This window comes from Emys orbicularis, chromosome 19 (assembly GCF_028017835.1).
Source record: "Emys orbicularis isolate rEmyOrb1 chromosome 19, rEmyOrb1.hap1, whole genome shotgun sequence".
Taxonomy (NCBI): domain Eukaryota; kingdom Metazoa; phylum Chordata; order Testudines; family Emydidae; genus Emys; species Emys orbicularis.
This window is the reverse complement of record NC_088701.1, coordinates 1,006,177-1,075,475: the sequence shown is the minus strand read 5'-3', so window position 1 is coordinate 1,075,475 and position 69,299 is coordinate 1,006,177. Positions and strand designations below refer to the sequence as shown.

Genomic DNA, 69,299 nt, shown 5'->3' with positions numbered 1-69,299 from the left:
ATGGTTGCACTTTAGAATAAAACTGGCTTCTTGTTGCTGTGTATGGAAAGACTCTACTCGTGCGTCCCTTTTGAGTTTCAATGTGACATGTTGGTTTCTCCCAGGAGATATAAAGCCAGGCCTCCCCTATTCAGAGCTGGTTCAATCCATTCGAGGCGCTATCTCAGTGGTTTACAAGCGGCAAAAAGAGTCTTGAAATCAATGGGTGTTAGATGCTTAAACACCTTAGAGGAGCCAGGCCTAAGTGACTTAGGGGCCTAGCTGCCTCCAAGAGCTTTACCCATGAGCAATCCCATCTCTACTCAACACAGCACTTAAGCATGTGCTTAAAGTCAAGGTCTTTGCCATATCGGGGCCTTAATAGGAGGCCTAGAGGCAGTGAATTCGGATGTTCCGTGGCTGGATGCAGTAGTTATTACTAGAGAAACCCATCTCAGGGGCATTATTTTCCTGTCTCTGGCCAGTGACTATGGACGTGGTTTATTCTGCTGATGAACTTCTCAAAACAACGAAAACCCTGAGAACGGACTGGTCCCTGCTTTTGCACGGAAAAGCCCCCCTGTGAAAAGAGAGTGGGAAGCTTAGAAGTGTTGACCTTGGAAAGGCGAAGAAGTGAGGTCGGTACATAAAATAAAGAATGGGCAGAGAAAGGAGAGCGGGAGTTTCTGGTCTCCCATGTCTCATCACGCAAGGGCCAGGGGATGTTCAGTTAAAAGATGGCCACTTCAAAACTGATGGAAGCAAATGCTTTTTCATACCATGTGATTGGTCTGTGGAACTCACTGCCACTGGAAGTCATGGAAGGCAAAAAAATTAGCAAGATTCAAAGGGGAATTGGAAATTTATATGGATAGCAAGAGTATCCGGAGTTCTCCTAATTAGTTATACAGATTTGGGGAGGGATTTGGGACCTTGTGCTTCAGGGTTTAAGCCAATCTAACTAGTAGACACCAGGAGCAGATGATCCCACATCTACTCCTGGGGTGGGTGTGGTTCTTGTATCTTCCTGTACAGCACCTGGACTGGGCACTGTCGGAGATGGAGCTTGGGTCTGATCCAGCCTTGGGATTCCTGTTTATGCTGTTTCTTATTTAAGCTGCTTGGTGGTGCTGTTGCTCCTGCTAACTATTAAGGCTCTGATTCAGCAAAGCAGTTGGGCTTGTGGCTGACTTTAATAACGGGTTTAACTCCACTGAAGTAAAAATTAAAGCCGAATGAATGCTCAAGTGCTGGGCTGAATTGACTGAAAAGCTTCTGACGTGCAGTGCACGGAGGCCAATGCGGGATACAGCGTCCAGGGGTTTCATGATTTATTATGGGATGATTGATGATGTTGTATAATAAACTGACTGTAACTCCCTGGCGAATGCGTGTCACATGTCCCCCCCCGTAAGCCGCAGGGGCTAGGGGAGCCCGGATTCTTTAGGTCAAGCTCTAGTAGCTCATGCTTTTAGTCCTGCCGGTCCCAGGTTCAATGCCCGGTGTGTTGGCCTTTCCGTTAACATATTGTAGGGCACAATTGTCATGGTACCGGAGCACACCTTGTTAGCAGCTAACTAGTAACAATCCGGCTTGCATTGTGGAGGCTCGGCATAACCGTGAGCCTAACAAATCTTCCCCTTGTTCTAATCCCCATGATGTCTTTGGCATCCATTCCGCAGCCTTTTGCTTTGGATCCATCTGTGTATGGGCATGTGGGCACGGTGGTTTTTCCCATGTTTCTCCCTTGCACCGACATCGCTGGGGCTTCCTGGGAGCGCCGCTAGTCTGTGCTTGAGGACCAAAGTTTGCAGAGCTCAGGACCAGGTTGACAAGGGCCCAGCACCTACCATCATTGGTTAAGATCTGGGATAAATTGCCCAGGGAGGTGGTGGAATCTCCGCCATTGGAGATTTTTAAGAGCAGGTTGGACAAACCCCTGTCAGGGATGGTCTAGGTAATCCTTAGCCCTGCTAGGAGTGCCGGGGACTGGACTAGATGCCTCTCGAGGTCCCTTCCAGTCCTACAAGTCTGTGATCGGGGCTCAATTTTCAAGAGAACTCGGCTCCCGTTGAGGAACCATAGCAAGGGGTTAGGCGACCAAAAGTGCTCAGCACACGGGAGTGGAACTCTCTGGAATATCTGGCCGCAGATGGACTTGGAAATGAGGCTCCGGCCTCTTCAGAGAATTTGGTCCAATCTGTCTACATTGTACATTTCCCAGCGAGTCCTCCACCCACACGCATGCGCTAGGGGGAAGGATAAGGGTGCGCATGAGACCCAGCTAGATCAAACCCAAACTGGCAAGCCCAGAACTACGCTGGGGTTAGGGGAGAGCTTCCCAGAGGGGTGCAGTCCTGGGCGTTCTCACAAGAAGTGTTGCAAAGTGGAAGGAAGTGAGAGGACTGCAAAGACTGGCTCATTTGAGAAACTCCGCAGCGAATGCCTAGCACAGAGGTCTTGGTGCCATGGCCCCAAGCACTTTTATAGGAGACAATGTAGAAAAGAATGTGACACTTCACATTTACGGGTCAGAGTCTCAGCTGTGTGAACTGGGCTTGCGCTGCTGATGTTGATGGAGCGACATTTATTTACCCTGGCCAGGATCCAGCTGTCCCCGCTGCTGAGGCTGTTAGCGACGGTGCCACTTGCCCACTGGCAGTTGTCTTGAGCCGAGAGTGGGCTGGGAGGTCATTCCCCCCCCCATGCAAAATTGATTTTTTTTTGTTTAAAAATCAGGTTAAAACAGAAAAATGGAATATTTTTGGTTTTCCATTTTTCACTGAAACCCTGGACATTTTGACAGAAAACATTTTCCTGTGAAGATTTGCGTTTTTGTCAAAAAGCCGTTTGCCCCCACGCATCAACCCTTCCCCACCCCAACTTTTTGATGGAAATTTTCCCACCGTCCCTTCCCACAGCCTATGATGTTTCCTGAACAGCTGCTGGATGGGAGTGGCTTTTTGTCACCCCCCCCCCCCCCCGGGGTGGTTTTGAACCCAAGGTTGGGTCCTTGGTGTTTTTCTGTCCCATGGCTGTGAGCTGTGAGAGATCAGTTCACAACGCCCCCCTCACTCTGCACTTGGCAGCAGCGATTTTAGCTACATAGACTTGACCCCCAGGTCTGTGCATTTGGGGCCGAGCACAGCCTGGTGCGGGGGCCGGTCAATGGCTGGGGCCAGAGCTGGTGAGTGGGCGTGAGCAGTGCCTTGGCCTCGCATTGAGTCTCTGTGCAAGGCAGGGATTCGAGGCTGGGAGGCTGTTAACACTTAGGATCCACGGGTGGCAATTGGTCTTGTGCTGCTGACTTTGCTGGAGGGACATCTCCTTACCCCAGCTGAGAATTTGGCCCCCACAGCCAAGGGAGCTGGTTCCGAAAGAGATTACGTCAGCTCAGGCCTTTCAAAAAGAATCTGCGTGTAAAAGGATGAACACAAACAGCCCGGTTAGCAGTGGACCCAAACTCCCAGTGCAGCTGTTGGTTGCTGACCTGGGTTTAATTCCCTGTTGTGCCGTGGCCTGGGCCAAGGGAGGGGAGGGAATATCTCGCATTGGCCCAGCTTTGGTGCTGACACCGAGCTCTGCGCCTTGGCCGGGTCTGCCTGTGCCTGTTTCCCGTCTCGACAGCGGGGTTTGCATTTCTCAGGGCGTTGGGAGATTAAACACAGTGCAGGCCGCAGTGCTCCGAGACGGTGGGGCTGGGGAAGGGCGTTGGTGCCAGGGCATTCCAACTTTCTAGCCTAGGTGGTGGGGAACCACTTTGGCCCATGTGCTGGCTTGGGTGCAGGACATGCTGTTGTCAGATGCTACCGGTGTGGTGCTCTGGTTGCTCCTGTGTTGATATCACTCGGCTGCGTGCGTGTGCTCCCTCCGTGTGCTGCCCCAGCTCTGCGCAGATAGCTGACCCAGCAAACCCGAAGAGAACCCCCAATAACCACAGAGTCTAGTAAGATGCAAAGTCACGTTGACTAGGTTTATTGCGATCTCGGACACAATTGCAGTTCCCCGTAGATTACTTAGTCTACCGGGCATACTACGAGAAAGCGCCTCTTGGCAAGGACCCGGCTCAGTGGCGGGACTTTCCACTGCCCCCGTGGCCGGACAAAGACACCACCCCAGGGATACATTTTTATACACAGGTACAAACAAGTTACACATCACTCCTGACGTATTGAGATGCAACCCCTCTACACAGCAAGGTACAACCTCCCTACGTAGTAAAGTGCCGCCTCTCACCTTGTACATGTTGGTTCGATCAAAACAACTCTATCCATCATTTTACCCTTTTGCCCCTGTCATTGGGATGGGTCGGCCTGTTCCATGTTATCTGTGGAATGTTCCAGTATAGTATGTGTTCTGATATCTGGTGTTCAGTACCTTTTAGGTATGTCTCTTTTTGCAGCATCAGCCCTTTCCCTGCCAGCTTCTGTGAGCAGGGCCTGCCTCTGGCTCACAGCTTAACTTTGCTTTATGTTAGCAAAGCCCAGACCATTACTTTAGTTCAGGCCTTAGGCCTCATACCGGGCCTCTGATACTAAGGTTTATATCTCAGGGCCTCCTCTTACTACACAGGCCAGGGCAGGAGCTGGCACTCGTTAAAACACAATGATTTCTTTATTTGGCTCTCCCCTGAGCAAACTGCAGGAATGTTTCCCGGGCAAACGGTCAGAAGGATCTACACGGCCCCGGAAGCAGGACACTGCGAGTGCCAAGGCGAGTGGGGGGGCCGGAGGCTGGGGCCGGGAGAGGGGACGTAGCGGATGGGCTCAAGCAGCACCCGAGATGGGTCCAGCCGTGGGGGAGCAGGTGGGACTCTCTGGCCCACTGTCCAATGAGGGAGGGTCAGGAGCCCGTGTCCACCCCCAGGATGGGATGGGGGGGGGTCAGCAGTGCCCAGGGCACCCGATACTGCAGTTGGGGGGAGTGTAGGGCTCTGGGCACCAGCCGTAGAGGAACTGACATAGGAGCGGCTGTAGAAAGAACTGGAAAGCTCCTTCCCAGCCTGAGGCTGTCTGTCCCCGGCCAGTCTCAGTAGCTCCCCCTCCTATTTACGGGGAGCTTCCACTCCCCCTTCCCTCCTCCCCCCCGTGCTTAACCGTCAGCACACAAGGAGGCCGACAGATGCCACTTGTGCCTCTGACGCAGCCAAGCACTATTAGCACTTCTCCCCAGAGTGCTTTGCACAGGAGGGCAATGGCATTAGCCTCATTTTACAGGTGGGGAAACCGAGGCACAGCAAGGGCACCCTGCAGGCCAGTGGCAGAGCCCAGGAACCCCGACTCCCAGGCCCACGCTCCGTCCCTTTGACTACGTGCTTTGTGGGTCATTGCCCGGGTCCAGCCCGCCCCTCGGGTGGAGCTGGACTCTCTCCAGGGCTGTAGGGGCACTAGCCGAAGTGCAAGGCGACGAGACGTGCGCTCCGACGGGCTGCTCTGCGCGGTTTCCATAGCAAAGGAACTGCGGCAGGTGGGGTGTGTGTGATTTTTTTGCCAACATTAGTTCAATCACCGAGTTTGGCCATGTTCTACCAGTCGGGCTTAGTCCCCGTCCTCGGTAGAACTATCCTGGGATAAACCCCTTTACACGGGTGTAACCGCATCCACCGGACGGGCGGTGCGTGCTGCTTTAACGAGACAGATACGGTGAAATCGCCGCAGCGGCTGGGTGTAGCCGAGCCCTCAGGTGCTGACCTCGACCTCGCTGCACGGCCCAGGGCTGTGAAAAATGTTGCGTTTTGTGACCAACCTGCAGCTGGGGCGATGGAAGAACCGTTCCCTCATCCCAGCTCTGGCCCCTCGGCGAGGTGGAATAACTACAGCGCTGGAAACCCCCTCTCCGGGGAGGCAGGAAACGTCCCTGCTGTGGCACAATGCTGCAGCCAGAGCTGTGCCCCCAGAGCAACGGCGGTTGGGGTGTGAAATAAAACATGTAGTTCTGCCAACCTTCCCCTTGGTGTAGACAGCACTCCGGGGCGGATGCAGGCTTCCCGCGGCCTAGCTCCCCGTGCTCGGGGAGGTGATGTTCCTTTCGTTGGCATAGGCTGCGGCTACACGCTGGGTTTCCGGCAGCACTGCTGTGCCGCTCCAGCCCGGGAAAGGCTTATGCTCCAAAATTTCACCCGTTACCCAGCTGCCGATTCTGGAGAGGCAGGACGACCGGGTGCTCTCGGCAGTAAAACGCTGGGCCGGGGGGAAGAGGCGAATGTTCAATCTGCTAGAGAACTGGCTCGGAGACTCCCCCCAGAGAGAGCACTGGGCCAGTGCTGGCGCCACACCCATGCTCACATGTGTGTAGGAGTCTAGCAAAGACCAGGGCTAGTCCACATCCAACCGCTCAAACAGCAATACCATCGCTCACTGTCACTCTCGCACGACTGTTGTGACACCCACTGAGCACCTGTTTGCCTGTCGTTTCTGTGCCGTTTTAGTAAATGCAATTAAACACGCTGCAACCTTATGTAACAGACTCAATACCTGATCACGAGGCTATTGATATTTACATTGTAGCACAGCCTAGCTAACCCCCAGGTATACCAGCCACCGTGGAGTGGTGTGACGGTGAGTTCATTGTGGCTTTTGATACACGTTGTAGGCGTGCAGAATGAGTAATTTCTGCAGCCTGGGAGCACTCAGGCCCAGCAGGGGGTGCGGGGGTGGCATTGTGGAACTATTATCACAGCTTTTTTTGCCCTTTTTTTTAAACCCAACTTTACCGACTTGTCCTTTCTTATTCCTCTGGGAAGCATGTTTTAAAACCCTTCCCAAGCTGCGAGGCCAGCACTGCTGAGAGCTCGTTCATTACCTAGTGCATCGTGGGCCCCCGCCCGCCCCGCACATTAATTATAGTGCAGCTCGCAATGACGCAGGCCCGTTCCTCAAGCCCAGGCTGGGGGGAGCGCGAGAGAACATACAAACGCAGTTAGAAACTCGACTGGAAAATAGCCCTTTTACCCGGCGGAGCTGGCTGTGCGAAGCACCAGCCCCTTCACCAATGCAATGAGCCCCTGGAAAAGTTTGCAGCTGGTTCAGCTGCGATCAGACAAGGGCCCATACTCATTAGCGAAACCCGCCCCAAACGAACCCCTTCATTAGTACATTCCGGTTGCAGCTTGCGGTTGAACGGGGAACTTTAAGCCTGTGTAAACCCTCTACAGAGTGCCACGAGGGGGGAGGGGAAGCTCAGATGACTCACAGCCTGAGTCTCTGGGATGCTCAGGTCACCGCAGAAAGGGGCCTCACAGTGGGTGGAAGCAGCCCTTTAGAAATCCCCGTGGGGCAGGGGGGCCGGCAGGTGCAGAGATGGCAGAAGGGCTCGACCCCGGGGACAGACGGAGCGTCTGGCCGTAGCTGCAAAGGTGCCACAGGGATTCTCGGCGTGCCAGGTGGGCGTGGGAAGCAGAGCGTCACTTACACCCAGGGGCGGGTGGAAAACAGGGAGTGCAAAGGGGGCTTCAAGCTACCTGCAGGCTCCTTCCCCTCGCTGCTGCGAGCGCATGGCCGGCGCAAAGGGGGTTTGAACCAGAGCCGGGTCTGCTGCTGGGAATCTCCCTGGAACGGCTCCTGGCGAAGGCGGTGGGTTAGCTCCGGCTCAGGTCAGCACTACGCTGGTAGGATCCTTAGCCCAGCAGCCCCACTGGCAAAGAGACCAGCCTGGCTGGCTGCAGCTCTAAAGCCAGGCCTGGCTGGGGCCGGCCCTGCTGAATGCTCTAGCGGGAACGTCCTCAGCAGAGACGCTTGGGTTGAACCTGTCCCTAAATCTTCCACTTCCAAAGCAGGAGCCAGCATTGACCCCAGGCCAGGCAGGGAGAGAATTCCCCAGTAGCAGAATAGCCCATCACTGACCCCTCCGGGGAATCCCACGCACTGGCTGGGATGAGCCAGGACAGGCTGGACGGCCCCCCCCGTCTGAGCTGCTCTGCCCAGTCCAAAAAATAAACCAAAGAAACTCAAACATTCCGCTCACGCACCCGGATGGAAAGGGAGCCCCGCTGTCTCAAAACCTGCCTGGAAAGTGAAAGAGAATCACAAGCGTTTGAGAGGCTGGTTACGTTTACGGGCCAGATCGTCCGCTGCTGTAAAGCAGCGTGGCGCCATGATTTAACGCAGCAGGTCCGTGTCTGTACAGAGCTTAGTGCAGGGTGGCCTGGCCCAGGAGCGGTGGGATCATAATACATAACGTACAGCGCCTTGCACAATCGGGTCTTGGGCCATGACTGGGGATCCCACCATAACTCATTCGCTGGCGCCAGCGGCGGGTCTGGTCCCAGTACCTAGCCGATCGGCTATCACCCGTCTTCGCTGAGCGTGCAGCAACATGAAGTCCCACAGCCCCCGAGGCCGGCAGCGTGTCAGCCTGTAGCACGCTACCCTGCAAGCTGCTTTTCCCACCTGCTTCGTGTATTGCTTGCCAGGCGTGTGCCAAGGAGGAGCGCTTTTTCTCTGCAGCTCAGCCACCAGGCTGTCACCGATGCGCTAAATTTGTCAGTTGCTAGAGAACAAAGTCTGGGCTTGGTAATTAAGACTGCCTGGAGAGAGACATCCACAGCGGCTGTTCTGGAACAAGCTTGCGCAAAGCCAGCAGATGGAGGCTTTTCTTCTGGCCTTTGCGAGTTTCCTATGGCATTCTGCCCTTGGAAGTGGGGGATGTGGGCGGGGGAGGAGGGGGGCTGCTGTTTTAATTCTGCCCCACAACGATCACACAAAACACGCTGTGGTGTTACATTGTCTCTAAAGAACAGCTCGACGGGCCCAGGACGACAGCACCACACTGCGAACGCGACTCATGCGAGAGTCAGAGCTTGGGTCGGTGGAGCGATGCTGATTTGCACCATCCGAGGGCCCATAAACAGCAAGCCAGCAACGTGCAGGAATTCACTGCCCACTGTGAGCTGGGGGCAGACGTGGAGGGGGATCCCTGGCTGTCTCTGAGGCAGGAAGGGAAGTTTAACAGGTTGCGGCTGTCGTTACCCCGGAGCAGGAGCTGGAGCAGGAGTCGCACCCAAACGCTGACTGACGGGGTCACGGGGCGCTCAGACCATAAACCTAGTGGCCTGTGACTAAACGAGTTTGCTGGGTCTCGGCGCTGTTCCTAGCAGGACACGTGACCCACGCCGGCCCCCAGCTGTTCCGTCTGTTCAAAAAAGGGCTAGATACGTTCATGGAGGACAGGTCCATCAATGGCTATTAGCCAGGCTGGGCAGGGATGGTGTCCCTAGCCTCTGTTTGCCAGAAGCTGGGACTGGGTGACAGGGGCTGGATCACTTGGTGATTCCCTGTTCTGTTCGTTCCCTCTGGGGCCCCTGGCATTGGCCACTGTCAGAAGACAGGACACTGGGCTGGATGGACCTTTGGTCTGACCCAGTCTGGCCGTTCTTCTGTTCTTATATCTGAGGACAGACTGGCCCATTCCTGCTAGCAGGCCCCTGACTGTTTGGTGGCTCCTGCCTCCCCCCGGGTTGGAATCTGGAACCTAGACGTTCGGATCCCAGCGGGTCACGTACCCATTCTCCCCTGCCCGTGCCAGTCCACCCAGGCGCTGGGTTAGGCAACCCCCTCCCTCCCCCCCGCACGCTCCAGTACAATCATGGCCTGGTTGGGGCCAGCTCATGACCCATTTCCCCAAGCCGGAGAATGGATATTTAAGGCAAGACACCAGCTGTCTGGATCGGCGACAAGCCGGAAGTTGCACCAGGGCCACGGGGCGGGGCCGGGGAAGGGAAAAAGGGCAGAGCAGATCCGAGGACAGAAGCTGCATGCGGAGGTGGCTGTACGGAGACAGGCCGGGTCTGGACCGAGAACACAGCTCGGCAGGAGCTTCCAAAGTGGCCGGAGGACGAATGCAACAACGACCAACCAACCAAACCAGGCAGCCCAGCCAGCGCCCCAGCCACAGGGACGCACCGCCGGGTTCCCCTCCAGCAGCCCGGGTGGGTGGCTCTGGCCGCCGGCCGGCTCAGGTCTGGGTGAGCTGTATCCCGTAGACGGCAGCGTCGCGGCCGAGGCAGGCAGCTTTGGAGGAGCTCTCGGCGTCCTGCACGTTGTACTCGCCCTTCTTGCAGGCGGTGGATTTGAGGTAATAGACGAGCCCGGCCGTCCCACCCAGCAGCAGCACGGCCGCCCCCGCGATCAGGGCGGCGACGATGAATCTGTGATCTGGCGGGGGGGACACGCGGGTGAGGCTCCAGGAGGAGAGACAGTCCCTGCCCCAAAGAGCTTCCAGGCTAGACAGAGGCAGCGAGAGGGGAAGGGACACGCCCAGGATCACACAGCCGGGCAGAGGTGGGGAAGGGAAACCGAGTCACAGAGCGGGGCTGTAGCTTGCCCAGGGTTGCTCAGCATCCCAGGAGTGGAGCTGGGACTAGACGGCAGGTCGGCTGGATCCCAGCACAGAGCCCCAGCCCCCCCGCCACCAGGCAGCTTCTCTGTTACGAAGCGAGCGGAGACGCCCCAGGTGCGTGGTGCCGCTGAGTCAGGCTGGGCTCGAGTCCTGCCTCCTCGCCCGCCGCGCGGCAGGGACCTCGACCCCCCAGGGCTGCTGCAGAACGCCCAGGAACCCCACAGGGGATCTGTCCCTCCCCCCCACACTTTGCCCTTCCCTGGCTTCCTCGCCCTCTGCTCCGTACCTGTCACCTGGATTTGGACCTGGCCCAGGTGCTGCCCGTGGGCGTTGGAGACTCTGCAGACGTAAACGCCGCGGTTGTGCCGGTCAGCGCCGGCCACGCTCACGGTGCTGTTATCGGCCGAGCAGTGGACGTTGGGGGCGGGGGGCACGGTCCAGCGGTAGGAGGGCGCCGGGGAGCCCTCAGCGCGGCAGCTGATGTTGAAGCTGGCGCCGCGTGGGACGGTGGCGGAAGGGCTGATGGCCAGGAGCAAGACGACGGGCCTGTCTGGAGAGAAAAGGTCACACACTTAGCAGCCGTGCAGCCCCTGGTCCCTCTGCGGCCCCCCCATTTTCCGCCTACCGTCCCGTGCAGCAGGGGAGCAGCGCCCCCATTCTACAGGGGGGCACCGAGAGAGGCCCTAGGCCGTGCAAGGATGGCACTGAGGCCTCCCAAGTCCCAGGCTAGTGCACTAACCACTGCACCATCCTACCCCTCTCTCTGCTCCCTTTGCTCAGCCAGCCCTGGACCCCCCACTCCACTGCGATTTCTCCATCTGTGAGCAGGAGCGTTCTCCGCTGAGCTCTGGTAAAGCCTCCCTGTGTTCAGCAGCAGGGCAGACCCCTGGGGTCAAACCCTGGCTCTGCCACAGACACCCTGCGTGACCTTGGGCCTGTCACCCCATTGCTCTGGGCCTCAATTTCCCCAGCCCTAAAATGGGGCTAACGCTGGCTGAGCAGCTGGCCATGAGCGCCCGGAGCGATGCTGCGACAGTCGGGGCTAACGGGAGGCGATTTTACCCCGGTGAGACCGAGACGGGAACGCTGCGGCTCGTTCTGGCTTCGTAAGGGAAGTGGGAAGAGCGGAGCCAGCGCAGGCCAGAGCCGCACAGGTTCGAGGGTGGGAGAAGACACCTGGCTGGCAGCAAGAAGCGTAACGTGCTTCGCTGTCAGACAGAACCCTGCGAGGGGAGCTGGTCCCGGCGTGCGAGGCGCCATCCCGGGCAGAAATCCCGCCGAACGGGCCCCGGAACCTCGCGGAGGGAGGCAGAACAAGCACCAATGGCTGGCAGCTGAAATCGTCTCTCACCGCAAGCGCGTGCAGCACCCAGTGCCAGGGACGGGCTCGCGCTACGGCCCCAGAAACGGCTGTGTAGACGCTGCGGCTCCGGCTGGGGCTCCGAGAGCTGCGTTGGGGAGCAGGCTCTGGCCCGAGCTGCAGCTTCACAGCTCCGCGGCTATTTACACAGCGCCAGGGCCCCCCCAGCTCCTCCGTCCCAGACCCCAGCTCGCGTCTCCCCGGCCCGTTCGGGTCTCCCTCTGGCTGCACCGGGTTTGAGCGTTTCCGGGCGGAGCTCGTGGGACGGACGCCGGGCGAGCGGGAGGGGAATCGGCCGCGATCGCGCCGTCTTGGGAGCGTCCCGGGCTGGCGGCGCTCGCCCTCCTGCCTCGCCCCGGGCAGCACTTTGCAGCCAGGCACTCAGCGGCACGACACCCCGGGGACCCCCTGGCTAACGTTCACGAGCCGGGCCCGGCGCAGGGAATCGGGTGGAGAGCAGACGAGGGGGCCAGTAAACGGAGCCAACAGCGGCAAGTACATAGGACTCAATGTTCTTTCACGGTCAGTCATTTCCGGTGCAATTAGTAACACAGGGCAGGGCGCGGGGGCCGGGCTCGTTTAGGAATGTCCAGTGTCAGCTTCCCCCAGCTGCGCTTGGACCAGCACAAAATCAGATCAGCTGCACTTTACACACGCAGGGCCGGAGTTCCAGCTGCTCCGTTCCTGTGCTCTAGCAGGGACTGACTGAGACTGTGAGCTCGCTGGGGCAGGGGCTGTTACTCCGTTCTGTGTCTGTGCAGCCCCTAGCGCTGTGGGGCTCTGGGCACTGCTGTAATTCACCTAACAAATAATGTACAGCGCCTAGCGCTGGGGGGGCCTGAGCCAAGACTGGAGCACCTGGGCACTACCGTAATTCACCTAATAAATAACGTACAGAGCCTAGCCCAATGGGCTGGGGCACTACCGTAATTCACCTAACAACTAATGTACAGCTCCCAGCACACCGGGGGGGGGGGGGGGTCCTGCTCCATGGCTGGGGCCCGTAGGCTCTGCCGTAATAGTGTGGCAATAGCAACAGGAGCCATTTGTGCTGCCTGTCTTCTGGGGTCAGGCAGGGCTCTCGCCCAGCCCACAGGGTGAATCAGAGCAGCCTTGGGGCTGCTCTAACTCACACTCTGCACCCTGTGGCCCCCGGGGAGCAGCAGAGACCGTACGGCCGCAGTGCCAGATTCACAGATTCCAAGGCCAGACGGGATCACCTTGTCTGACCTCCTGCGGAGCACAGGCCCGAGACCTGCCCCAATGCCATATGCCGGGGCTGGGAGCAGGGCCTTTATGCCAGTTCGGCCCCCGTCCGGGGGGGGGATTCTCAGGGAGCCGTTCCCACCCCAGTGCCGCCAGCACAGCCTGCGGGTCACACGTAGGGCGAACCAGGCTAGTGCAACGCTGGCGCGCAATCGAGACTCACATTCCACCCGCACGGTGACCACCCTCGTCGCCGACCCGTGGCGGTTCCTGGCCGTGCACTGGTAGGTGCCGGAGTCATTCCTGCTCACGTTCCGCTCGCCGCCAAACTCGTCGGCTGCTCCCTCCTTGGTGCATGGGACGCGGATCCCGTCCGCCTCACAGGCCAGGGTGTGCTGGGTCCCCTCCAGCCACGCCTGGGTACTGGGGCAGCTGGACTCGTCCATGGTGGGCTTGTCTGGAAGGTAGAGAACAAGGGCCCACTATTCATACCACGAAGAAGCCCTGTGGCTCCCCCAACCCGTGGCTCCGTCTTCTGCTAGATGAACCCTGGCCGAGCGCTCATGCCGGGCCACCTTTGTTACCGCCAGCTCCTAGTCCAGGCAGGAGCAGGGTAACCGGGGACTGGCTGTGCAGCGCCTCGCCCTCAGAGCCAAACTCCCCAACACAACGGCTTTTGTAACAGAGGGCCCCCGGCTTCTCCAGCTCTCAGTGCCACAGACGAACCGTGACGAAGTGGGGGGGTGGGGTGGGGTTCTTCTTGTTTTCAATGGCTGGCAATGCAGAGGGGGTGGGACTCAGTTTCCCTGGGTGTTACTGGTTTTACGAGGTGGTGGAGAGGGAGGTTGTTGTTACAGAGGGCCAGCGACCGGCCTGGAGAACGGAGACCCCAGCGACTGGTGACCGGGACGCCCAGTTCAGGAGTCACAGCCGGTTCTGGCCAGTGGGAGGACAATGGGCTGTGGAGAGAGGACCCCAGTGACCGGACCAGCCGGTTCCAGCCAGAGGGGAAACAATGGATGGATGAGAGGGGAGGAGGCCCAGGCAGCCGGTCTACCTGGGACAGAAGACAATGGACAGAGGCGGGACTTGGGGGCCGGTGATATCAGGTGCCCAGCTGGAAGGGGGGTGTCTCTTGACTGGGAGAAGAGAGTCAGACCCCACCTGGATGCAGAGAGATTGGGATGTGCTGGGCTGGGGAGGCCAGGCCTGAGGCCCTGAGAGTTTCCTGTGCTGGGTTCAGATGCTCAATAAACCCTCCTGTGTTACACTGGCTGAGGGTCGCTCCGGGCTAGAGAACAGGGTTGCATTATTCCCTCTGGGAGTGGAGTCCCCGGGGGTCCAGAGCGAGGGGACTCCCCGAGGGGGCCCCCGGCAGAAACAGACGTGCTAAGGCTCAGAGAGGTGTGGCTCCAGGAGGCAGAGGGGCCTACGGCTTAACCCCGGGAGAGGTGGACCCCAGAGAAGGACTGTCACCCCAAGGGGAGTTTCCCCCCAGTCCTGGGAGTCCGTGACACGAGCACCTGCTGGATGTGGCAAGTGGACAATTGTCCGTGGCTGCCGGGAGGGCCGGGCAGAGCTGGAATTCACTGCCCGCATGGGCTGCGCTGTTGTGTCTGTGCTGGGAAAGCGCAAAGAGAAACTCCTCGCAAACCGTCCCGGAGCCCACGGGCAGGGCCCAGGTACAAGTAACACAGAGACCGGCCGGGGAGGTGCCAACGCAGAGACCAGTCCAGCCCTGGGTGGAGGTTGGGGGCAGCGGTGGGCCTGGCCCAGGGACGGGGGTCGATGCAGGGACCAGCCTGGCCTGCGAGGGCAGCTCTACCTGCCAGGCTGTAAGCTCACATTGGAGGGTGACATTAGGAACCGGCACCAGTCCAGGTTCGGTGCCTGGAGTCACGGAGAGAAACCTCTGACCCCCAAGCTGGACTGGGACGGATGAATTAATCAGGAGTGCAGACGTCACTGGGTGTGCGAGAACCTATGGCAAGCGTGACCAGCCGGTTTCCGGGCTGTCCGGTGCTACGTGCCTGCGTACAGCATCTCACACTCAGACCCCACTTCCCGAGGGTGTCTGCAGCCCCTGGGTGTTCAGCACATTGCCAGACTGTTCATTCCTGAGCTGCCTGATTAACCTCTGCTGCTGACGCGGGATTTGTCGTCGCACGTTGTATTTATACGTCCTGGCCGGGCTGCTTCCGCCGCTGCTCAGTCCCGCGAGCCAGGTGCTGAGGCCAAGGTCACTGTCTCTTTCCTAACGAGTTCAGCGCGCTTGTCCTTTTCCCTTCCTAGCATGGCTGATTCATCACTCACCCAAACAGAGGCGCTGCCAGAGCGGCTCATCCCAGGGCCCATCTAACCTGGTCTCCCGTCTCCAACGGGCCCCGCCCCAGCTGCTTGAAGGCAGGTGCAAGACACCCTGCAGGAGGCAGCAAAGGGCGAACCTTTCCCGAGGGACAGTTCCCTCCTGATCCCCATCAGATCTTGGCCGGGTCCGGGCAGCGCCCGGCCCAACGGGGCCCCTGATCTTATCGGGAGCTTCTAATCAACCAACCGATGGGCGTCCGTTTAACTCAGCCGACTGCTCCACCCACGGCAGGACAAGACCAGGGGTTCGGACAAGGGCAGGGGGGTCTAGGCAAGTGACTATCTCACACATAGCTGCAGGGATCCAGTGTTTGCTGACTTACACTCCACCTGGACGGTCACGTCCCAGCTGACCGAGCCGCGGGCGTTGGTGGCGTTGCAGTGGTAGGTCCCAGCATGCTCTCTCGCCACCCGATGCTGCACCCCCACATCGTAGGGCACCCCGTCCTTCGTGCACACCACGGCCGGTGCTGGGTTCCCCCGCGCCAGGCAGACCAAGCTTTGCTCCATCCCCTCCACCCAGGTCCGGGTCCCGGCACAGCCGGCATCGTCTATTTCAGGCCCATCTGGAAGATACAGAACCGGAACCTGTCTTTAAAGGGGAGAGCAGGGCTGGTTCCTCTGCCATGCACCTCGGCCCTGCCCTGGAGGGGAGCTGGGACTTGGGGGCCCATTCAGAACTTGGCCACTCTGACGAGGTTACCACCGGGGGGGGGGGGGGGGGGGGGGGAGGGGACAGCTGGGCCGAGGGCTTTGGGGAGCAGGGTCTTGTTAGCAAGGAATGGGGCTGAGTCCCAGCAAACAAACCTCATGCAGGGCCCAGGGAGAAGCTGTCAGAGGGGGACACTCTTCAGTCGCTATCAGTCTGGGGATGGTCAAGGAGGAGAACTCCACCTCTCCATCTGAACACCCCGCTCAGTCCCCCTCCACCTGGGGCCAGATCAGAGACGGGCCCCCTAGTGGGGAAAGGCCCCGTGTCCCATTCACCGTCCTGAGCCAGCCAGTCCCCAGCCTGGGGTGGGTCGGGGCCAGCACCCCTGGAGGGGAAAGGCCCCGTGTCCCATTCCCGGCCCCCCCGAGCCAGCGGGAATCTTGGCAATCACACACTCCCCCTTCGTCTGACCCATCTTGCGTTTGCTGGGACGGCGTCACTTCTAGCCAAGCACCGGAAGCCGCCAGCACCCGACACTGGGGAGCCCAGCTCTGTGGGGCCATCAGCTCCCCGGGGCCCCCATAGGCTGCGATCCCGGCCCTCACATTCGACGTGGATTGTCACGTTCCTGCCGTCCGTCCCGTGAGCATTGGTGGCGTGGCAGCGATACAGCCCCGCGTGGCCTCTCGTGACGTTCTGCACGCCGCCGGTAGCGTACACCGGGCTGTCCTTGCTGCAGGAGACCTCCGGCGTCGGGTTGCCATCGGCTTCACAGGCCAGCTGCTGCGGGGTCCCCTCGAGCCACGTCTGGTGACTTGGGCAGCCGGGCTCGTCCAGCATAGGCGCGTCTGGAACAGAGAGAAGAATAAGGCTGGCGTGGGAAGGCCCAGATGCCCGTGATGCCTTCGCTCCGTCTGAACGCCCTGATCTGTCCAGTCCCCTCTCGCCGCGGGGCCGGCGTCCCCTGGAGGGGAAAGGCCCCGTGTCTAATTCGCACACCACAGCTGGTGCTGGGCTCCTGCCGGCCCTGCAGACCAGGGTTCGCAGCCCCCCCTCGAGCCGCGTCCGTTTCGGGCTCATCCGAAAGTGCAGGGACAGAACTCAAGTCGTTGCCCAGGACCCTCTGCTCTCTCCCGGGGCAGCAGGAGGATCAATGACCTGGGTCACTGGCCTGTTTGCGCCCCGAGAACCCCAGCGGCAGGGCAGTGGGTGGCTGGAGGGGCGCGAGTTCTCCTGGCGGGAGCTCCGGGCCTGGGACTGCAGCCCCGACACAGCCCCTGGAGCACGGCAGTCCCGCCGGCGTGTGCTGAGAGAGTGATGCACGGGCTCTAGTGCCGTGCCACACGGGGACGGACATCAGAGCCCGCCCGCCCCTGCACCTGCCCACCCCGGCGCCCGCCCGCCCGCCCACCTCGGCACCCTCCCCAGCGCCCGCCCACCTCGGCACCCACCCCAGCGCCCGCCCACCTCGGCGCCTGCCCTGGGCCCGGCTCACACGCTAAAGCTTTGGCACGTCCTTAAGTGCTTCGCAGAGACAAAGGCCTCACACACTGCAAGGCTACTGGGTTGTGGCCAATAATCAGCCCAGCTGCGAGTCCTCGTGCCACCGCTCCCACCTTCCAGCCGGGGCTTTCTGCAGGAGGCCCGGGCTGGTGCCAAGCACAAGTCACCTCAATGATTGCAGTCGACACAGGGAAACCGAGGCACAGAAAGAGGAAAAGACGTGCCCAAGGCCACCCAGTGTCTGTAGCAGAGCTGGGAACATAGGCTAGGAATCCTGGCTCCCAGCCCCCTTCCTCTAACCCACCAGACCCCAATCCTCTCCTAGAACTGGGCATAGAACCCAGGAGTCCTGACTCCCAGCCCCCCCCCCCACCCCGCCCCAACCAATAGACTCCCCTCCTTCGCTCGCTCTCGACTCCATTCGGTATCATCAGACGCTCGTGCGTCCTCTCCCTCCTCACTGGCCGATGGGAAAATGCAAATGGGTTTGTCTGGCAGCATCTCTCTCTGGGTCCCTATTAATTTCTGTTAACGAGGGTTTGTAACGACAGCAACGGGCTCGGCTGCGTTTCCCAGCGATGTGCTGGGTTCCACTGCTGAGGCTGCCAACAGGCAGAGCAGAGATGGGCAGACAACCAGGCGGCTGGATGGCACAATGGTTAGGGACCCAACTCCCTCCTCTGCCAGGCGTCCCGTGCCTCAGTTTCCCCACCTAGCCCATGGGGATAATGGCACGGTGCCTGAGGAGAAAGGCCCTGAAGGTTTGGAGAAGTTCCAGTGCTGCCATCCCAGGGAGGCCCTGGGGTCAGTCACCGCGGGACGTGCAGGGGCAGGGTCTGGGCCCCGCTCCCGACTCACAGAGGACGACGAGCTGGGCGGACGTGTTCTTTACGAGGGAATGGTTGCCCAGCGTGAGGTTCCCTTCACACGTGAATTGCCTCCCATTGTCTCCCTTGCGGGTCGTCAGCGTGAGCTGCAGGCGGGGCGGGTGCCCGGAGGCCAGGGTTCGCTCGGCGTCTCGGAGCTGTAGCATCGTGCCGGGGGGCTGGGAGGCCTGGGAAAGGCACGTGATGCTCACGGTCCTGTTCACAAGGGCCTGGGGCTGGTCGATCTCCAGGACGGGCTGAGGGAAACCTGCAGGGGACAAGCAGAGCTGCTCTGAAATGATCAGGGTGAGTTTTAACATGTGACTGACGTCACCGCGGCAAAGAAACCCAATTTCCACATCTGGGGAGCCCTGGGTTATAGCGCCAGGCTGGTGTGGTGTGAGCAGGGGCTGGAAACCCAGACTCCTGGGTTCTCTTGCCAGCGCCCAGAGAGAGCATAGGGTCTAGCAGGTTGGAGCGGGGGAGCGGGGACCGGGCCCATCGGACTCATTTGGCTTGCCAGAGGCAGGGCTGGGCCTTCGTCTCTCGCCACCAGGTCCTCCAGGAAGGGGGGCAGCACAACCCCCAGGGCAGGGCAATCCCCAGCTGGTTGTATGCGTTGGAGCTTTTCGGGCATTATCATTGGGTCGAATAAAAATCACCCAGGCTTGGCTCTGCCCTCGGTGTGAGCGCGTGTGCCAGGCACCGTGGGGTCCCTACAAGGGACTGAACCCGCTGGTTCTGGGACAAGAGCCCTGCTGCTCCCAGGATCAATTGGCAATCAGTGCCGTTATTATTAACCAGGGAACACGCCCAGGGAAAGTCCCACGCATGGCGGGCAGGGAGAGCGACTCTCCCCTCTCCAGAACAGAGCCCCAGCTTGGCTCAGCTCAGCTGCGCTCCGTCCTTGGAACTGGACACGGGGCTGATCGGCGGAGAGGGGGCAGAGGAGGGCCAGGGCCACCCAGCACGCAGCTCTCTGCAGGATTGGCGCCAGCACTGCCCACACCCCAGGGGAATAATCCAGACACTCACGGTAAACGAGAACGCTCTGCCCTGCGGATCTGCACACGGGCCCCACGGACACGGTGCATGTCAGCTGGTGCTGTCCCGGGGACGGGGACCGAACCTCGCCCTGGGCGGTGGCCGTGTCGCCCGATGTGGTGACGGTGAAGTTCAGGCTCTCTCCCCCAAAGGACAGGTTGAACCGGGCCTCTCCCGCAGCGGGGAAGACCCCGGCCACCCCACAGCGGGCGGTCGCCCTGGTGTCCACCTCGATATATTGGGAGATTTGGAGCCGGGGCTCCTCTTGGAGATCTGCAGCGGGCGAGAAAAAACACCGCGGGGCATGAGGGAAGCATTCAGAAGCATGTGGCCGAGTACACAGAACAGCAGCTTGGGACTCAGGACACCTGGGTTCTATTACCGGCTTGGCTGTCGGCCTTGGACAAATCCTTCCTTTTTCTCTGCCTCTGTTTCCCCTCCCACCCTCTGTCTAATTGGACTGTGATATTCTTGGGGTAAGGGCTCTCCAGGTCTGGGCAGCGCCTGCCCCCGTGGGGGCCCCCATCTCGGTTGGGGTCTCCAGGCACTACTGTGATATGCTCAGTTGTAATGCAGCCAATGTCTGTTGTGAGAACGTCTCACGTCCTCCCAGGCTCCAGTTCCGGATCCGGACACAATGACATGGGGCCTGACTGTATTTTACAAATGTTCCGCCATTCTCACCTCACCCTGCCCCAGGAAGCGGGCGCAGAAATGGGAGGTGTAGAGAGGGGAAATGGCCTACCCCAGGTCACACAGTCAGCGAGTTGCAGAGCCGGGAACTGAACCCAGGAGTCCTGATACCCAGTTCCTGCCCTGCTTTAACCACTGACCTCCACTCACCTCCTAGAGAGAACCCAGGAGTCCTGACTCCCAGCCCCCCGCTCCCCCAACCCACTTGACTCCAGTGTCCTCCCAGAGCCAGGGATAGAACCCAGGAGACCTGGCTCCCAGCTCCCCAACCCAACCCACTAGACCCCAGTGTCCTCCCAGAGCCAGGGATAGAACCCAGGAGTCCTGGCTCCCAGCCCCCCCCCCCCCCCCCCCCGCTGTCTCACTTTCACACATTAAGGCCAAGCTTTTCAAACACCACTAGTGATTCTGAGTACCCAACTTGGGAGGCCACCCAGGGGCCTGACAGTCACAGAACAGCTGAGGATCTGCCCTTAGATCTGCAGTGGGATCGGGATCCGGGCCTGAGAACTTCCAATTTCAACATCGTCCCATTGAGAAAACCTGATCCCTCCTCTAAAGATGGCTGTCTCGAGAGCTCCCAGCCTGTCACGTAACACACAAGCCGGGGGCCACCCAATGACATTACTAGGCAGCAGGTTTAAAAACGAACAGAGGGAAGTTCCACTTCACACAATGCACAGACAACCTGTGGAACTCACTGCCAGGGGATGTTGTGAAGGCCAAAAGAATAACTGGGTTCAAAGCAAAACTAGGTAAGTTCTTGGGGGATGGGTCCACCAGTGGCTGTTAGCCAGGATGGGCAGGGACACAGCCCCATGCTCTGGGGGTCCCTAAACCTCCAGCAGCCAGAAGCTGGGACTGGACGACAGGGGAGGGATACTCGATAATTGCCTGATCTGTTAATTCCCTCTGAAGCCCCCTGGCACTGGCCTGGATGGACCATTGCTCTGACCCAGCGCGGCCGTTCTTGTCAGCACTGCACCGCTGAGCAGGGCAGAGGGTGGTTAATGACACCCGTGAACGCCTTGTCCTGCCCACGGGCTAGCGCTGGCGTTTCCTCTCTCCCACTGAGAAGAGGGTTTGCAGCAGATTGAAAACGCCCAGGTGAGCTCCGAGATCGCTCGCTCGCCCGGGCAGCGGGAGAAACGCAGTGAGTCAAGCAGCCACCGCAGCTCCACCAGAGCCCGGAGCTCAGAGACAAAGGCAGGGAGCTGGCTGGGGATTCGTCACAGAGTTATTAATAGACTCCCGCTAACGGGATTATAATTCCCGCAGCCCCGGCAGCTGTCGGAGCGTGAGCGGGCGGCTCGGACGAGAGGCAGGCGAGCCAAGGGTCTGGTTCTTGTTTCCCTGAGGTTTGGGCCCCATTCCCGATCAGAGCGTCGGCACCAGGCGCCCGCGGAAGGGCCGGTCCGAGAGGCTGGGGCTAGTGAATCAGCACTCACCAAAAACCCTGAGCTCCACCGCAGGGGAGGAGTTTTGGAAAAGCTGCCCGTGCGGTGTCAGGTCCAGGGCGGTGTGGCAGGTGATCTCCTGCCCGTGGTCCTGTCGCTGAGGGGTGATCTTGTGGGTCACCGTGACGTTGTCGGGTCCGGTCCCGGTGCGGTTCTGGAAGGTCTCTGTGTGCAGGGTCCGTCCCCCCTGGCGGAGGGTCAGGGTCAGGTGCGTGACGGGAGCCACGTTCAGAACCCGGCACTTCAGGTTATAGGCCCGGCCCAGCTCCATCTCGGGGAGCGGCTCCAGCACCACCCGCTCCGGCACCTCTGGAGTGACACAAAGACACAGGCAGCCTTTCAGGAATCCAACATGGTGTCTGCAGTGGGATCCGCCAGGGCGTGGCCGAATCCTGCAGCCTGTCCCACCACATCATCTGCACTGTTCAAGAGACGGCACCTGCGGCTGGCTGCATCTCCCTGCCCTGATCACACCCCCACGCCAGCTGACGGCCCCATAGGTCACTCCAGTAGCAGGGGAAAGGTGGGACTGTGTGGGTTCCCAATGGAACGGGTCCCCACGTCGCAAAACAACATCCTCATGCCGGGCACGATGCAGGCATCTCACCGACAACCTCTACAGAGAGTCTGAGGGCAGCATGCACCTCTGAGACCAACCCCCCTTTCGCCCTGGGGGGTGGGGTCCCATCCGTGCAGGGCAAGCCCCTGGGTAGGGACGGTGCTTGTGGACTCAGGGGAAGTTTGTGCTGCTATGAGGCTAAACGGAGTCCGGAGTCTCGGGAGAAGCCGATGCAGCTTCTTTCCCCAGAACTACACAAGGATCCCGTCTGTTCCAGGAGGGTCTCTAATCTGAGGGCTCATCTCCTGCCTCCCCAGGAAAGAATCTGGGCTTCCCCCCCCAGGAATCGGTCAACCCCACGCAGCCCCCGTAACCCGCCCCCCCCCCCCCCCCAGCAGCCTCTTTCCGTGAGTCACTTACGGTAAGTGGTGATGTTGGCACATGCAAGTGTTATCTTTCCGGCGCAGTTGATAAAGCACTGAACAACCGACACCCACTCCCGGATATCGACCAGCTCTTGGGCCATCCATCTGGGCCCCTTTTTACGTTCGGCTTTGGTGAGCGAGGTCTCCAGGCCGCCCTGGGCACCAGGCTCCCGGCACGTGTGGCTACAGTTTAACCAGATGGAGCCTCCGTGCTCCACCACGGCAGCTTCCGGCCAAACGCTCACATTAAAGGATTGTTCTGCAGCCCCTGAAATGGGAAACGCGCCCGTGGTGCTGAGCCTCGGGGGGGGGGGGGCTCCCGGAAGACACCGGGGTCAGGGCAGCCTCTCCCAGCGTTTCGAATCCATGCCCAGGGCGGCGGCTCAGCCCCGTCACAGTAACGACGCTGTGGATGTCCAACGCCCTCCACCCGACGATCCCAAAGCACTTTGCAAACAGTATTGTTCCCATTTCACCAGCAGAGAAACTGAGGCACGCAGCATGCAGCAGTGAAGGGACTTGCCTGAAGTTCTAGGGCAGGCAGTCCTGACTCCCAGTGACCCTCATCACTAGCCCCCACCCGCCTCCCAGAGGTGGGGCTACAACCCAGGAGTCCCCCCTCCCAGCGCTGGGGAGAGAACCCAGGAGTCCTGGCTCCCAGCCCCCGCCCCCTCTAACCACTGGTGCCCACCACCTCCCACGCAGTTTATCGGGAGGAGCCTTTTCTTAACAAGCCACACGCCAAACCAGCCCTCCCCCCCGGGGGCCGGACTGACTCCTTCTCGGTGTCCCCCCGCCCCCCGCAGGCCGGGCACGGACGGGGCGGGGAGCCCCGCACGTGGGCCGGTCCCGACCCTGCCCGACGCTGGCTTCACGCCGGGCCCCGATCCGCGGGGTACGTACCTGGGAGCGCCAGGAGCAGCAGCAGCAGGGCCCCGAGCTGCCGGAGCCGCATGGCTGAGGACGCGCCGCGCCGCGCCGGGGAGCGCGGGGCGCAGGGCTCGGGATTGGCGGCGCTGGGACTTGCTATCCAGGCGGAGGAGGGAGCGCGGCGCAGCGCAGCGCAGGAGCCCGGGCGCCCGCCCCTGAGTTCCCGAGGACTGGCCGGCGCCTGAGCCCGGGTTTCCTCCGCTTCCTGCAGCAACTCGGGCCACGACACGCCCCTGATGAGAGCTGGGCACCTCTAGAGTCAGGGCCCTGCGTGCCAAGGGGAACCGAGCCCCCGTCGCGCCGGGCGCTGCCCAGACCCCGGCCGAGATCGGGGCCCCGTCGCGCCGGGCGCTGCCCAGACCCCGGCCGAGATCGGGGCCCCGTCGCGCCGGGCGCTGCCCAGACCCCGGCCGAGATCAGGGCCCCGTGGGTTTAAGAGCCTTCCACCAAAACAGCTCCTGCTTCTTGCTGTACCTCAATGACTCCGATGCTTTTGGACTCATGGATGAATGCGTCGTGTTCCTGGCTGGCTTCCTACAGCGCCCATCTATCCCCGCCCCCGGGTTCTCCTTGGAGTCCATGGAGCAGGGGTCAGGCCCCTCCGGCTGGGTCGCCCAAAGAAGCCGGTTTCCATTTGGGCTGTTGGGAGCTGACAGCTGCTTGCGAAGGATGGCACAGGCAGGTGCACCGGGCCCGTCTCAGCATTGCCTGCCCCCGGGCTGAGCCCCTAGGACGGGGGTTCTCAAAGGTTATTGCCTGGGGGGTCATGAGCTGTCAGCCCCCACCCCAATCCCTGCTTCGCCTCCAGCATTTATAATGGTGTTAAATATAAAAAAGTGTTTTTAATGTGTAAGGGGGTCGCACTCAGAGTCTTGCGGTGTGAAGGGGTCACCAGGACAAACGTCTGAGAACCGCTGCCCTAGGCCCAGTCCTGCTGGAGTGTTGGTCCCCGACCCCAGCACAGAGCCCATCAGCCAACGGGACTCCCCGGGCCAGTCCCACGGGACCCCCAGCCCCTCCGCGGGGGACCAGATCCGACTCCAGCTCCAGAACGCCCAGGGAAGGAAAGCGGAAGAGGGCAGGGTGGGGTGTGCGGCACTCAGAGCTAAGTTAATTGGTCAGTCCTTGTACAGCCCAACCTAGCCACCCCGATGCCCCCCTCTGTGCCTCCGTCCTCCTATACCCCCCTCGGTCCCTCCATCCTCCTACCCACCCTCGTCCGGCCATCCCCCTCGGTCCCTCCACGCCCCCCTCTGTCCGTCCGTCCCCTGAGGCCCCCCTTTGTCCCTCCATCCTCCTACACCATCCTCTGTCCGGCCATCCCCCAACGCCCCCCTCGGTCCCTCCACGCCCCCCTCTGTCCGGCCATCCCCTGACACCCCCCTCTGTCCGCAGGGCCGGCTCCAGGGATTTTGCCACCCCGAGCAGCCCAAAAAAAAAAAAAAAAAAGCCGCGATCTGCTCTGAGCGGGAGTGAGGGACCGTCCGCCGAATTGCCGCCGAATAGCTGGACCTGCCGCCCCCCTCCAGACTGGCCGCCCCAAGCACCTGCTTGCCAAGCTGGTGCCTGGAGCCGGCCCTGTCTGTCCGTCCATCCCCCGACACCCCCCCCGTCCGTCCATCCCCCTACACACCGGTCTGTCCACACATCCTCCTATGCACTGGACTGTCTGTCCGTCCCCCTATTCCCCTCTCTGTCCGTCTGTCCCTCTACACGTCTGTCCATCCTTCCCCCTACACACCTGGCTGTCCGCCTATCCCCCTATGCACCCCTCTGTCCGTCCATCCACCCCCTTGCACACTTCTCTGTCTGATTCCGATGTGCAGGGGCTGGACCCTGCTCTCCCCTGCCCACGGGCTGTTGGCTCGTCTCGCTTTCTCGTGTTGGTTCGTGCAGCTTTCGCGAGGGCTCCTTGCCGGGCCAGTGCAGACGGAAGCACAATTTGGAACCTGTGACAGTTTTCGTGAACCGGAATCGGCCAGCCCGAGCGCCGGGCCCTGAGTGACCCTGGCACCCTGGGGTGTGTGCCTTGGGCCCCACATCCCGTCTGGCTGTGGCCAGGAGCCCTGTCCCTCAGGCGATCCTGGCGAAGGTTCCTGGAGTTTCTGGCTGTGACGGGGCCCCCGCCCCCCATAAGGCTTTATGGAAGTATGCTTATGAATATATCTGACATAACTGGAATATGTTCTGTGCTACATATGCCATGTCACATATCTATGTAAAGGTTATGATCTACTGCAGTGGTCCCCAACCTTTTCCATGCGGTGGGCGCCGGATGGAGGACCGTGGCCGCCGGAGAAGCAGCCGCCGAAATGCCGCCAAAAGGCAGCGTCATCAAGAGGCGTCGCCGCCGAAAATCGCTTCTTGACGTTGCCGCTTTTCAGTGGCATTTCGGCAGCTGCTTGTCCGGCGGCCAGTAGGCAGGTGCACATAGATGCTCCAGCGGGTGCCACGGCGCCCGCGGGCACCACGTTGGGGACCCCTGATCTACTGAATCTATTAATCCTATTTGTATGCATGTGTCATTTTTGTATTCAAAGTTATGAATATTGGCCGTGTACTGGCTTGATTTCTAAATAACCTTAGGGCTTGGCTACACTGGCGCGTGACAGCGCTGCAACTTTCTCACTCAGGGGTGTGAAAAAACACCCCCCTGAGCACAGCAAGTTACAGCGCTGTCACGCGCCAGTGCTCTCTCCCAGCGCTGGCGCGCGACCACACTCGACCAAAGCGCGGCGGGAGCGCTTTGAAGTTTCAAGTGTAGCCACGGCCTTAGTATTTGGTCAGTTCCTGGAGAAAGGAATTCACAAAATTAAGTGCCCAATCAAGAAGCACTTAAGGAACAATGCATCTTGGAATGCTCCAATCCAGATAAGAAGTCTTCCTGCAGACATTCAAGATACCATGTGGGCAATAGCTTTTGCCTGTAAAAACTATGAGTCATGCATGGACATGTGACTTGCCCAGGTGACTCCAAAACTCCATCTTGGAGCTGGACTTTGCATAGGAGAGAGGAGGGGGTCTCCACCCACAAGAGAAGGTCTATTTAAGCCCGTGGGAGATCCCTCCATTTTGTCTTCAGCTGGCTAAAGAGAGCCTCTCCACCCCCAAAGATACCTGAAAAAAACTGGAACAAAGGACAGTAACCATGGGGGGCGGGGGGGGGGTGAGTGATTGCTGGAGCCAGTCTAGCAGGAGACTAGTCTGTAAAAGGAACCTTACTGGAACTGGTGAGGTGTTATTCGTATTCAGCACCAGAGGGTCCTGTGGCACCTTTAAGACTAACAGAAGTATTGGGAGCATAAGCTTTCGTGGGTAAGAACCAGTTTCTTAGACATAGACTTGCGTGTTCTATTTTATTTTACTTGGCAATTCACTTTGTTCTGTCTGTTACTACTTGGAACCACTTAAATCCTACTTTCTGTATTTAATAACATCACTTTTTACTTATTAGTTAACCCAGGAGTATGTATTAATATGGGGGGGGGGAAACAGCTGTGCATATCTCTCTATCAGTGTTATAGAGGGCGGACAATTGATGAGTTTACCCTGTATAAGCTTTATACAGGGTAAAGTGGATTTATTTGGGTTTAGACCCCATTGGGAGTTGGGCATCTGAGTGTTAAAGGCAGGAACACGTCTGTAAGCTGCTTTCAGTCAAGCCTACAGCTGTTAGGGGACATGGTTCAGACCTGGGTCTGGGTTTGCAGCAGGCTAACGGGTCAGGCTCGAACCAGGCAGGGCACTGGAGCCCTAAGCTGCCAGGGCAGGAAAGCAGGGGCAGAAGTAGTCTTGGCACATCAGGTGGCAGCTCCCAGGGGGTTTCTGTGATTCAACCCGTCACAGCAGCTTCCTGATGTTTGCAGACAACATGGCTGCATCACTCGTCCCCCCAGAGCCTCAGCAAGGATGCGCCCCCTTCCCTGAGCAGCCGGCCTGAGCCCTGGGCCTCTAATCAGCAAGGGGAAGGGCTGGGCTCTGCCTTGGCTGCCTGCGCTGGGCTGTGACTTCCCAGACTTGTGAACAATGAAGGGGCAAGGGAGGAAGTTCACTGACCGGATCAGCTGGGAAGGGAGCCAAGGGGTATACGCTGTCAGCCCTGCTCAGTGCCAGGGCCCTCTGTAGACACAGAGTGAGATGAGACAGCCCCTGCCCCTGCCCCAAAGAGCTCCCAGGCTAAACAGCCCACGGGTGGGCGGGGATGCGCCTTGTCTGAGGTCCCCCAGGACTAGGATCCATCCACTAGGCCACGCTGCCTCCCGCGTCAGCCCTGGCTCTGGCACCAGCATGGAACAAGCCGAGTTCCCTCCAGTGTCCCCCGGGGGGTGCTGCCCTCTGCGCACAGCTGTCCCGGCGGAAGGGCAGGTTCTCTTGTGATGCCAGCTCTCCCCAGTGCCCCTTCCGGGCGTCCGCCAGCCTTTCTCCCCCACAGAGGGTGAGCGGGTGACATGCTGACTCGATGCCCCGGGACATTCCTCACCACGCGCCCTGGCGAGGGGGGGAGTGATGGGGAAGCAGCCGCCCGTGCTTGGCCAGCTAGTGAAGGGCGGCTGGAGCCACTGTCATGGGAAATTTACCTGAACCAACACCACTGCCCAGAGCCCCTGGATCCCTGCAGCTCCTCACCGGGCGTTAGGTTCCCAGCGCCCAGCGCCTGCCCTTTGAGGCTGTGCTAGGAGCTGAGCGAGCTGTCAGTGCCCTGCTGAGCGTGTGCGCAGCGGCGCCGAACCAGGCCAGACGTGGGGGGGTTTTCACAGCCACAGCACAAGGCCCGTCCGAGGGCGAGGGCTTCCCCATTGAACAGCTGCAAGAAGGTTTTTTAGCACGGCACAAGCAATGTATTTCTGCCTAGTCTCCCTCTCAAACACTTCTGCCGAGACTTTCACCACAAAGCCCAGCCCGGAGCAGACCCGGCCCGGGAATTTCAGCCGGAAAGGTTAAAGTCTGGCAAAGGTAGACGCATGGGAAACCGGGGAGCGCCTGGCAACATTCACTAGCAGCACCGCAACCTGCCCCCCATCCCATAGTCTCTGTGCATCTCCCATCTGAGTGGCAGCTGCCCACTGCCTGGCTGAGCTCTGCCGTCTGTGCTATGGGGAAGCGTCTTCAGCAGAATTCAAGCTGCCTCCCTCTTCTGGGGCGTCTTCTGCGCTGGCCTGCGCCATCTCGAAATCCGTCCGGCTTGGCGTTGCTTCCCCGGGCTCTGGCCTTGCCGCTCTCCGGATCCTGCCCCGCCGAGCCAGCCCCCAGGCCAGAATGCCCAGCAGCATGGCCGGGACGGTGGCGATGGCAGAAATTGCGATGATTTTAGCCGTGGGGCTCTCTGGAAAAGGAGACAGAAAAGGGTTAAATTCCCTCCCCACAAAACACCCCTGAATTTCCCCAGCGGGGTCGGTAAACGATGTTGGTAAAGAAACAAAATGAAACTACGGCCCCAGTGGTTTTCACTGCGGCCCCCAGTCGGGGCCGAGACCATCCGGGCTCAAACCCCAGGAATTCGGGAGGAATCTCACTTCCGCTGGGCTGCCAGGGAAGCTCCTGGGCCATGCGAAGGGAACGTGGCGTTTGTCCACCTCTGAGCGCTCAGCCTGCCTCGCACCAATGGATTTAGGGCTGGATTGAAAAGAGATTTCGGTGCCTACAGATGCAGATAGGCACCTAGTAGCTGCAAAGTGCCCAACCTTCCTGGGTGCCTAGCGCCCAGAGAACCAATGGGAGTTAGGAGCCTACCTGTTCTGGTAATTTTCAAAATCCCACTAGGCACCTGGCTGGATCTTTAGGTGCCCAAATCCCTTTACAGACCTGACCCTCCTTTCATGCAGGGGGTTTCGCCCGGCACAACGGGGCTCCCGATCTCGGCCGGGGCTGTTCGGTGTTTCCACAAGCAGGTGTGAGACAGTCCAGAGAGGCGGCTGGGCCTCGGGCACGGTCAGGCAATACCCAGTCTCGGAGATGGAACGTTTTTCCATTCGCGATTTGTTTTAAATGTACATTTAACCAAACTAACCCTGAATTTTTCCGCACATTTCCTGTGAAAAGCACCTGGCTTTGTGCAACCAGCTGCAGCCGGCCCGTAAACCTCTGTACGTGCTGCACCCACTGGCCGGGGGCACCGCCGCAGGGCGTTAGCGTGGGTCACGCAGCTTTCTCCCGGAGGCCACCCGCCTGGGCCTGGCTTTCGAGCGGGATTCCCTGCCTGGCTCCCTCCATCCGTTCTGGGGTTGCGGGGAGAGGAGCACTTGACCCACGTCCCGATCAATGTGTGACTGGAGCTGCCAGCACCGGCCCGGCGTGAGCCTGAACTCACCGGCCTCCTGGAGCTCCACCGCAGAGGACCTGCTTTGCAAGAGTGGCCCGTGCGGTGCCAGGTCCAGGGCTGCGTGGCAGGTGGCCTGCTGCCCGTGGTCCCATCGCCGAGGGGTGATCTCCTGGGTCACCGTGACGTCGTCGGGTCTGGTCCGGGTGTGGTTCTGGAAGGTCTCTGTGTGCAGGGTCCGTCCCCCCTGGCGGAGGGTCACGGTGAGGTGTGTGACGGGAGCCACCTTCAGAACCCGGCACGTCAGGTTATAGGCCCGGCCCAGCTCCAGCTCCGGGAGCGGCTCCAGCACCACCCGCTCCGGCACCTCTGGAATGACAGACATGGAGCCACGGGCAGCCTGAGGGCAGGAATCCAACACGGGGGACCGTCCCAGCCCTATCCCCAGGGGAACAAGAGCCCAGCTCCCAGCCCCCTCGCCATGGGAGGCCCTGGGGCCCGAGGGGGGAGCTGGTGCTGCAAGTGCCTGGCATGCCTCGTGCCCGCGTGCAGAGTGGCAGGGGGCTTTCACTGCAGAACCTCAGCCATCAGCGGCCTCACCCCCGGCCAGGCACCACCCGCCCGGGCCCCTTCCATAGGGAGCAGCAACCTCCAAAGTCTAGAAGCCTCCAGGCCTGGCCGGGAGCCCCGGGCTGGTCCTTCAACCCCGGCTGCTCCCACCTTCGCCCTCCGCAGGCCCTGCCCTCCCCCTGCCCCCCGGCCTTGGGGCTGTGGCTCCTCCCGACTTCGGTAGCTGCTCCCGCCTGGGCTGCGTTTCAAACTGCCCCCGGCTCTCCCCTCTGGGCAGCTCCTATCTCGCTTCTCCAGACAGGAGCCGCCCAGCTCCCTGTGGGGCTGCCATCCGCTGCGCCCCAGCGGCACCGCCCAGAGCCATGCAGCCGGCCCAGCGCATGGCGAGGGGCAGCCCAGGCCCGGAGGGTGCAGCCTGCGCCCGCCTTGCTGCGAAGGAGGACGCAGCCGAAATCCGTCTGCCAAACGCTGCCTGTCCCTGGGCCATTGCAGAACCTCCCGCCCACGCCCCCAGGGCTGGCTGACAACTCCCACATTGGACCTGAGCTGGGAAGGGCCTGGCAGGGGCGATTCACCTACCTCTGGGGGTGGCCTCTCCCTTAAGAGACCCCAGGACTCCCCACAGAGCAGGGGACGCGCCCCAGGAAAGCCGCCCCCGGGCCCTGCCCAGGAGCCTCGTTCTGTGAGTCACGTACGATAAACCGACATGTTCACGGCCGCTGTTTGCCGCTCTCCACGGCAGGGGAAGTAGCACTGAGGAGCCGACGCTGAAGGTCGGTTAACTGGATCCCGTAGACCCGGGTGCTGCTGAAGGCGCCGCAGGGGGAAGAGCCTGGAAGGTGCATCCCCGCGCCCCAGGCCGGCTGAGCCTGCCCCGGAGGCGACCCTGCTGGCGGCGAGAGCCAGGCTCAGTCTCGCTGACCGGCCGGCAGGGGCTCGAAGTGGGGCAGGGGGTTGGGATGTGGATTCCTGCCCTGCCAGGACCCGGACTGAGCCCCACCAACTCCTCCCACCCAACGGCTGCCAGGGGGTAACTCCACGCAGGTGCTGCCTGGCTTAATGGAGCAGAGCCAGTGTCCCCAGAGGGGAAAGGCCCATGTCCCATTCTCTCCCCCCTGAGCCAGCCAGTCCCCTGCCCTAGGGCCAGAGCACAGCTTTGTACCCTAGTTTCTGCCAGCGACTTTTCCCTTTCTCTAGCTCTACCCTGCACCAGAAAGTGTCAGTGGCACAAAAGCCCCCCCAGACCCACTGCAGCTGGGAGCCTGCTGCACTTACGGTAAGCGGAGATGTTTGCATACGCCACCGTCGTATTTCCACCGCAGATGAAGAAGCATTTAAGTGTCGATGCCCACTCCGTGATATTGGTTAGGAGAAAGGCTGCCCACCTGGATCCATTTTTACTATCGGTTTTGGTGAGCGAGGTCTCAATGCCGCCCCTGGCACCAGGATCCCGGCACGTGGTGCTGCAGTTTATCCAGACGGACCCTCCGTGCCCCACCACGGCAGCTTCCGGCGAAACGCTCACCTCAAACAAGCCCTGCGCGGCCCCTGAAACAGCAAATGGATCTATCACACTGTGGCTGTGCCTCTGGGGGATACAGCCCAGTGGAACTGAGAAAGCAGAACATCAAACCCCACCCCCTTCCCAGAGCCAGGGAGAGAACCCAGGAGTCCTGGCTCCCAGCTCCCCAACCCCCAATCTGCTCTAACCACTAGGCCCCACTCCCCTCCTGGTGATTCTATAAGAAGGCGGCTTCATTAACAATGAGTAAAACAAATTGATGTCACCACTTCAATGCCGTTTCAGTGGGGAGCTCCCAGCCCAGCCCGGTCCCACTAGCATTCCCCTGGGGACACGCAGCCTGAGCGGGGGGCGGGTGGGGGGCACTTACCCGGCACCACCAGGAGAAGCAGCAGCCACGCCAGGGAGCCCCCGGGAGAGGGATGCTGGAGCCGCTGGGGTCCCATGGCTGAAGAGAGAGGGACAGAGAGAGCAGGAGTTGGGGGAGCTGGGCTTGGGTTTTCCGTCGGTCCCGTGGGGCCTGGTCCAAGCCCACTGACGTCAATGGGAGTCTTGCCAGGGGCGTCCGCCTAGGCCCTGGGCACTGAGTCGGTGTCACTGGAGAGGCGGGGATGGTGCCCAGGCACTGCCAGGGCAGCTCAGCCCAGGGCCCATCTAGCCCGGTATCTGGTCTGCAACGGAGCCCAGCCCCAGCCCCAGCTGTGAGACCGACGGCAGGAGGACGTGATGGGAACCCTGTGGGGACAGTTCCCTCCTGATCCCTGCTAGTTAGAGATCAGCCCAGCCCCGCCCCCCCCCCCCCCCCCCGCTCTACCCACCAGCCCCCACTCCCTTCCCAGAGCCAGGGAGAGAACCCAGGAGTCCTGGCTCCCAACCCCCCGCTCTAACCACCAGCCCCCCACTCCCCTCCCAGAGCCGGGGAGAGAACCCAGGAGTCCTGGCTCCCAGCCCCCCCTGCTCTAACCACCAGCCCCCACTCCCCTCCCAGAGCTGGGATAGAACCCAGGAGTCCTGGCTCCCAACCCCCCCGCTCTAACCACCAGTCCCCCACTCCCTTCCCAGAGCCAGGGAGAGAACCCAGGAGTCCTGGCTCCCAGCCCCCCCGCTCTAACCACCAGCCCCCCACTCCCTTCCCAGAGCCGGGGAGAGAACCCAGGACCTTACCCCCAACGACGGTGGTGCTGGCTGGAATGGCGGAATGAGGGCGCAGCCCGGGAGGAGCGTGTGCGGAGCCATCTGCTGGGTGAGATAAGCAGACGTTGTGACGAAGTGGGAATGTTCATAATGTTTTCTCTGAATACTGTGTGGGTGCCTCAGTTTCCCCTATCTATTTCTTAAGTCTCTAGGTGGTGGGATAAGGGGGTGTGATTGTTGCAGAAGAAAGGGCCGGTGTGCCTAGGTGGCCAACACTCTGTCTCCTGGCAACTAATGGCCGGGGCCCCTCCCCTGCAAGGTGATAGCTAAAGGTGTTGGAGAACAAAGGAATCAGGTGACCTCCTGATCTGGGAAAGAGACAAAGCCCAGAGGAGGAGGGGCTGGAGGGGAAGTCAGTTTGGAGCTAACTGGGGATGAGGAGTGAAGTGCAGATGTGGGTGTCTGGCTCACTGCCCCCCAAAATGGACCCGTCTGAGGGGTCCTGTTCTTTGTACCTACAAGCTCTTTGTTAGACCATGTTCCTGTCATCTAATAAACCTCTGTTTTACTGGCTGGCTAAGAGTCATGTCTGACTGCGAAGTGGGGGGGACAGGACCCTCTGGCTTCCCCAGGACCCCGCCTGGGCGCACTCGCTGTGGGAAGCGCACGGAGGGGCATATGCTGAATGCTCCAAGGTCAGACCCAGGGGGTGAAGCCGTGTGAGCTTCTTGCCCTGAAGACAGTCTGCTCCGAGGGAGAGGAGGCTCCCCAAAGTCCTGACTGGCTTTGTGGGGAGCAGTTCCAGAGCATCGCCCGGGGACTCCGTGACAGACGTGTCAGGGAGCCCTCAGCCGGCTGACTGCCCTGGGCCCGGAGCTACCTCGCCGTCCCTCACGACATGACATCTCACCAGACCCATCTTGCAAAAAGAATAGCTTAGTTGTGCCTTATTCAAATCAGAACCATATCGCGATGAAGAATATGGGCTGTAACGTCACAGACGGTCCCCCCTCTGCAGAGCCAGGAGCCAGCGTGCTCTGAGAACCAGCCTTTTACAGAGCCGCTTGGAGCAAAGGCTGGTGGCCCAGAACCTGGGGGCCCAGCTGGCCGTGAAGGCCGGAGCCCCCCACAGTAGGGGCCAGGCTGGGAGCTGCTCCAAGGCCCTGGGTAACTTGTCTTAGAAAAGGGCTTTTATCTGCGCTGGAGGGGTAGATCCCGTGGGGGGAGGGGAGGGTTAGTCTCTGTCACCGGCCTGTGTGGCTCCCCCTCGCTGGCTTGGCGCTGGCTCTGGCTCGGCTAGTAACTAACGTTTGGGTTGGTTTTACCCCGGGCAGGGCTCTGGGGCACACACTGGGGGGCCGGAGTGAGCTGGTAACGGGGGGCTGGGGGGACGACCCAGAGGGCAACGGTCTGAGTGTCTGGTCGGTCAGAACTCGGGGGGGAGTTGGGGAGACTCGGTCTGGGGAGCCCCAAGCTGGCGCACGGCCGCATAGTGCCAACTCCTGGTGTGCCCCCCGCCCCCAGGCGTTGGCCCTGGCTGGGGCTCAGCGCAGCCGGTTGGTGGAAGCCCCCAGGGCACTCCCGAGGGCACTGCCCCGGGATGTCTGCTGCAGCCAGAGGTGCCCGTGCCGCGTTGGCAGACGTCCCCATGCGGGCTTTCACCGAGCCGCGTGAGCGCCCGTCACTGTCACGCTGCAGCCCCATGGGCTAGAGCCGCCCCTGGAATTACCCAGGTCCCGACGGGCACAGCCCTGCTGCCACGGCTTCCCCGCTGGGGCGCCCGCGAGAGCTGCAGCAAAGCTGGCTCGGGTACGGCTCCGTGTCATGCGGGCGCACCCCGGGGCAGGGCAGCCAGAGGCGGGCGCGAGGGACGGCGAGGTAGCTCCGCGCCCAGGGCAGTCAGCCGGCTGAGGGCTCCCTGGGACGTCCCCTTATCTCACCCAGCAGACGCTCCGCATGCCCTCCTCCCGGGCTGCACCCTCATTCTGCCATTCCAGCCAGCACCACCATCGTTGGGGGTAAGGTCCTGGGTTCTCTCCCCGGCTCTGGGAGGGGAGTGGGGGCTGGTGGTTAGAGTGGGGGGCTGGGAGCCAGGACTCCTGGGTTCTCTCCCCGGCTCTGGGAGGGGAGTGGAGGCTGGTGGTTAGAGCAGGGGGGCTGGGAGCCAGGACTCCTGGGTTCTCTCCCCGGCTCTGGGAGGGGAGTGGGAGCTGGTGGTTAGAGTGGGGGGGGCTGGGAGCCAGGACTCCTGGGTTCTCTCCCCGGCTCTGGGAAGGGCGTGGGGGCTGGTGGGTTAGAGCGGGGGGGGGGGGCTGGGAGCCAGGACTCCTGGGCTCCATTGCAGACCAGATACCGGGCTAGATGGGCCCTGGGCTGAGCTGCCCTGGCAGTGCCTGGGCACCATCCCCGCCTCTCCAGTGACAGCGACTCAGTCCCCAGAGCCCAGGGCCTAGGCGGACGCCCCTGGCAAGACTCCCATTGGGGGTTGGGGAGCTGGGAGCCAGGACTCCTGGGTTCTCTCCCTGGCTCTGGGAAGGGGGTGGGGTTTGATGTTCTGCTTTCTCAGTTTCACTGGGCTGTATCCCCCAGAGGTGCTGCCACAGTGTGATAGATCCGTTTGCTGTTTCAGGGGCCGCGCAGGGCTCGTTTGAGGTGAGCGTTTCGCCGGAAGCTGCCGTGGTGGGGCACGGAGGGTCCGTCTGGATAAACTGCAGCACCACATGCCGGGATCCTGGTGCCAGGGGCGGCATTGAGACCTCGCTCACCAAAACCCCAAATAGTGAAAATGGATCCAGGTGGGCAGCCTTTCGCCTCATCAAAATCACGGAGTGGGCGTCGACACTTAAATGCTTCTTCATGTGCGATGGAGATATGAAGGTGGCGGCGCCTTTCAGCAGCACCCGGGTCTACGGGATCCAATTAACCGACCTGCGGGTGCTTCCCCCTCTGGCTCCAGGGGCGCCGGAGCGGGTGGTGCTGGAGCCGCTCCTCGAGATGGAGCTGGGCCAGGCCTATAACGTGACGTGCTGGGTTCTGAACGTGGCTCCCGTCACACACCTCACCGTGACCCTCCGCTGGGGGGGACAGACCCTGCACACGGAGACCTTCCAGAACCACACCGGGACCGGACCCGACAACATCACAGTGATCACGGAGATCACCCCTCAGCGACGGGACCACGGGCAGGAGATCATCGAACGACACGGCCACTGCCCAGGGCGAGGTTCGGTCCCCGTCCCCGGGACAGCACCAGCTGAACTGCACCGTGTCCGTGGGGCCCGTGTCCAGATCCACAGGGCAGAGCGTTCTCATTTACCGTGAGTGTCTGGGGGGCTCCCGGCCTGCCCAGATTTCGGGGGCTCGGCGGGGGACGTCGGCACTGTGGGCCGGGCTGGCGCGGAGGCTGGGCAGATCTCTGTGGGTTCAGCTCCCGCGGGGGCTGCTTTCAGTTCACGTCGGTTCCTCCCCCTGGACTTTCCATCTGAGTTTTCAGGCTGAAACTCGCCCCAAGCCCAGAGCAGAACTCAGCCCCCCCGGCCCGATTTCCCACGGGTCCCCCCCGCACCAGATCCCCTCCCTGCTCCCACGCCCAGTCCTAGCCTGGCCTGGGACTTGTCCCCCGACACCCCTCTGTGGGGCTCTGACCTGGCTCCCCTCCCACACAGGCGCTCCACTGAGCCGGGGTGCTCCCAACAAACCAGTCTGTCATCGCGGCCGAGCGGCTGCGTAGCCCAGGCCAGGGAATTCCTCCCAGCGGCTCCAGAGAGCCAGAGCTGCACTGGGCTGGAAGGGAGCGGGCGAGGCCACCGAGCCCCCCGCCATGCGGAGACCGGGGGTCAGTCTGCCCCTGGCCCGGCCTGCCCCGCTAGGGAGAGGCAGGTTTGTACCCTGATGCAGGGCATGAGGAGCGGGCGCTGCCAGAGAACGGAGCCCTCGCCGGCCAGAGCTGGAGGGGAGAGGTGGGGGGAGCCATGGGGATTTAGGTACCAGTCCATGTGTGGAGCAAGCTATTCTGCTGGGTAGGAAAGATAGAAAATGTGGCAAAAGACCACCTTGGCTTAACCACGAGATCTTGCATGATCTAAAAAATAAAAAGGAGTCATAAAAAATGGAAACTAGGACAGATTACAAAGGATGAATATAGGCAAACAACACAGGAATGCAGGGGCAAGATTAGAAAGGCAAAGGCACAAAATGAGCTCAAACTAGCTACAGGAATAAAGGGGAACAAGACTTTTTATCAATACATTAGAAGCCAGAGGAAGACCAAGGACAGGGTAGGCCCACTGCCCAGTGAAGAGGGAGAGACAGTAACACGAAACTTGGAAATGGCAGAGATGCTTAATGACTTGTTTGTTTCGGTCTTCACTGAGAAGTCTGAAGGAATGACTAACACAGTGAATGCTAATGGGAAGGGGGTAGGTTTAGAAGATAAAATAAAAAAAGAACAAGTTAAAAATCACTTAGAAAAGTTAGATGCCTGCAAGTCACCAGGGCCTGATGAAATGCATCCTAGAATACTCAAGGAGCTAATAGAGGAGGTATCTGAGCCTCTAGCTATTATCTTTGGAAAATCATGGGAGACAGGAGAGATTCCAGAAGACTGGAAAGGGGCAAATATAGTGCCCATCTATAAAAAGGGAAATAAAAACAACCCAGGAAACTACAGACCAGTTAGTTTAACTTCTGTGCCAGGGAAGATAATGGAGCAAGTAATTAAGGAAATCATCTGCAAACACTTGAAAGGTGGTAAGGTGATAGGGAACAGCCCGCATGGATTTGTAAAGAACAAATCATGTCAAACCAATCTGATAGCTTTCTTTGCTAGGATAACGAGTCTTGTGGATAAGGGAGAAGCGGTGGATGTGGTATACCTAGACTTGATACGGTCTTGCATGATATTCTTATTGATAAACTAGGCAAATATAATTTAGATGGGGCTACTATAAAGTGGGTGCATAACTGGCTGGATAACCGTACTCAGAGAGTTGTTATTAATGGTTCCCAATCCTGCTGGAAAGGTATAACAAGTGGGATTCCACAGGCAGGGCTGGCTCCAGGGTTTTGGCCGCCCCAAGCAGCCAAAAAAAAAAAAAAAAAGCTGCGAACGCAATTGCGATCTGCGGCAGCAATTCGGCGGGAGGTCCTTTGCTCCGAGGCGGAGTGAGGGTCTGTCACGGAGTCCACGGGCGATGCTCTGGAACTGCTCCCCACAAAGCCAGTCAGGACTTTGGGGAGCCTCCTCTCCCTCGGAGCAGACTGTCTTCAGGGCAAGAAGCTCACACGGCTTCACCTCCTGGGTCTCTCCTGGGAGCATTCAGCATCTGCCCCTCCATGCGCTTCCCACAGCGAGTCCGCCCAGGCGGGGTCCTGGGGAAGCCAGAGGGTCCTGCACCCCCACTTCGCAGTCAGACGTGACTCTCAGCCAGCCAGTAACACAGAGGTTTATTAGATGACAGGAACACGGTCTAAAACAGAGCTTGTAGGTACAGCAGCGAACGGGACCCCTCGGCCTGGTCCATTATGGGGTTCAGAGAGCCAGACACCCACGTCTGCCCTCACTCCTAGTCCCCAGGTAGCTCCAACTCTCCAACCCCCTCCAGCCCCTCCTTCTCTCGGCTTTGTCTCTTTCCTGGGCCAGGAGGTCACCTGATCTCTTTGTTCACCTTTAGCTATTTTCTTGCAGGGGGGGAAGGGGCCCTGGCCATTTGTTGCCAGGGAGACAGAGTGTCAGTGATTTATGCACACTGGCCTTTCCCCACCACCTAGAGACTTAAGAAATGCATAGGGGAAACTGAGGCACCCACACAGTATTCAGAGGAAACATTAAGAACAGTCCCACTTCGTCACATCTCTCCCCCCTTCGAGACTGAACTGAGCGAGGTCATTTTAGCCGGTGACCTGGGGAAGTTCGAACCCACCAACGTTCCCATGGATGCCCCATCATCTCTCCCATTCCTTGGTGGGAGTTACACCAGGACCTTCCAGTTTCAGGCCCTCCCGTGGGTCTGTTGTGCTTGATGGCGCTTGCAGGCTGCATGTGGGAAGGTTTATGCGGCCTGTACCCTTTTGCCACCCGAATACCCCTGGGGTCTAAACTGAGATTGGGTCTTTTCCCAGCGCTCCAGTTTGGAGGGCTGCAATTCGAGCTCCCTTGGTTAAGAGCCGCCATCTTGACCTTTGCCACCCTCTGAACAGGTGTCTCTGTCCCCAGCAGCTCGGCATCAGCCCCTTGCATGTGACGCCGCCCAAAACAATACAGCTGCAGCTTTCTAAGGGCCTGCACCATGGTCAGGCATTTCTTCTCCGAGGCCGCATAGTTCTGCTCCCAGGGCAGCCGTTTCTTGCTCAGGTACCCGGTGGGGTGTCTCCCACCCTTAGCATCGGCTTGCATTAGCACCGTGCCCAGCCAGGCTTGGCAAAGTCTGGGTTTACCAGATTTACTGGGCCCTGGATTAGAGCCTCCTTCAGTATACAGAGAGCCCTCTGGCCCTGCTCGGTCCAGACCACCTCGTCTGGCTTACCCCTCTCACATAGCTCAGGGATGGGGGCAGCTAGGGATCTAACGTGGGGTACAAACCTCTGGTAGCACCCCGCCATCCTGATAAAGGCCTGGACTTGTTTCTTGGTCTGGGGAATGGGCCAATCTCTGATCATCTCCACCTTGCACTTTTCGGCTTTTACCGTCAGTCCTGCCTCCTTGAGACAGCCCAGCCCCCTCTTCACCTGGGACACCTGTTCCTCCCAGGTTTGGCTAAAGACACACATGTCATCGACGTACGCCAGGGCCACGTTCTCCATCCCCCTCAGCTTGTCTAGAATCTCCCCAGGCCTAGGCATGGGGTAGGCATCGGACACGGTGATGGCTTTAAGCTTCCGATAGTCCCCGCAGAACCAGATCATCCCATCTCCCTTGGGGACCAGCCCCACGGGTGAGGCCCATGGGCTGTTGAACGGCTGGATCACATCTAAAGCCAGCATGTCCTTGACCTCTCTCTCCAGGTTCTGGGCTGCTTTCCCAGTGACTCTGAACGGGGAACACCTGATGGGGAGATTGGCTCCCACCTCAGGGAAGAGATCCACCAGGGGGTCTTTCCCCTTCTCCTCCCAATCCTCCCTTTTCAGGTCCAGGGGTCCCCTCACTCTCCTCCCATACAGCAGCTTGAAAGGGAAGAACCCTGTGGATTCCTGGGGCACCACCAGCTGCCTCCCAATTCCCCACAGTTCTGCTTCCCCTTGGGGAGCCCATTCCCGGTACAGGAATCCCTTCTCCCACAGGACTCTGTCCCAGCAGCCTTCCCCAAGGGGGTTTGCAGCGCTGTGGCCAGCAAGTTCCCTCAGCTTCTCCAAGGAGGGATCCTTCCGCAGCTCGGTCTGGAATTCAGCTGCTGGGGAAGGGAGTGGGACCTGCTCCCTCTCGCTGGCTGGGCCTGGGTTCACAGTCCCTCTGAGCCCTGTCCCTGGTAGCTCCCTCCCTGCTGTGTAATCACTTCCCAGCAGCACGTCTGGACCAGGCAATCCTGGTTGGCAGCCGACCTGCCCTGCCTGTGTGTCCCCCCACTCAGCTGAGGTCTCAGCTCCCACCGTGCCCAGCGCTGCCCTGGCTGTCCCAGTGGGGCCAGGCAGCGAGCTCCCTGCTCTGGTCACAGCCTCAGAGCCAGCGTGAGCCCCCTCTCCGGTGTGCAGGGGGGCAGGGAGTAATTCTCCGACACACTCAGCCCCAGGGGTCTGGTTACAGGTAGGCAGGTATTCTGAGCCCAGCAGCCCCTCCCTCCTGCCAGCCAGGTCATTTGCATTTTCACTGACCATTTTCCTCTTAGCCAATTGGTTAGCGGGATTCAAATTCAAATCCTCGGCCATTACAGGGGCAGGGCCTGGATCTTGTCCCAAAGAGACACAGTCACCCCCCAACAGGACCTCCCAGCCGATATCCTGGAGAACCCCAATGGCCAGCCAGCCCGACCCCTCCTGGGTCTGCACAGGGATCCAGGCCATAGGCAGGGCGAGGGCCTTCATCCCGGGGACCTTCACCCAGGTCACACAGCCCCTCAGCATCTGCGGCTGCACCACCTGGGGCCCGACAACAGTGCTCTCTGTCCCAGGGTCTCGCCACCCCAGGCATGTCCCCTAGGGTTACCATATCTAACAAATAAAAAAAGAGGACCCGCCACGGGGCCCTGGCCCCGCCCATTTCCCACCCTAGCCCCGCCCCAACTCCACCCCTTCCCGCCCCAACTCCGCCCCCTCCTCCCTCCCACTCCCAGCCACGCGAAAAGGGCTGCCCGAGCGCTACCGGCTTCACGGTTTGCCGGGCAGCCCCCAGACCCTGTGCCCCCGGCCGGCGCTTCCCCAGCGCAGCTGGAGCTCGGGAGGGGAAGCGCCCAGCCGGGGGCGCAGGGTCTGGAGGCTGCCTGGCAAACCGTGAAGCCCGTAGCGCTTGGGCTTCAGGCAGCCCCCTTGCCTCCGGACCCTGCGCCCCCAGCCGGGCACTTCCCCGCCCGGGCTCCGGCGGCGCAGGGTCCGGAGGCATGGGGGCTGCCCGAAGCCCGTAGCGCTTGGCTCTTAAACAGAGCCGAAGAGTCAGGGGAGGAGTAGAGCCGCCGCGGCCGGAGGCTCTGCTCCTCCCCTGACTCTTCGGCTCTGTTTAAGAGCCGAGCTGCCCGAGCGCTACTGGCTGCGGCTACCCTGCGCCGCCGGAGCCCGGGAGGGGAAGTGCCCGGCCAGCGGCTGGGGTCCGGAGGCAAGGGGGCTGCCTGAAGCCCATAGCGCTCGGGCGGCTCAGCTCTTAAACAGAGCCGAAGAGTCAGGGGAGGAGCAGAGCAGCCGCGGGAGGGGAAGTGCCCGGCCGGCATTTTTCCCGGACATGTGCGGCTTTTTGGCAATTCCCCCCGGACGGGGGTTTGATTGCCGAAAAGCCGGACATGTCCAGGAAAAACCGGACGTATGGTAACCCTAATGTCCCCCCATTGACCACCACCTTCCGCTCCCACTGGGGGTCCGAGGGGCCTGAGCCCAGGAGACTCCACGCTGACATATAGGCCTGGGCCAGGAGTGGGAGCCTGTCCTCCACCCCACCCATCTGGCTGACAGCGTCTATGGCCTTGGGACCCAGCAAGGGAGCTAGATACCGGGGCTTTTCCGCAGGGTCCCCCTGGTTCAAATCACCCGCCTGCGTGAAGGCCGTGTGGTGGGCATCCACATCTCCTCCCTCCTTAACCAGGGGCAGCAATTTAGTGTCGAGGTTCCCTGCGGAACTGGTAGCCCGGGGTCTATCCCCACTCACCCCTGGGGAGCCCCCTATGCCTCTCCGCTCCACCATCGCCAGTCCATGCTGCTGCTGCTTCTCCTGCCGCTTTTCCTCGGGCTCTCGCTGTCTCTCACAGTCCTCTCGCTCTCTCGGACTCAGCTCCAGTCCCAACTGTCTCTGATCCCCTGATGGGGAACCCGATCATGAAGACCCCCGTCTGGTTGGGGACCAGACTCTTGGGGATGCCTGGCTACTGCTCCAGCTGCTCCCAGATCCTCTTGTAGCCCCGTCTGGGTCAGGAATCTGCTCCTTAGAGCGGTCCTCGTCCTCCAGCTGCACGATTAACTGGGCCTTGGTGAACTTCCCAATGCGTAACCCTCTCTTCTTGCACAGGATCACAATGTCCTTCTTAAGGAGATGGTGATAGGCCATCACTTCACTGTTCCCAAGTTGCTTTGGACTCACAGGCCTGTGTGCTCTCAGCTCCCCCACGGTTTCCAGGAAGAACCCCTAGTGTGCCAGCCCTTCTCGTGGTCACCACCTCTTTGCCAGGGTCGAGCTTCAGACTCCTCCGCCCCTGGGACCGCTCGCTGCAATCCCCAGGGGAACCCTGTTACTGCAAATGTCCTTCTCTCTCCCAGGGTCGAGCGGCAAGCTCCTCCGTCCCTGAGACTGCTCGCTGCAGTCCTCAGGGGGACCCTGTTACTCCAACAGTCCTTCTCGCTGGTCACACAATCCTAGGGGTTAATCGCCCCCTGAAACCGTACCCCCTCTGTTTTACTGCTCCCCAGTCACTTACTGCAAGAAGCGCCATTCACGGGGTGCCGTACATCCCACCGCTACCACCAGTTGTCACGGAGTCCCCGGGCGATGCTCTGGAACTGCTCCCCACAAAGCCAGTCAGGACTTTGGGGAGCCTCCTCTCCCTCGGAGCAGACCGTCTTCAGGGCAAGACGCTCACACGGCTTCACCTCCTGGGTCTCTCCTGGGAGCATTCAGCATATGCCCCTCTATGCGCTTCCCACAGCGAGTCGCCCAGGCGGGGTCCTGGGGAAGCCAGAGGGTTCTGCATCCCCCACTTCGCAGTCAGACGTGACTCTCAGCCAGCCAGTAAAACAGAGGTTTATTAGATGACAGGAACACGGTCTAAAACAGAGCTTGTAGGTACAGCGGCGAACGGGACCCCTCGGCCGGGTCCATTATGGGGTTCAGAGAGCCAGACACCCCCGTCTGCCCTCACTCCCCGTCCCCAGCCAGCTCCAAACTGAAACCCCCTCCAGCCCCTCCTCCTCTGGGCTTCGTCTCTTTCCCGGGCCAGGAGGTCACCTCATCTCTTTGTTCTCCAACACCTTTAGCATCCCCGTGCATCGGGGAAGGGCCCCGGCCATTAGTTGCCAGGCGACAGAGACTGAGGCACCCACACTGTATTCAGAGAAAACTTTAAGAACAGTCCCACTTCGTCACACCCCCTCCCTGGGGGGGGGGGGGATTCCCCAGAGCCAGCCCCCAGCGAGGTGCCCCGAGAACAGCTGGCGTGGCCAGAGAGCTCCTTCGTGCCCCCCCAACGCGCCGGGCTCCGCTGGCAATCCCGGCCCCGAGACACGCTCTGCAAATGACACCGGCCCTTTAACTCTGACGCCTCCGGGGCCAGCTGCTCCCCAGCCCCCCACAGGGTCGGAAAAGTCCCGAAGGGGAATTTACCACCGTTTGCCTGTAACATACGAACAGTTCCCTTCGCCCCCTGCCCCAGTCTCTCCCTTACGCTCTCTTCACACAGACTGGGGGCTTTCGCTTCCAGTTAATAACGTCATTGACCCCCCCCATACCGGGCCGTGGAGCGCAGACCCTGGTCCCTGCCACGCCGCGCCCAGCTCAGCCCCACAGGCGGGGGAGACCTGGTATCCCTGAGTCCGCTCCATGGCTGGGGATATGGTGGAGGGGGGACGTAGCGTCTTGTGATTCAGCTGATCCGAGTAACGGACCCCACGGCCCGTCTCCGTTGCACAGACCCGGCGATCCCAAAGCCCGTCTGGTTAGTGTCGAACCGTTTTCACAGTGATCCCGTGGGTCCGTCGCACGTGCCCCGGGCGGCCGCCTCCCCAGCTGGGGCAGAGCTGGTGTGCGGCTCGGAGGCGCCTTCCCCATCGCTAGGAGAAGTGGTTAGAGGCGGCCGAGGCGGCCGTTAACGCCGTTCCCCTCCCGGCACAACTGTTCCGACTTTAGTGTTACAGGCGTTTCCTGCTGGGCCTGGGGTCTCCCAGCCACCTGCTTCCCCAGCGGGGCAGAGCTCAGCTGCAGCCAGACGTCCCTCCGGCCAAGGACATGGGAGATTCCAGCCCTGGACGTCCTGGGGGTGTCTGCCCCGCTCCAGAGGCCTCCCTCCCTCTGATCCTTGCTCTCCAGAGAGCAGCTGGTGTGTGCATGGGAGGGCCCCGTGCTGCCAGCGCAGAGGCCATGAACCGCCAGGCTCTTGGCATTGCCCAGCATCCCAAGGGTTAACGGGGGCTCCCCGGGGGCGAAGGGGAAAAGCAGCAGCGAGGAGCCCCAGGGCTCCGGGCCCTGCACTCCAGGCCTAGACGCTGGGCTCCAGTTCAGGTGTGTTCTGTACGGCCCCGTTCAGGCTCATCTGCTCGGCCTGCTGCTGTCTGAGCCGGTAGTTTCGGATTCTCGTGGAGCGGTAGTACATGTAGCCCCCCACGCCTAGTCCGGTCAGAGCAGCAAACGCACCTACCAGCCCCAGTGCCAACAGCAGGATGTTGAGATCTGTTAAAGAAGGAGCGAGGTTGAGGAGGGCTAAGAGCTGGTTCAGCCTCGTGGGGTGGGCAGTGGGCAGAGGGCTGGGACTCAGGACACCTGGGTTCTACTCCCCTCAGCCACTGGTCTTGGGCAAGTACCTCACTCGCTCAGTGCCTCAGTTTCCCCTTCCACTCTTTGCCTGTTTAGATGGTGAGCTCTCTGGGGCAGGGACTGTCTCTCACGCTGGGTCTGGGCAGCGCCCGGCACGATGGGGCCCTGATCTCAGCCGGGGTCTGGGCAGCGCCCGGTGCAACGGGGCCCTGATCTCGGCCGGGGTCTGGGCAGCGCCCGGCGCGACGGGGCCCTGATCTCGGTTGGTGTTCTGTCATATTTCACATAATTAGTAGGAGGACGAGTTGGGACAGAGATGAACCTGAAAACCGCTAGGCTGGAGGACGCTGGACCCATCCCCGCTCGCTCCGGGGTGGGAGTGATGCCAGGACGCACCCCCTGAGCCTGGGGGCGGTGGGCTGTGCCCTGGCCGAGCCTGTGGAGCACAAGCCACACCGATGGAACAGCCAGATGGGATCACTGGGCCTGCCAGTCTGACCTCCAGCAGGACGCCAGGCCAGAGAATGGCAGCCCAGATCCCCGTACTGAGCCCCCACGGCTTTGGGGGGTGTTTGGGCTCCTAAATCCCATGGAAAGTCAATGGGATTTTACCAAAGAGACCTGTGCTCCTAAATCCCTTTGGCACTTTTGCACGCCACCCTCCCGGTCGCCTGCTGGAAGATCCACCAAAGGCCACTTACACTCCACCTGGACGGTCACATCCCGGCTGGCCGAGCCGTGCGCGTTGGATGCTGTGCAGTGGTAGGTCCCGGCGTCCTCTCTTCTGATCTGCCGCTGCACCCCGATGCTGACGGGCACCCCGTCCTTCGTGCACACCACGTCTGGCGCTGGGTTCCCCCGGGCCAGGCAGGAGAAGGTTTGCTCCGTCTCCTCCTTCCAGATCCACTCCCTGGGGCAGCCGGAGTCGTCCATCCTGGGCCCGTCTGGAAGCGAGAGGGGGCGGTTGGTTACGCTGCCCAGGGCCGTGTAGCCCCATCTCCTGCCCACCCCCGGGGCTGCTGCCAAGGCCGGCGGCTCTCCCCTGCCACAGGCGCCTCCTCGCTGGGCTCTCCCCACTGCCCTGCCTGGCGCCTGCAGGCCTTGCTCTGGGGCAGCACAGGGGGCCCGGCGTGCAACTGATCGGACCCTTCCTGCTTCTCCACGTGGGCACCAATGATACTGCCAAGAATGACCTTGAGCGGGTCGCTGCAGACTACGTGGCTCTGGGAAGAAGGATAAATGAGTTTGAGGCACAAGTGGTGTTCTCGTCCATCCTCCCTGTGCAGGGAAAAAGCCTGGGTAGAGACCGTCAAATTGTGGAAGTCAATGAATGGCTACGCAGGTGGTGTTGGAGAGAAGGCTTTGGATTCTTCGACCATGGGATGGTGTTCCGAGAAGGAGGAGTGCTAGGCAGAGAAGGGCTCCACCTAACGAAGAGAGGGAAGAGCATCTTCGCCAGCAGGCTGGCTAACCTAGTGAGGAGGGCTTTAAACTAGGTTCACCGGGGGAAGGAGACCAAAGCCCTGAGGTAAGTGGAGAAGTGGGATACCGGGAGGAAGCATGAGCAGGAGAGTGCAAGAGGGGAGGACTCCTGCCTCATACTGAGAAAGAGGGACCATCGATGAGTTATCTTAAGTGCCTATACACAAATGCAAGAAGCCTGGGAAACAAGCAGGGAGAACTGGAAGTTCTGGCACAGTCAGGGAACTATGATGCGATTGGAATAACAGAGACTTGGTGGGATAACTCACATGACTGGAGCACTGTCATGGATGGATATAAACTGTTCAGGAAGGACAGGCAGGGCAGAAAAGGTGGGGGAGTTGCATTGTATGTAAGAGAGGAGTATGACTGCTCAGAGCTCTGGTATGAAACTGCAGAAAAACTTGAAAATCTGTGGATTAAGTTGAGAAGTGTGAGCAACAAGGGTGATGTCGTGGTGGGAGTCTGCTATAGACCACCAGACCAGGGGGATGAGGTGGACGAGGCTTTCTTCCGGCAACTAGCACAAGTTACTAGATCACAGGCCCTGGTTCTCATGGGAGACTTTAATCACCCTGATATCTGCTGGGAGAGCAATACAGCGGTGCACAGGTAATCCAGGAAGTTTTTGGAAAGTGTAGGGGACAATTTCCTGGTGCAAGTGCTGGAGGAACCGACTAGGAGCAGAGCTCTTCTTGACCTGCTGCTCACAAACCGGGAAGAATTAGTAGGGGAAGCAAAAGTGGATGGGAACCTGGGAGGCAGTGACCATGAGATGGTCGAGTTCAGGATCCTGACACAAGGAAGAAAGGAGAGCAGCAGAATACGGACCCTGGACTTCAGAAAAGCAGACTTTGACTCCCTCAGGGAACTGATGGGCAGGATCCCTTGGGAGAATAACACGAGGGGGAAAGGAGTCCAGGAGAGCCGGCTGTATTTTAAAGAATCCTTATTGAGGTTGCAGGAACAAACCATCCCGATGTGCAGAAAGAATAGTAAATATGGCAGGCGACCAGCTTGGCTTAACAGTGAAATTCTTGCTGATCTTAAACACAAAAAAGACGCTTACAAGAAGTGGAAGATTGGACAAATGACCAGGGAGGAGTATAAAAATATCGCTCAGGCATGCAGGAGTGAAATCACGAAGGCCAAATCACACTTGGAGTTGCAGCTAGCAAGAGATGTTAAGAGTAAGAAGAAGGGTTTCTTCAGGTATGTTAGCAACAAGAAGAAAGTCAAGGAAAGTGTGGGCCCCTTACTGAATGAGGGAGGCAACCTAGTGACCGAGGATGTGGAAAAAGCTAATGTACTCAATGCTTTTTTTGCCTCTGTCTTCATGAACAAGGTCAGCTCCAGACTACTGGACTGGGCAGCACAGCATGGGGAGGAGGTGACCAGCCCTCTGTGGAGAAAGAAGTGGTTCGGGACTATTTAGAAAAGCAGGATGAGCACAAGTCCATGGGGCCGGATGCACTGCATCCGAGGGTGCTAAAGGAGTTGGCGGATGAGATTGCAGAGCCATTGGCCATTATCTTTGAAAACTCATGGCGTTAGGGGGAGGTCCCGGATGAGTAGAAAAAGGCTAATGTAGTGCCCATCTTTAAAAAAGGGAAGAAGGAGGATCCGGGGAACTACAGACCAGTCAGCCTCACCTCAGTCCCTGGAAAAATCATGGAGCAGGTCCTCAAGGAATCAATTCTGAAGCACTTAGAGGAGAGGAAAGTGATCAGGAACAGTCAGCATGGATTCACCAAGGGCAAGTCATGCCTGACCAACCTGATTGCCTTCTATGATGAGATAACTGGCTCTGTGGATGAGGGGAAAGCAGTGGACATGTTATTCCTTGACTTTAGCAAAGCTTTTGATACGGTCTCCCACAGTATTCTTGCCAGCAAGTTAAAGAAGTATGGGCTGGATGAATGGACTATAAGGTGGATAGAAAGCTGGCTAGATCGTCGGGCTCAACTGGTAGTGATCAACGGCTCCATGTCTAGTTGGCAGCCGGTTTCAAGCGGAGTGCCCCAGGGGTCGGTCCTGGGGCCGGTTTTGTTCAATATCTTCATTAATGATCTGGAGGATGGCATGGACTGCACTCTCAGCAAGTTTGCAGATGATACTAAACTGGGGGGAGAGGTAGATAGGCTGGAGGTAGGGATAGGATACAGAGGGACCTAGACAAATTAGAGGATTGGGCCAAAAGAAACCAGATGAGGTTCAATAAAGACAAGTGCAGAATCCTGCACTTAGGACAGAAGAATCCCATTCACTGTTACAGACTAGGGACCGAATGGCTAGGTAGCAGTTCTGCAGAAAAGGACCTAGGGGTTACAGTGGACGAGAAGCTGGATATGAGTCAACAGTGTGCCCTTGTTGCCAAGAAGGCTAACGGCATTTTGGGCTGTATAAGTAGGGGCATTGCCAGCAGATCGAGGGACGTGATCGTTCCCCTCTATTCAACATTGGTGAGGCCTCATCTGGAGTACTGTGTCCAGTTTTGGGCCCCACACTACAGAAAGGATGTGAACAAATTGGAGAGAGTCCAGCGAAGGGCAACAAATATGATTAGCAAAAATAACAGGAGTACTTGTGGCACCTTAGAGACTAACAAATTGTGGGTTGTAGCCCACGAAAGCTTATGCTCTAATAAATTTGTTAGTCTCTAAGGTGCCACAAGTACTCCTGTTATTTTTGCGGATACAGACTAACACGGCTGCTACTCTGAAACCTGTCAAATATGATTAGGGGGCACGGGCACATGACTTATGAGGAGAGGCTGAGGGAACTGGGCTTGTTTATTCTGCAGAAGAGAAGAATGAGGGGGGATTTGATAGCTGCTTTCAACTACCTGAAAGGGGGTTCCAAAGAGGATGGATCTAGACTGTTCTCAGTGGTGGCAGATGACAGAACAAGGAGTAATGGTCTCAAGTTGCAGTTGCAGTTGGAGGTTTAGGTTGGATATTAGGACAAACTTTTTCACTAGGAGAGTGGTGAAGCACTGGAATGGGTTACCTAGGGAGGTGGTGGAATCTCCTTCCTTAGAGGTTTTTAAGGCCCGGCTTGACAAAGCCCTGGCTGGGATGATTTAGTTGGGAACTGGCCCTGCTTTGAGCAGGGGGTTGGACTAGATACCTCCTGAGGTCCCTTCCGACTCTGATATTCTATGATTCTATGACCCAGTGCATTTCTTTGGCCGATGCTGCACAGGAATGGCCGCCCCAGGTCGCAGGCACAAGAGAGTCACTGTCCCAGCCGAGTGCGTCGGAAGAAAAGCTTGTGGGACTGGAGCGGAAGGATGGGCCGGGAGCCCTGGGTTCGAGTCCTTGGCCAAGGCACTGAGCCTCTGGGGGGGGGCTCAGCTGCCATCTGTGAAAAGGGGGCGTTGCTTCCTGACTGCCGGGGGGTGAGCGCAGAGCGTGGCCGGTGGGGCCGGGGCTGGAGCAGCACCTAAGACAGAGCCGCGGCCCCTCTACTCACAGAGGACAGTGAGCCTGGCAGACGTGCATTTCACGGCGGGGATGCCGGAGCCAGGGCTTGCTTCACACGTGAACTCCCTCCCGTCGTCTTCCTCGCCAGCCGTCAGCTGGAGCTGCACATGGGGCTGGGCGGGGGCGCTGGAGACCAGGACTCGCTCGGCCTCTCTGAGCTGGAGCAGGACGCCCGGGGGGTCGGCCTCAGGAGAACGGCATGTAATGGTCACGCTGCTGTTAACGAGGGTCCGGGACTCGGTTACCTCCAGGACGGGCTCAGGGAGACCTGCAAGGGACCAGGACAGAGCTGCTGATCCCGTCCGAGGGGCCGCACGCTGGCTCCCCAGCAGGACGCTTCGCTCGAGACCGGACGGGTGAGATGGTCGAAGCCAGCGGGGGGCTAGATAAACATGGCCCGTTCAAGTTAACACCCAGACCCCAAAGGGAGTTAGGCCCAGATCCCATGGGAGTTAGGCACCTAAGTACCTTTGAGTACCTGGGCCCAAATTCCTCCCGCAGGTTGCTCCACGCATGGACTGGTACCTAAATCCCCATGGCTCCCCCCGCCTCTCCCCTCCAGCTCTGGCCGGCGAGGGCTCCGTTCTCTGGCAGCGCCCGCTCCTCATGCCCTGCATCAGGGTACGAACCTACCTCTCCCTAGTGGGGCAGGCCGGGCCAGGGGCAGACTGACCCCCGGTCTCCGCATGGCGGGGGGCCTCGGTGGCCTCGCCCGCTCCCTTCCAGCCCAGCGCGGCTCTGACTCTCTGGAGCCGCTGGGAGGAATTCCCTGGCCTGGGCTACGCAGCCGCTCAGCCGCGATGACAGACTGGTTTGTTGGGAGCACCCCGGCTCAGTGGAGCGCCTGTGTGGGAGGGGAGCCAGGTCAGAGCCCCACAGAGGGGTGTCGGGGAACGAGTCCCAGGCCAGGCTAGGACTGGGCGTGGGAGCAGGGAGGGGATCTGGTGCGGGGGGGACCCGTGGGAAATCGGGCCGGGGGGGCTGAGTTCTGCTCTGGGCTTGGGGCGAGTTTCAGCCTGAAAACTCAGATGGAAAGTCCAGGGGGAGGAACCGACGTGAACCAGCCCCCGCGGGAGCTGAACCCACAGAGATCTGCCCAGCCTCCGCGCCAGCCCGGCCCACAGTGCCGACGTCACCCGCCGAGCCCCCGAGCCCCCGAAATCCGGGCAGGCCGGGAGCCCCCCAGACACTCACGGTAAACGAGAACGCTCTGCCCTGTGGATCTGGACACGGGCCCCACGGACACGGTGCAGTTCAGCTGGTGCTGTCCCGGGGAGAGGGACCGAACCTCGCACTGGGCGGTGGCTGTGTCGCCTGACGTGGTGACGGTGAAGTTCAGGCTCTCTCCCCCAAAGGACAGGTTGAACCGGGCCTCTCCCGCGACGGGGAAGACCCCGGCCACCCTACAGCGGGCGGTCGCCCTGGTGCCCATCTCGATATAGAGGGAGGTTTGGAGCTGGGGCTCCTCTGGGAGATCTGCAGCAGGCGAGAAAAACCACCGCGGGGCATGAGGGAAACATCAGCAAAGGGAGCCACTTGGGACCCAGCGAGGAAATCCAGAGACGCGTTGACAATGGGGGCTGAGATGCAGTTTGCTCCCGATCTAACTACCAACCTGTTTATCCAGCCCATACTGTCCCACCCCCAGTCCTCTAGCCCCATCTTGGGTCTCTCTATCCCCCCACTGTCCCCTGCAGCTGTCTGTCCATCCCCTGCCCAGACTGCACCCCTCTATCTTCCTGTCCAGCCCCAAACCGCACACACACACTTCTCCCTCCATCCCCATACTCCGCCCCCAGCTGATGGACCCATCACTGCCCTTCCTGGCCCCGTTCCACACCCTGCTGTCACCAAAGCCCCGTAGCAGCCCTGAGAGTGCTCTGCCCTCCTCTGCTCCCGCCAGGCCAGGCCCCAAAGGGGACAAGGTACCTGGAGGGGAAGGTTGAAAAAGGGGAAGAAACCATCACCCCGAAGGGGAAGCAGGAGCCTGACGCTGCACAAACTCCGTGCTGTGGGGGTGAGACAACCCACCCCCTAGGGACCCTCCCTCTCCCGGGTGGGCGGGGGGCCCCACCCTGGACTCAGACAGTACCCTTGGCCCTTGGCCCCCTGTGATGTTATAAGTGTGATATAATATCTCATTGAAAGGTGACAGGGCCAGAAAGAGTTAATTACCTCCCAGACTGACCTAACCCATGGCTGAACTTTAGAGACTGGTTAGGAAGATCTGTAAATGAATAGAGCTGTGAAATGCAAGTCTGCATTGTTAGAGGTAGAAGAGGAGGTGTTTGCTCAGAGCTTGTGATGTAAGCAAACAAGGCTTGTCTATTGCTATAGTTTTAAATTCAAAGATCAAAAAAGGAATATTAATGTTTAGGAAGATGCTTGAGTGAAATAGTATAATTGTCTCTATGTCTCTTTGAAGGTTGTGGTAACCTGTATCTGAACTGTTTAATGGATACATTACCCTGTGCTAATTGCCAGGATGTTTGGAAGGAGAGTTAAGCCTATTGTTTTCTCAGGCCGAAAGGCTGCTGGAAATGTATAAGAACCCTGGGACACGATCCTGCTGCATCTCAGATCTGCTTTGGGTTTCAAGAGGGGGAAACCTTAAGCCACAAGGATTGAGATCCCCAGTCACTGACTGGAGCCACCCTGAATATGGACATTGGACTATAACCTATGGACTATTTCTAAAGGGACTTTTGGCAACTACAAGCTCATCTCTGCTATGTATCTGAACCTCAAGAATTGAATTCAAGTCTGTCTGTATATTGATCTTTTAACCAACACTCTCTCTCTTTTCTTTTTTAATAAATTTTAGTTTAGTTCATAAGAATTGGCTCTAAGCGTGTATTTTGGGTAAGATCTAAATTATCATTGGACCTGGGTATGTGGTTGATCCTTTGGGGTTGGAAGAATCTTTTCTTTTATATGATGAGATCAGATTTTCAGTAATCATCATCGTATCTGACAGGTGTGTCTGGACGGAGGCCTGAGGCTGGGCACTTTAAGGGAACTGCGTTGGTTGGACTCTGAGTAACCAGTGAGGTAATACAGAGGCTGTTTTGGGCTGGTTGGTAAATCTCAGCACTGGAATATCCACCAGCGTTTGGGGTTTGTCTGCCCCGTTTTGTTTGCAGTTCACCCTGATTGAGTGACCTCAGCTGGCTCCCACGGGCAGCACCATCACACCCCCACCCCCGGCACTTTGGCCATGTGACTACCCCTCCCCCCTCTATGTAGGGCATGGGAGATGGGTGGCATCCCTTTAAATCGCTGTGACACCTCCACGGGCGCTCACCGTGTTCTGCGTGTCGGAAGCCAGCCCCAGCTGGGCCTGGTGCGGCTGGGGGGACTCGCAAACAGGGTGCTGGGACCTCACGCTGTAGTTGTGTAAAGAGCAGGAGACGCATCAGTCTGCGTTAGGGGAGCTCCCAAAGGGGTCGCCCGGGACATCTCGGCCACCTGGGAGAACAGATCTCAGCCCCCAACCTGGGACCGGCATCGACAGGCCCAGGACAGCAGGGAATCCATCCTGGCCAGGGAGTATTTGGTGCCCCTTTGTGGGGGGGTGAATGTCGGCAGGGGGTGCAGGGAGCGGGGCCGTCAGGCAAAGCCCCTGTGTCCCCTGAACTGCCAGCCCCCAGAGCGGTGTGTCTGGCACACAAAGCGTGTCTCTGGTACACGGAACGGTGTGTCTGGCACACAAAGCGTGTCTCTGGTGCACGGAGCGGTGTGTCTGGTGCATGGAGCAGTGTCTATGGTGCATGGAGCAGTGTGTCTGGCACACAAAGCGTGTCTCTGGTGCACGGAGTGGTGTGTCTGGTGCATGGAGCAGTGTCTATGGTGCACGGAGGAACGGTGTGTCTGGCACATGGAGCAGGTGGGAACTCACCATAAACCTTGAGTTCCACCGCAGAGGAGCTGTTTTTGAAGTGGGGCCCGTGCGGTGTCAGGTTCAGGGCTGTGTGGCAGGTGATCTCCTGCCTGTGGTCCCATTGCTGAGGGGTGATCTCCGTGATCACCGTGACGTTGTCGGGTCCAGTCCCAGTGTGGTTTTGGAAGGTCTCCGTGTGCAGGGTCTGTCCCCCCCGGCGAAGGGTCACGGTGAGGTGTGTGACTGGAGCCACGTTCAGAACCCGGCACATCACGTTATAGGCCTGTCCCAGCTCCATCTCGGGGAGCGGCTCCAGCACCACCCGCTCCGGCGCCCCTGGAGCCAAAGGGGGAAGCACCCGCAGGTCGGTTAATTGGATCCCGTAGACCCGGGTGCTGCTGAAAGGCGCCGCTGGGGGAAGAGCCTGAAAGGTGTATCCCCGCGCCCCAGGCCGGCTGAGCCTGCCCCAGAGGGGACCCTGCTGGCGGCGAGAGCCAGGCTCAGTCTCGCTGACCGGTCGGCAGGGGCTCGAAGTGGGGCAGGGGGTTGGGATGTGGATTCCTGCCCTGCCAGGAGCCGGACTGAGCCCCACCAACTCCTCCCACCCAACGGCTGCCAGGGGGTAACTCCACGCAGGTGCTGCCTGGGTTAATGGAGCGGAGCCAGTGTCCCCAGAGGAGAAAGGCCCATTCTCTGCCCCCTGAGCCAGCCAGTCCCCTGCCCTAGGGCCAGAGCACAGCTTTGTACCCTAGTTCTGCCAGCGACTTTTTCCCTTTCTCTAGCTCTACCCTGCACCAGAAAGTGTCAGTGGCACAAAAACCCCCCCAGACCCACTGCAGCTGGGTACCAGGGGCACTTACGGTAAGCGGAGATGTTTGCATACGCCACCGTCGTATTTCCACCGCAGATGAAGTAGCACTGAGGGGACGACACCCACTCCTTGATATTGGTTAGGAGAACGGCCTCCCACCCGGCTCCACTTTTAGTATTGGTTTTGATGAGCGAGGTCTCCACACCGCCCCTGGCACCAGGATCCCGGCACGTGGTGCTGCAGTTTATCCAGACGGACCCTCCGTGCTCCACCACGGCAGCTTCCAGCGAAACGCTCACCTCAAACGAGCCCTGCGCGGCCCCTGAAACAGCAAACGGATCTATCACGCTGTGGCTGCACCTCTGGGGGATACAGCCCAGTGGAACTGAGAAAACAGAACATCAAACCCCACCCCCTTCCCAGAGCCAGGGAGAGAACCCAGGAGTCCTGGCTCCCAGCTCCCCAACCCCCAATCTGCTCTAACCACTAGACCCCACTCCCCTCCTGGTGATTCTATAAGAAGGCGGCTTCATTAACAATGAGTAAAACAAATCGATGTCACCACTTCAATGCTGTTTCAGTGGGGAGCTCCCAGCCCAGCCCGGTCCCACTAGCATTCCCCTGGGGACACGCAGCCTGAGCGGGGGGCGGGTGGGGGGCACTTACCCGGCAGCACCAGGAGAAGCAGCAGCCAGGCCAGGGAGCCCCCGGGAGAGGGATGCTGGAGCCGCTGGGGTCTCATGGCTGAGGAGAGAGGGACAGAGAGAGCAGGAGTCGGGGGAGCTGGGCTTGGGTTTTCCGTCGGTCCTGTGGGGCCTGGTCCAAGCCCACTGACGTCAATGGGAGTCTTGCCAGGGGCGCCCGCCTAGGCCCTGGGCACTGGGGACTGAGTCGCTGTCACTGGAAATGCGGAGATGGTGCCCAGGCACTGCCAGGGCGGCTCAGCCCAGGGCCCATCTAGCCCGGTATCTGGTCTGCAATGGAGCCCAGGAGTCCTGGCTCCCAGCCCCCCCAGCTCTAACCACCAGCCCCCACTCCCCTCCCAGAGCCGGGGAGAGAACCCAGGAGTCCTGGCTCCCAGCCCCCCACTCTAACCACCAGCCCCCACTCCCCTCCCAGAGCCGGGGAGAGAACCCAGGACCTTACCCCCAACGATGGTGGTGCTGGCTGGAATGGCAGAATGAGGGTGCAGCCCGGGAGGAGGGCATGCGGAGCGTCTGCTGGGTGAGATAAGGGGACGTCCCAGGGAGCCCTCAGCCGGCTGACTGCCCTGGGCGCGGAGCTACCTCGCCGTCCCTCGCGCCCGCCTCTGGCTGCCCTGCCCCGGGGTGCGCCCGCATGACACGGAGCCGTACCCGAGCCAGCTTTGCTGCAGCTCTTGCGGGCGCCCCAGTGGGGAAGCCGTGGCAGCAGGGCTGTGCCCGTCGGGACCTGGGTAATTCCAGGGGCGGCTCTAGCCCATGGGGCTGCAGCGTGACGGTGACGGGCGCTCACGCGGCTCGGTGAAAGCCCGCATGGGGACGTCTGCCCACGCAGCACGGGCACCTCTGGCTGCAGCTCGGGGCATTGCCCTCGGGAGTGCCGTGGGGGCTTCCACCAACCGGCTGCGCTGAGCCCCAGCCAGGGCCAACGCCTGGGGACAGGGGGACACTGCCTTAAGACTCTGCCAGTCTGTTTATCACTCAGGGTGAGAATTTGCTAATTTGTATCCTACCTATCGTGTGTGCTAAGCTCAGTCTGTGTGTTTTGTTTCATTTGCTTAGTGATCTGCTTTGTTCTGTTTGCTCCCCCTTGAACCACTTAAAATCTGCTCTCGTAGTTAATACATTTGTTTTGTTTCTGATTAAACCCAGTTGATGTAATTTCTAACCTGGGGGGGGGGGGGGGAGCAAGAGATCAGGCTCATCTCGTGTCACATTGAGGAGGAGGACGGATTTTTACGAGCTTGTGTAACCCACACATGCTGCCTGGGTTTGGGGTTCTGTCCAGGGCCGGCTCTACTGTTTTTGCCTCCCCAAGCAGCGCGCCAAATTGCCGCCGCAGACGGCGGGGGCAGTCCGTGTGCCGTTAGAGCGGCACGCGCGTTTCCGCGGCGGCGGCAATTCGGCGGCAGCTTCTGTCGAGGCGTGTCTGACAGGGATTTTCCGGGATTCCAGCCATCTTTAGACCCCTGAGAATCTCACCTGAGGCATAAGTAAAGAGTTAGAGTTAGAGAGGAAGATTCTGTGTCTTACTCACTCGCTCTTCAGAGCACAGGAACCTGATTTCCTGTGACTGCTTCTTGGCAGCGTTCCCAGTATTTCCTGTTCTGTGCTGTGGTTTGACTAGAGTTTTAGCTTAGAGGTTTTGAATTTAATCTTGCAGGATAAAGAGTAACAGTTGTTATTATTTAAAGTGATACGCGCGTTTAAGGGGCTTTGTTGAAGGTTGAAGTTATAACGAATGGTACCGATAAGATATTAGCAGTAGCATCGGGCCTGAAAACCCACGCTAGTGGTGGTGGGGGAGTTGATAAATCGATGTATTAATTGCCGCCAAGAGGCCGCAGTAACTCAGATCTTGTACAGTTCGAGCTACCTTATTTCAGTCCCCTCAACTCTCCCAGGCTGCACCTCTGATCCGCCTGCCTCAGTTTCCCCCAGCTGTTTGGCAGGTCCCGACAGGGGAAAAGAGGCCTCTCGATCAGCTACGAGCCATCGAGGGAAGAGAGGGGAACGCGCCCCCCACCCCTCTATCGTCTACTTGGGACTTTTTGAACTAAGTGTAAAAACCAGTTTGAGGTGTCGTTTCCTGTGGTTTCTGTGAAGGGAGCCTTCAGTTTCAGAATAAAGAACAGCAGAGGGTTCATTATATAGTTTCTCACATAGGCTAGTGAATAGTGAAGTTCTAGAATTGAAATGAGTTCTGTGTTACGTGTTAAGGTGAGTGGAGCAAGAGCAAGAGTAGAGTTACCCGCAGTCTGGCTTTAGAAAACTTTGCCAGAAAAGACATTCAGGAACATGGAGAAGGTTTAGAACAGCTGAGGAATACTGAGATGATCGCTGAGCATTGTAACCCGTGGGGTTTTTGTGAGTGAGGTGTTTGACGTAGGAACAGAGCAGAAAAAAATGGCTAAACTGGTAAAGGAAATAGCTCTTGAATGTCTGCTTGTGGCCTGTAGTTCGCTGGGAAAGGAATTGAATAAAAAATTAGAGTTACTCAGAAAAGCCCAGCAAACTTTGGATGAGGGAGGAAGGTCATTCAGGATTTAACAGATCGGCTACATGTAGTTCAGAGGAGCGGTCAGTACTTTTCCAAAAGAAGCAGGAGTTAGAGAAAACATTAGAACGGTCTAGGTACCAGGTACAGGAAGCAGGAGAAGAAGCACGTTGTTGGCAGGAGCGAGTGGCTGCCAGATTAAAATCGCTGGGCGGCTATAAATCAGACCGAGGTCGGCTGTTGGAAGCAATAGCAGAAGTGTTAGAGGAAGCCAAAGAATCGGTTGATTCCCATCCCTATTGGCATGGTGGAACCGACGGAGAGAGAGAACCCCGCAGGGCCAATCACTAGAAGGAAGGCGAGCGAGTTAGTTCAGGCTGATACGGTACCTTTAGGAGCGGAGTTGGAGATTGAGTCTCAGGGGCCCTGGGAGAGTCAGGAGAGGGAGTTGGCAGTGCAGAAGCTACTAGCAGTCTGCAGATAGAAAAAGGAAGTCCCAGGGTGGCATCACAGGAGGTAGAGTTGAGTGTCATCATAGAGGAGGCGACTAGTAATGTAGAGGATGAAATGAGCAGAGCAAAGGGGGAGGAGATATCCTCTCCTCTGTTAGTGTCCGCCCCGATAGTGAAGAGGAAGAGAAGTGCCCTGACTGATTGTTCAGGGACTAGAAGATGCGGTGTCACAAGTGACACCAGTAGCTAGTGCCTGTGATGTAGTAATCTCTAGGTTACAACACAGAGAGATACAACAACCAAGGGATGTAATTCCAGCTCCTCCACCCAATGTTACATTGGCACCATATAGATCAGGAGACCCAGCCCCTTTGGGTGGACACTTATTGGCATTTGGGTGATCTTCAACATTGCCTAGGTCCCTAGAATTTTGTGGACTCTCTACACCCCCTTGGTATATGCTGGTATCACCTGGTGTACCAGTAAAACACCCTACTACACCAGATCTTAACGGACGGAGAGACGTCCTGCGTCAGTGTGGAGATGCCTTGAGTGTAGGACGTAGAGGTTTTATGGAAAGTTACCCTGCTCATCCAGAATTATTTCCAGAGGAAAGTTCTGATCGCTCTGATGAGGAAAATGTGGATTTGGGTAGGAGAAGTCAAAACATAGAAATTATAGATTCCAGCTCAGATAGAAGCCCAGATCCCGATCCAGAGAGAAGATCCTCAGATTCTAATTCTGATTGCCCTGTAGCAGTTGTTACAGATATTAAGACCCTAGATCTGGTAGCTAAGCAAGTAGGGATGATGGAGGATTCTTCGGTCGCAATGCATGCACCGCGTGTACAAGAAACAGCAAAAGTGTTTGGCTTCCCAAGGGAAGATTGGGTTAAAATCTTACAACTCACAGTGAATCGAGTATTAGGGAGTCCTTTGCCACCTGAGTTTAGGGCAGGAGAGAGCTCTTTTAAAGACACCGTAGCCCTATTGGAACACAATCAGCATCCGGGGAAAGCTGGAGTGGCCATCCTGTCTAACCTAAAGCAGAGACCTAATGAGTCCCCACATCAATTTCACCTGCGGTTAAGGGCAGCATGGCCCAGTCACATGAAAGAGGAAACAGATGAGCCACTGTACGTTAGTTTGTTGGTCAATAACTCTCTTCCCCATTTGCAGGAAACGGTTAACATGCATATAACTGACGGCACTTCTTTGCAGGAGGCATTAGCCTTACTGGCCAAGGCATATTCTCAGGGAGGCCCTAAAATAGGAGCCTCTGTTGCAATACTTCAGGAACCACAAGCTGATCCCACCGTGAGGATTGAGGGACCCCCAGGGTTAGGCCGAGGTGTTCCTACATTCCCTAGGAACCAGCATTGGCAAAATGACCCTAACCCACGTAGTAACCCTGGACCTTCGAGTGGGCGTGCCCCTCGACGGGGTTATGCGTTTGGACCCCAGGTAGGGGCCGGGGACCGTGTTCCTTTCTTTTCAGATGCCGCCCAGAACAATTCACGCCTGCAGAGATCCACGTCACCACTTCCCACAGAGGTGAGGACTCCGTTGTAATGATGCAGCAGACGCTTGAGGCTCAACGACGGGATATCCGGGAACTCCCAGCACGCGTGAATGAGCTGATGATGGAAGGCCGAGGCCCAGCACCCTCGAACTGTCCGGTGGCCTCCGTTGACCCATTGCCTTCTCTCCGGTGGACAGCCTCTCCTCCTCCAGTTGGCTGCCTCCGAAGAGATAGAAGGAAAACCCGGAGATTATTTGTCTGCATACTCTACAAATTCCTCGGCATGACGCCAACCGGCCCCGAGCGTAATCATAGCCCCTTTAGGCAGGGTTGCAAGCGGGAGTATCTGCAGTGGTGGGGGGCCGCCCCAGGAATTGTATTATAAATACTGGGGCAGCAATTAGCATTATCCATGTCGAGGATCCTAGAGCCTCTTCTCTGACATCAGGGCGTATGAAAACACTTTCAACTTTTGCAAGCAATCAGGTTGTTACCACACTTCCTATCCCATTGAAGTACAGATAGGTCACGTTAGAAAGGTTCAGACCTTTGCGTTGATGAAATTAGCAGAGCCAAGGAATTGCCTATTGGGAACTGATTTCCTGTACAAACAGGGATGTGTTCTTGATTTGGTTAACCCAGGGGTCTCAAACTCAATTTACCTTAGGGCCAGGGCCAGTCCTCAAATCCTCCCAGCGGGCCAATAACGTCACTGAAGATAGTGTTCACGCCACCTCCCGGCCCGTTTACCACCCTTTTCCCTCGCTCCCTTGGCCTCATGCTGCTCCGGCTGACTCTGCCCAGCAACTAGTGACGCTGCCTCCATGGCTAACTCTGCCCGGCAACTAGTGATGGTATCTCTGTCCCTCTCCCCCAGCCAATGGGAGCTGCGGAGGGGGTGCCTGCAGCAGACAGCCGGCAGCATGGGTCTCTCCTCCACAGCTCCACCAGCAGGGGTAGGGAACCGCTTGCAGGGAGCCGAGCTGCCCGAGGCGAATGCCCAGGGAGGGTCCCAGGAGCAGCAGGATGGAGCAACGTTGGGGGGAGGAGCATGTGACTCGCTCCTGCCCGCTCCCCTCCCGGCCCCCCCTTCGGCCGGCAGCCACGAGGGTCGGATGAAAGAACTTTTTAAAAAGTTTCCGAGGGCCGTGGTGGGGAGGTTCTCGGGCCGCAGCTGGCCCGCGGGCTGGGACTTTGAGACCCCTCGCTTAACCAATTGTTGTGTCTTACTGTAGAACTGGCAAAGGATGATTCACCAGTAACCATACCTCCAGTGGAGGACTCTGAACCTGAGGGGTGTGATCTGAACAAAATAGTGGCTAGTCTGAGTTACAGGCGTTACTTCGCAAGCATGCGGATGCCTTTGCTAAACACAGACAGGATTGTGGGGGTCTGGCAGTCACTACTGTTGTGGAAGGAGGAGAGATTTCAGCCCAAAGACAGTGTAAAAGTGATTTTGGTACATGGTCAGATTCTGTTATGAATGTTGCTGCAATTCAAAATGGAGTTTAGAAATTCAAGATGGCACATATGATAGGAAGGGTTTGAACTCCATCTAGGGACCCTTTCTTCATGGCATTTTCCCGCCAAAACTCTGTTTTCCTCCCGGAACCTGAGGGACACAGAACTGGCTGGACCCGGTTGGGAGCAGGGCCTGTCAGAGTGTGCCGCAGGAATGCGCGCCTCAGAGAGCGTAGAAGGGACGGTCAGCGGCGAAGCAGGCGCTGTCCACCATCGAGGCAGCCACGTCCAGGTTCTTCGCATGGCATCGGATCAAGACTTCAGCTACTAACGTCTGTCAAGGACTCTGATACGTACCTGACTCCTGTAATCCACCAAAGGATCCAGTGAAGACGGTGCTATCAGCCCAGATCTGTGATCTCCTGCTTCGGCAGTAGAGAGCCAGATCCTCCGATGTCCCAGAGACCCTGAGACGGACCATCTGTTGCCGCTGTCCTCCATCTGCATCCAGAAGAGAGGCAGTAATTGTTTTTCGGGCATTTATTAGTTTAGCCAAGGGACAGTTTAAGGGCCTGGACTTTATGCCCCCTTGCTGGAATCTATTTGTGGGTATTTGTAGTGTTCCCCATAGTGAATCTTCCCTCAGTTGTATCTATCCCTTAATCAATCTTCTTTCTGTTTAAGGTTATAATCTCTCTGTTCTTTATTTCAATGCAACACGGGCGGGAGGCACACAGATTTCTAATTCTGCCAGCTGATCGATGCTGGTAGGAGTCGAACCTGTTGTATATGTCACCTCCTTATTATTCCACACAGAGATTTTGGGGTAACAACAGTATCCTTACCCAGACATAGGAAAGACTGTCAAGTCTTTACTGACACAGGGAGTGCTACATAGATGTACTTCCACTGCCAATTCCCCCATTTGGCCTGCGAAGAAACCAGATGGTTCTTGGCATCTCACAATTGATTACAGACGCCTGAACCAGGTCACACCCACTTGTGCCCCTACAGTGGCCAAGATGCCAGATCTAATCAAGTGCTTTGATTCAGAGGCTGTATGATTTACTGTCCTTGACATCAGTAACAGCGTTTGGACATTACCATTGGCCCGCGTTTCACACGACCGTTTTGCATTTAGTTTCCAGGGGGTCCAATATTCCTGGACACGTTTACCCCAGGGCTACAAAATTCTCCAGCTTTGTTCCATGCGCAAATGACCCAGGTACTATTGCAATTTTCTAAACCAACTGTTCTGTTTCAATCCGTAGATGACCTGTGTTTAGCAACACAGACCAAGAAGGAGCATCTGGAAAGGCTTGACGAGCTCCTGCCGATCCTAAAGGAAGCAGGGCTAACGTGCAATCCGGCCAAGGCCCAGCTAATGGCCAACCTGACAAAGTGGGGTAGAACCCCGGCAACAGAAAGTAGATGCAATCCAAACATTGCCTTTACCACAGGACCCAACAGCTTTAAGATCCCTTTTGGGACCACAGGGATTTCATTCCCAATTTTGCTTCCATTGCAGGTCTCTTGGAGCAACTGTTAAAGAAGAGTGTCCGATGGAGATGGACTGAGCAGCACACGGACACAGGGTCCCAGCTGAAACAGGCCATTGTCAAGGCTCCGGTGTTGATCACTCCAGATCCTGAGATACCCGATCGTCTGGAGGCAGCGGTGAGTGTTAATGCGTTAGCGGCTGTGGCTTCACAAGAGCGGCATGGGAAAATCTGTGGCCAATGCCTCATGTTTAATGTCACCAATTGAACTGAAGTATGACAATTGTGAAAAGTACCTATTGGCCACCAGGTGGGCTGTACAACACTTTTCTTTTCTAATTGGCCTCAGCCTCGTTACCAGTGTTTGACCCAAACAAGGATATGTACAGGCAATTGGCTGCTGTCCATTCTACATGTAAGCGGGGGAATGGTCCCGCTATTGTGGAGAACTTTCCTGGCTTATACACGACCCCGGTGAAATGGGCTAGCGAAAGGATCTGAGTCCTCGCTCCCACTTCCTTTACCCAAAGCCCTCCCTGCTCTCGAGGGCTCCCCTTCCACCTCCTGTCTGGCAGAGTCCTCTTAACCCCAACACGGCTGGGCCCAGGATTCCTGGGGGGCTCGACCCCCAACCTTGTGTAGTCACCTAGGATGGGGGCTAGGGTGTCCCCACTCCGGAGTACTCTCTCTGCACTGGGCGCTTCCCTGACCCACGGATCATTTCATACAATTTAAAGCCAATACAATTTATTTAATCAGCAATTAATTTTAAAAAGAATAAGGAAAAATGGGAAAGGTTGAAGGAAAACCCATCACCCTGCTCTGTGGCCGGGAACATCACAAACTGTCTCTGGAACGTCCGGGCAGGTCACAGGCTGTTCCTTGTAGGTCCCCGGCTCCTTCTCGGGCCCTGGCTGTGCTGCAGAGACGCTGCGGGTTGGACACTTGCTCTGGTGGTGGCCACACGCCTCCAGGCTTTGGGTGGTGGGACCCTTCTTCCCAGCGTCAGCCCCTCATCGGGTTAAGATCCCCCTGCCAGTCTGGCTTGGCTGGGGGTGTCTTTCTGCACTGGGCCCTTTGCCCAGGGTCCCCCTTGGCTGGCCCCAGTTGCTCACCGCACCCGGCTCCAGCCCCAGCTCCACTGTTCTGGCTCCAGCTCCACCCTGCCCCAGCGCTGCTGCTGCGGCTCTGCCTCCAGCCCCTGGGCTGCTTGTCTGGCCCCCCCGGCTCTGTGGCTGCAGCTCTGCTCCCAGCGCAGGTCTGCTCCCTGGGCTGCTTCTGTGACTCTGCTCCCAGCTCTGACCTGTTCCCTGGGCTGCGTCTCTGGCCCCTCTGGCCGGCCCGGCTCTGCTCCCCAGCTCCGCGTGGGCCCCTGCTCTCCCCTTAGCTCGCCCCCACTCGGTCTGACCCAGGCAAGTCCAGCTCCCAGGGAGGACGGGACCCCCTCCCCCCCGCCTCCTGACTGCCTCATTAGCCTGCCCGCCCTGTCAATCAGGCTGACCTGGAGCATTGGCCTCTCCTCATTGGTCCTGGGGACTGTCAGTCTCAGGGTCCTGATTTCCCACCGACCCTCCCCCTTCCTTTTGGTACTGGGAGCTAGCAACCAAAACACCCTACTGAGTTTTAATAAGGGGACAACAGTTACATATAGGTCCCCTTGAAGACAACATCTATAGGGAACGCATTAACTCACCTCCCTTGGGGGTCTGTCACACTCTAGCTCAGACCTGGAAAGTACCGCAGGTGGCCTGTTGCTCTGAAAAGGGGCCTCAGTCTAGCTGTAGGCGTAACGTGTTTGAGACACACGCTGTTCTGTGTGGACCGCAGGGAAAGAAATGACGGAATTCATCATCGGCATGCCTGGTGAGGCTGGCCAAGTGGAAGACTCCGATGGAGAGGGCAACCTATGCTGGAAATAGCCACTTTTGCATGGTTACCAATCAAAAGAGGTACCAATATGGTCCCTTGAAGTGGCCTGTCACAGAGCCAAATTTTTGTTTTACTCCAAAGCAACCCACTTTAATAGGCAATCAAGCTATTCCCCCTATTCCCACTTTTGAAAACCTCACCATTATCCAGTCCAACCCAGCCTATCAGACTTTAACTATCCAAAGTACACCCAGCTTTCTTGTCCACATTCCCCCACTAGGGTTACAGTTAAAGTCATTATTGGCTCGTAAGAAGAACCACCTCATACAAACTACTAACAATATGGACAAAGCCAAACATGCTCTTACCCAGTTAATGAATGAGGGTCATGAACCTGCAACGACGCCCGGGGAAAAATTTGGATTAAAAGGATGGGTTATTATCCAAGGATTTGCAATTGGGATTAATTGTCTTTGTTTTAGGATGCCTGCAGCATAGAAGATCAGGGTTGGAAGGGACCTCAGGAGGTATCTAGTCCAACCCCCTGCTCACAGCAGGACCAATCCCCAGACAGATTTTTGCCCCAGATCCCTAAATGGCCCCCTCAAGGATTGAACTCACAACCCTACATTGAGGGGGCTAACGCTCAAACCACTGAACTATCTAACAAGCCCAAGCAGAGACCTACATGGGCACCAAATGTTAAGGATAATGAATATGTATATGTGGCGCCCACTCCAGAAACATGCCAGGGTCCAGAATACCATCTTTATAATCACCTTCCTCCACCCCGACTGAGGGAAAATGGCGTTAAAACTGTCCCCACAGATACTTAACCACCTGCATCTGTACCTATGTGACGGGGTTCTTTGCTGCAAACCACCCCGTCAAAGGGGGGCATGTAGCCTATAGGATTAACCTGCTTGCTTGCATAGATCTATCTTTTCTTATCGTTTAAGTATTTGGTTTATTGTAACAGGTTTATAGATTTATATTAAAGTGAGTTCGGCTGTAATGCAAGGGACCTACAGGCCAGACCCTGTATGTTGAGCTCAGGCAAAGTTAGCATCTATGTCTGGGGCCTTTCCCCCAGATAGATAGATAATGGTAGAATGGCATAGGGGGTTTCCAAGTCTGTACCCTCAGACTTAACAGGTGCACCACCAGGAAAGAACCGAAATAACTGGGAGAACATATGTGTGTGTATGAGCTAATGTCATTAATATGTATGTACACGTCATCAATACGCACAAACAGACCAGCCTATGGAGTACGTGACCCTAACATTTTTGTGGGTGAGAAATGAAGGTTGGGCATAGAAGGAGGGTCCAGGCACCTGTGCCCATACAAAGGGCCTGGCTAGGGAGCCTTTGCTTGTTTTTCTTAGAACTTTCTAAGTTCCGAGGGGACTAGGCTAAGCTTGGGTTCCCTAAGCTTTTGTGTATTAGGTTTTAATTTTGAGTTTGTTAGTTAAGTAAACTCGAAGTTTGCTCCGATTGCTCTTAGCTCCAGCTTCTTCTAAGCTCTGCCCCTCTCACTCAAGAGTTGAGGAACCTGAACCGCTGAGATGAGGCTGGTCCTGTGTCTCTCCCCACCAGGTTATCAGGGAAGGGGGTGAGTATGTTAACCAAAGCTTTGTAGCCTATAACACCATCTGGATATTTTGACTAGCAGCAATACAATTGTAACTGTGCAACGCTGATTATTCTACCATTTAATTACCATTTAGATATTTCATTTCTCTTAATAAAAAGTCTTTAAGGATATATCGGTCTCAGTGGGAGCTTCCTGTCATCCCCCCGAGGGCCCTTTGTAAATTATGTGGAGCCTGATTTGGGACAAGAACCTTATTATCTTCTAATCAAACAGACTGGCCAGCCTAAAACCCACTATCCAAATTCATATTATTAACCTCCTAAATCAGGCAACGCCTGGCACCACGACGGCTGGTTTAACTGCTCAGCTGGGGGGGTTAAACCTGCTCCCCACTGGGGGCCCATCTCCTAACTGGCCCTGCCCAGAGCCCATTCCCCTCCCCTTTGTCCACCCCACCCCACCCTCCCCTCCCCTCCAGTGCTCGGTTGTCCCAGCCATGTCCTGGCTCTGAGAGGCTCAGGGCTGTGCTGGCAAGTGTGTATCTCATGGCCCAGACCCCCCCCCCCCCCCCCGCACTTTGTCTGGCTTGGCCCCCCAGGGCTGCGGCTGGCAGAGCAGGCAGGCAATGCGCCTTTCACTTTCATTTCCTCCCCAGCTGCTGCTTCCTCCCCGCAACGGCTGCATGTGTGTGTGTGCGTTTGTGTGTACGTGTCTGTGTGTGTATACACCTCTGCGTGTGTGTGTGTGCGTACACCTCTGTGTGTGCGCATCTGTGTACGTGTCTGTGTGTGTGTGTACACCTCTGTGTGTGCACGCATGTGTGTGCTGGGACCAGCTCCCTGCTAGCCTGGGAGGGAGTGTGCCAGCGAACGCTCTGTGTGGCTCTGGATCTCACCCGAGCCGCTGGATGCTTTAGTACCTTCATGGCAATGCCCTTGGACACTGAATTTGGGCTCAGAGCTACCGCCCTGCTCTAGCCCCCAGGCAGCTCCCCCACCCTCTCCCCATAGCGCCCCTGGGAGCCAGGGCAGGGCTGTTATCCCACTACTGCCCAGCGACTTGGCCCAGGCCACCCAGGAAGCTCTGGCAGAGACGGGAACTGAACCTGTCCTGAGGCCCGGGCTAGTGCTCTAACCACTAGGTCGTTCTGCTAGACAACCCTTCCTGGGTGCAGTGACTTCACCCACCACTGAGATGCATCCACCTCTGAGCTGGAACGTGGCAGCTGTTTGCAAGCAGCACAGTGGTGCAGGGCAGGGAGTGAAACACGCTGGGTGAATCCGCTCTTGCTGCAGTGGCCAGACTCTATGGACGCAGCCCTCTGCCTGGCGTGAGCCCTCCTGCCCCCGCTGGGCAGCCGTCGCTTTCTGCACTAGTCACGGGGAGTCTCGCCAGACTCCCAGGACAGGTACCAGTCCCCCGGGAGAAGGGGCAGTGCGGGTGGCACAGGAGGGATGGAGTGGGGCTGGGGGCAGCTGTACAGGGGGCCATGGGCACCATGCGTTCAGTCTAACCAGGACCCGGGCAGGGCGTGAGCCACACAAGGGGGCTGTTAAGTTTTACAATCTCTCAGGCATGGGGTGCAGCTGCCCGTGCCACCACTAGGGGGTACTGCTGGTGCGTACAGTGCGGTATGGTGGCGAAAAGCGACTGAGCCAGGAGAGGGGCGGGGGGGGCTATTATGGGCTCTGCCGGTGACCTTGGACAAGTACTTGCGCCTCTCCGTGCCTCAGTTTCCCCTGATGCCCCTTCTTTAGTTCGATTGTGAGGCCTGTGAAGCAGGGACTGTCCCGCACGGTGCGTCTCTGCAGCGCCCAGCACAACATGACCCTGCTCCTGGTTGGGGTCACTGAGGAACTGAGCACGATAGATCCTCGATATCAGCCAGGTTGGGGCAGCGCCCGGCGCGACGGGGCCTGATCTCGGTGGGGGTCTGGGCAGCGCTTGGCGCGAGGGGGCCCTGATCTCGGCTGTGGGCTCTGTGTAATGCGAGCAGTTAAGGGTCACTCTTGCGCGGGTGCCAGGAGTACTGTTCTGATCAGCTCCGGCCACCCGCCCCAGTAACCGCACGGAGAGCTGGCGGGTCACACTGACAATATTTACATCCTTTATTTGCACCAGCAGGACCAGCCCCCTTGGCACTTTACAGCCTCGTTCTCGTTAGCCGACCCGCGCTCGGTTCTCCGTGATTTTAGCTCCTGGCTCGACCCGGGTGACAATCTCCCCAGTCGGCAAAGCTCCCATCGCCCCATGCCTCTGCGCTGCTTCTGATTCGCAGTGCGGCAGCTGCCAGGCGCCCGGGGCTCCAGGGCGTCGCTGAGCCGGGCCTCTGCCTTGCAGCTTGTGCCGTTACTTACCCCAGTACAAACTGGGCGTCAGAGGGGGCTAGGGAGGGAATTTCCCCCCAGGGCAGCGTGGCGGGAACCCTGGGGGCTTTTCCACCTTCCTCTGCAGCGTGGGGCCTGGATCACCCCAGCACAGGGCCCCTGATCAGTTCCATGCATGGCAAAGCTCCAGGGCTGGTCTCTCCTGTTCTCTGCCCCGGGTCTGACCTGCTGGCCTCAGCACAGGGGTGACGCGCTGAAAGGCTGAACTGTCCCAGGGGCTCAGCCCCCTCCCTTGGGGGGGAATTCCCCAGAGCCAGCCCCCAGCGAGGTGCCCCGAGAACAGCTGGCTTGGCCAGAGAGCTCCTTCGTGCCCCCCCAATGCGCCGGGCTCTGGCAATCCCGGCCCCGAGACACGCTCTGCAAATGACACCGGCCCTTTAACTCTGACGCCTCCAGGGCCAGCTGCTCCCCAGCCCCCCCGCAGGGTCGGAAAAGTCCCGAAGGGGAATTTACCACCGTTTGCCTGTAACATACGAACAGTTCCCTTCGCCCCCTGCCCGAGTCTCTCCCTTACGCTCTCTTCACACAGACTGGGGGCTTTCGCTTCCAGTTAATAACGTCATTGACACCCCCCATACCGGGCCGTGGAGCGCAGACCCTGGTCCCTGCCACGCCGCGCCCAGCTCAGCCCCACAGGCGGGGGAGACCTGGTATCCCTGAGTCCGCTCCATCGCCAGGGATATGGTGGAGGGGGGACGTAGCGTCT

The 69,299-nt window shown here is 58.7% G+C and overlaps 2 protein-coding genes across 2 annotated transcripts; one reads left to right on the top strand and one right to left on the bottom strand.

The window, feature by feature from the left end:
- Positions 1-9,930: 9,930 nt before the first annotated feature.
- LOC135891526 (intercellular adhesion molecule 5-like) lies at positions 9,931-55,779 on the bottom strand. Its single transcript, XM_065419076.1, has 12 exons — positions 55,757-55,779; positions 55,277-55,354; positions 32,095-32,172; positions 31,478-31,750; positions 21,454-21,771; positions 19,304-19,585; positions 18,261-18,536; positions 16,505-16,747; positions 15,571-15,813; positions 13,104-13,337; positions 10,601-10,864; positions 9,931-10,130 (listed from the first exon to the last, which is right to left on the bottom strand). Exons 2-12 carry the CDS (start codon positions 55,350-55,352, stop codon positions 9,931-9,933), a joined length of 2,487 nt encoding a protein of 828 aa, XP_065275148.1. The 5' UTR covers positions 55,353-55,354; positions 55,757-55,779.
- LOC135891721 (intercellular adhesion molecule 4-like) lies at positions 34,459-36,179 on the top strand. Its single transcript, XM_065419361.1, has 2 exons — positions 34,459-34,528; positions 35,488-36,179. Exons 1-2 carry the CDS (start codon positions 34,459-34,461, stop codon positions 36,177-36,179), a joined length of 762 nt encoding a protein of 253 aa, XP_065275433.1.
- Positions 55,780-69,299: the final 13,520 nt, after the last annotated feature.

Bases quoted from the DNA above. Each gene is read 5' to 3' on its own strand.
- LOC135891721 (XM_065419361.1), top strand. From the start codon at position 34,459: ATGTCTGCTGCAGCCAGAGGTGCCCGTGCCGCGTTGGCAGACGTCCCC. The intron at 34,529-35,487 runs GTGAGCGCCCGT...TTGCTGTTTCAG, and splicing joins GCGGGCTTTCACCGAGCCGC to GGGCCGCGCAGGGCTCGTTT.
- LOC135891526 (XM_065419076.1), bottom strand. From the start codon at position 55,352: ATGAGACCCCAGCGGCTCCAGCATCCCTCTCCCGGGGGCTCCCTGGCC. The intron at 13,338-15,570 runs GTAAGTCAGCAA...TCTACCTTCCAG, and splicing joins CGTGACCGTCCAGGTGGAGT to ACAAGCCCACCATGGACGAG. The intron at 10,131-10,600 runs GTACGGAGCAGA...CCCCCCCGCCAG, and splicing joins GGTCCAAATCCAGGTGACAG to ATCACAGATTCATCGTCGCC.